Source organism: Trachemys scripta, chromosome 2 (genome assembly GCF_013100865.1).
Source record: "Trachemys scripta elegans isolate TJP31775 chromosome 2, CAS_Tse_1.0, whole genome shotgun sequence".
NCBI classification, from domain to species: domain Eukaryota; kingdom Metazoa; phylum Chordata; order Testudines; family Emydidae; genus Trachemys; species Trachemys scripta.
The window spans coordinates 163827049-163896218 of NC_048299.1; the positions used below are offsets into that span (position 1 = coordinate 163827049).

At 55.1% G+C, this 69170-nt stretch overlaps 3 protein-coding genes across 6 annotated transcripts in view; 1 reads left to right on the plus strand and 2 right to left on the minus strand.

Moving 5' to 3' along the window:
- Positions 1 to 1623: 1623 nt before the first annotated feature.
- On the plus strand, positions 1624 to 32693 carry LOC117873112 (protein farnesyltransferase subunit beta-like). Its single transcript, XM_034762149.1, has 12 exons — positions 1624 to 1832; positions 12652 to 12716; positions 15701 to 15773; positions 16645 to 16736; positions 25278 to 25424; positions 26226 to 26309; positions 27440 to 27526; positions 27751 to 27880; positions 28425 to 28557; positions 30949 to 31060; positions 31299 to 31413; positions 32287 to 32693. Exons 1-12 carry the CDS (start codon positions 1740 to 1742, stop codon positions 32410 to 32412), a joined length of 1257 nt encoding a protein of 418 aa, XP_034618040.1. The 5' UTR covers positions 1624 to 1739; the 3' UTR covers positions 32413 to 32693.
- Positions 32694 to 35723: 3030 nt separating this feature from the next.
- Positions 35724 to 49008, minus strand: MAX (MYC associated factor X). Of its 4 annotated transcripts, none has more exons than XM_034762151.1 (5): positions 48811 to 49008; positions 48648 to 48674; positions 42084 to 42191; positions 37807 to 37930; positions 35724 to 36878 (listed from the first exon to the last, which is right to left on the minus strand). In XM_034762151.1, exons 1-5 carry the CDS (start codon positions 48844 to 48846, stop codon positions 36691 to 36693), a joined length of 483 nt encoding a protein of 160 aa, XP_034618042.1. In that variant the 5' UTR covers positions 48847 to 49008; the 3' UTR covers positions 35724 to 36690. The 4 variants fall into 4 exon arrangements, with proteins under 4 accessions (XP_034618042.1, XP_034618041.1, XP_034618044.1 ...); XM_034762150.1 differs by having other exon boundaries at positions 37807 to 37936; XM_034762153.1 differs by lacking the exon at positions 48648 to 48674 and having other exon boundaries at positions 48811 to 49007.
- A 13676-nt stretch (positions 49009 to 62684) lies between these two features.
- Positions 62685 to 69170, minus strand: part of UNC93B1 (unc-93 homolog B1, TLR signaling regulator) — a 7095-nt gene continuing 609 nt past the window's right edge. The window contains 10 exon segments of the mRNA XM_034762154.1: positions 62685 to 63977; positions 64413 to 64531; positions 64799 to 65072; positions 65382 to 65564; positions 66107 to 66231; positions 66486 to 66579; positions 67124 to 67253; positions 67464 to 67625; positions 68121 to 68274; positions 69168 to 69170. The exon segment at positions 69168 to 69170 is cut by the window's right edge and continues 139 nt beyond it. Of these exon segments, the coding sequence (XP_034618045.1) occupies positions 63675 to 63977; positions 64413 to 64531; positions 64799 to 65072; positions 65382 to 65564; positions 66107 to 66231; positions 66486 to 66579; positions 67124 to 67253; positions 67464 to 67625; positions 68121 to 68274; positions 69168 to 69170 (1547 nt within the window). The 3' untranslated portion in view covers positions 62685 to 63674.

Below are 69170 nucleotides of genomic sequence, written 5' to 3' on the forward strand. Positions count from 1 at the left end.
CCCCCAGACCCTGCGCCCCCGGACGGTGCTTCCCCAGCACAGCTGGAGCCTGGGAGGGGAAGCGCCCAGCCGGGGGCGCAGGGTCTGGAGGCTGCCTGGCAAACCGTGAAGCCGGTAGCGCTTGGGCTCAGGCAGCCCCTATGCCTCCGGACCCTGCACTCCCGGCAGGGCACTTCCCCTCCAGGGCTCCGGCGGCACAGGGTCCGGAGGCATGGGGGCTGCCCAAAGCCCGTAGTGCTCGGCTCTTAAACAGAGCCAAAGAGTCCGGGGAGGAGCAGAGCCGCTGTGGGAGGGGAAGTGCCTGGCCAGCATTTTCCCGGACATGTCCGGCTTTTTGGCAATTCCCCCCGGACGGGGGTTTGATTGCCGAAAAGCCGGACATGTCCGGGAAAAACCGGACGTATGGTAACCCTAACCAGTGGCCATTAGGGGGAAGCAGACACTTCAAGTACACAGTAGCCTGAACTTTTCAACTGTCTTCCCTTCAAGGCCTTAAGGTAGTTGGAGCTGGTCCCAAGTCGGTTTTCACTGACCAGATAGCAAAAGCACGGCTCTGACAACCACCAATCAAGTGTTAACACTGTAAGGACCTTTGTCTGAATGTGTATAAAGGATCTGTAAAATGTGTGTAAGACAGAGTTTTTGTACTAAGGTGCACAGCTCTCCTTTCTTCTGCAGAATAAAGCAACTCTTCCTTATCCCTGTCTGGCTGTTATTGGCTCTCAGCTAGGTGGACCCGATATTTCGGTAACATAGGCACAGAATATAGGGGCGTCTTTCTTGCCTTCTGCTTGTATCCCCAAAATTCATTGTCTGACCTCGGAGACAGTATAACCCTCCTCTGGGGTCTCCCCTGTTCACTTCACATCTCTCTGTTGACTTCCTATGCAAGTATGCCTGCAGTGTTAGGTTAGGGGTGTAGTTTACATCCCAAGGGAGAGAGACGTCAATACATAGGTCAATACACAGGAAACCTCCCGCTGTGATACACACACACCCTAAGAACGAATTTGCAGAATACACACAGAACTCCTTACTAGCTGTACATGCATTTCACAAGGGTAACAGTCATCAGTGGGACGCCGGCTTTCATTTAAGACCCCCCATTACACTCTTTGATGACCCAGAATGTAGGAGTCAGGACATTCCTGTAACCCCCTTGCTGTTGGCATTGGGGGGGTCTTTGAGGAACACAGGGCATAGGGGGGCCATGCTACGGACACAGGGGAGTGAGATGCACCAGGGGCATGTGGTGGAAACACCGGGGCATGCAGGAGGGGCAGGCATGGTAGCAACACATGTGGGAGTGGGCACAGTACAAGCATGCAGGGGACATGCTAAGGGCACCTGGGGCACAGGGCATGCTAGGGGCACATGTGGAGGGGGACACACTAGGGGTATGCAGGGGGCACACGTGAGAAGGGGACATGCTAGGGGCACACGTGGGAGGGGGGCCACGCACGCAGGCGACAGGGGCGGCATGTGCCCACGCGTGCGCCAGGAGCGCACAGGCGGGGGCAGGCAGCGCTGCAGTCCCGCCTAGGGCCGGTAGGGGGAGCCCAGCCGGCGCCGCGCAGGCCGTCAGCGGGGTGGGGCCCACCTGGGCGCTGCGCTCGGCCGCCTGCATTGGCGTCCTGCGGCCGTGCGGGGGAGCCGGCGAGCGGATCGCGCCCGGCCCGAGCCTTTCTGTCCCCGCCGAGCCGCCGTCGGGCTGCCCGCCTCTCCCTCCGCTGCGGAGCATGGCGGCTGCCTCCAGGCCCCCGCCGGGTCCCGAGCCCGGCCGGGAGCGTCTGCGGGACGACGGCGTGCGGACCCTCACCTCGGCCGAGCAGGTGGGGCCGGGACTACGGCTCCCGGCGTGCCCCGCGCGGGACTGGCTGGCTGTGGGGGGTTATATAGCGGGAGAGGGGGGCTGGGGGGGGGGTTATGGAGCGGGGGGGGGGGCTGGCCGGGGCGGGGTGGGGGGGTTATATAGCGGGAGCGGGGGGCTGGCCCGGCCTGGGCTTGGTTTATGGTAACGAAGATAACTGCCCTGCTACTGGCAGGGGTGGGGGAGTTTATACCAAGGAGCCAGTCTAGCCTATTGAGCAGAGCCCTGGGCTGGGGCCTGAGTGGCCTGTGCTCTCTTCCCGGCCTTGCCACTGCTCTGCTGGGTGATCTTGGGCAAATCCCTGCCTTTCCCCGTGCCTCGGTTTCCCCTCCCACCTTGTGAGGATTGTGAGTGCTCTCACCCCAGCAGCACAGTGCGCGAGGGGGCACGTTGGGAGCAGTGCCCAGCATCGTTCATCCGGAATGGGCCGCATGGAGAGCAGATACGTGTTTGTGGAGTTAGTTTAAATGTCACTGGAAACAGGTTGCTGTTGGGAGGTGCTTGAATTCCTCTGCACTGGCGTGAGAGCCGGAAAGGGCTCTGTGGCTGTAGACTGCCAGGTTCTGTTGGCCAAAGCAAGAGGAACGAAGAGAGCAAAGGCTGTGAGTGGTGGAAAGGAAAGAGGCTATTAAAACAGACAGAACAAGAGTCCAAGCTGGTGCTGGGTTTCAGAGTGGTAGCCATGCTTAGTCTGTATCAGCCAAAAAAACGAGGAGTCCTTGTGGCACCTTAGAGACTAACAAATGTATTTGGGCATAAGCTTTTGTGGGCTAGAAGCCACTTCATCAGATGCATGGAGTGGAAAATACAGGAGCAGGTATAAATACATGAAAGGAAGGGGGTTGCTTTACCAAGTGTGAGGTCGGTCTAATGAGATAAATCAATTAACAGCAGGATAACAAGGGAGAAAAATAACTTTTGAAGTGGTAAGGGAGTGGCCCATTACAGACAGTTGACAAGAAGGTGTGAGTAACAGTAGGGAGAAATTAGTATTGGGGAAATTAAGTTTAGGTTTTGTAATGACCCAACCACTCCCAGTCTTTATTCAGGTCTAATCTGATGGTATCCAGTTTGCAAATTAATTCCAGTTCTGCAGCTTTAGTGATCTAGGTGGGGTGGCCAACCTGTGCCGAGAGGGAGCCAGAATTTACCTATGTACATTGCCAAAGAGCCAGAGTAGTACGTCAGCAGCCTCCACCTCCTTCCCCATGCCTCCTGTGGCATGCGGGAGGCTCTGGGGGGAGGAGGAGGAGTGAGGGCATGGCAGGCTCAGGGAATGGGGCAGGAAGGAGCGGGGGCGTTGGGGGAAGGAGGGAAGTACGGGTTGGGCCTGTGGCAGAGTCAGGGGTTGAGCAGTGAGCACCCCCTGGCACACTGGAAAATTGATGCCTGTAGCTCCAGCCCTGGAGTTGGTGCCTATCCAAGGAGCCGCAGGTTGGCCACCCCAATCTAGGTAATAGAAGAAGTCCAGCGGAGTTCTAATTTCAGTGTCCTTATCTCCATGCCCAGTGGCAGTTTCACAGGCAGCTATAAGCATGGGCTGGAGTGTTGGGTCAGAATGGAGGAAAGTTCCCAAAAAGATGCATCCATTTGACGGTTTTGTACTTGTGCCCATCACCATAGTGTCTGGGCCCCTCCCACGTTCATTAGGTTGGCATTGCAAGGTCCCTAGTGGACTTTGAGTCTTCTGCTCTTCTCGCTTCTCCGGCCATGGGAAGCTCTCGTTGGGTAGGTTTGTTGTGTTAACAGTCATTCTGTTTCTGGCGGAAAAGCTGTGTGAAAGGAGCCGTGGTGGCATTTCCTAAAGCTTCCCAGGTTTTGGATTAGTTTAATCTCTGCTGGAAGTTTGTTCTGCAGCCAGATCCCTTCAAGTGCCTTATCTCAGTCTCTTATAGGCTCTCACACACTTCGCCCCGGGCTTTAGGCTCTGCATTGCCCCCGAGAAGTGCTCCAGAGGTGGAGATGCAGCCTCTAATGCAGCTGGGCTTTGATCCATTCATAGCTCTCAGAATCAGGACCAGTTGGCTGTCGTCTCTTTAAATGAAGGGGTAGGGTTCTTCGCACAGAGCGTAGCTGATTAGGCTCTGGAGAGATTTGGGTGCCCATGCTGGCTGGCTGTGCGGTGAGTGTGTGCGCCCTAGTCGCAGGGACAGTATTTGTTGACTTCTTTGCGTTCGTTGCCGGACTCAAACCTGGTGCATCTGTGGTGGAAACAGGAAGTTCTCTGTGGTGGTGGCAAAGATGAGCATGTTTCTTCCCTCTCCCCTTCTCGCTGTGACACCTCTGTCAAGCCAGAGGCCTGATGGGGATGGAGAAATAGACGTGTGGGTGTGTTCAAGAGGAAAAAGACACTGGCAAATGGAGATGTGTGCCGAGCCCCTGTAGGTCGGTGTGGCCCTGGCATTCTGAAGTGTGGGGTACAAAACCACTACTTAATCCATCCAGAATTTCGCCCAGTGATTGCCCTCCCTTGCTAGCCTTCTGGCATGATGATGGATGCTGCCTATGTCTCCTGCCCGCGCTTGCTCCTTTCTGCCCCCTCCTGCCTTAAGGGCAGTTGGGGGGAGGGGCAGAGAGGAGCAAGTGGTGGGGCAGCCCTGCTCAACAGCTGATGAGGGGAGGGCAGGACCAGCTGCTGAACAGCTGATTGGCAGCCGGCCCCAGGGCCACTGTATTTTTTCTCCATGGGTGCTTGAGCCCCTGAGCACCCGCAGAGTCGGGCGCCTACGCCTCAGATCTGAAATGGCTTCCTGGATAGGGGGCATCGGTGCGGATCCAGATTTTCCTAGATTCCAAGGCCAGAAGGAGCCGCTGTAGTCTGACCTCTTGTCTAACACAGCCCAGAGAACTTCGCCCAGTAATTCCTAGAGCAGAGCTTTGAGAAAAACATCCCGTCTCGATTTAAACATGGTGAGTGACAGAGACTCCACCACCAGCTTGGTAAATTGGTCCAGTAGTTCATGGCTCTCATGGTTAAACATTTACACCCATTTCCAGTCTGGATATGGCTAGCTTCAACTTCCAGCCACTGGATCGTGCTATGCCTTTGAATTTCTGGAGTTCATCCCCCAGGGCAGGACCAGCAGGCATGAAAATACTTTTGGATCCTGGAGGTTTATCTGTGAGGGACCTGTTGCTGGTGTTCACTATGGCCGGCAGTTCAGTTAATGCTACAACCCCTTTCCACAGTGTAATTTTTCTGACTAGTTATTAAGGGGTTATTTGTTTTTTTCCTGGTGGCCAGACTGCGTACAATGGAAGTGTTCTGCCTTGGTGTCTGTGCACTTATGTCCTGGGCCCAGATCTCCGTGGGGTATTCCCGTGAATGCCCTGCTCATGCTGCGGCTTTTCACTGAGTTTGTAGTCAGGCACTGGCCCTTCCTGTGGTTTGTGACCACACACCATAGGTGCAAGCCTCAGGCCACCACTCCTGCGGTCGAACCCTGCTCGGGGCACGCCTACACAATGCCGAATTTCAATACGGGCAGCTGCCAGTACCTTGTTTAAACCAGTGGCTCTCAACCTTTCCAGACTATTGTACGCCTTTCAGGAGTCTGCTTTATCTTGGTATCCCCAAGTTTCACCTCACTTAAAAACTACTTGCTGACAAAATCAGACATAAAACCACAAAAGTGTCACAGCCACACTATTACTGAAAAATTGCTGACTTTCTTATTGTGACCATATAATTATAAAATCAATTGGAATATAAAGCTTGTACTTACGTATTTAGAGCAGTATAAACACGTCATTGTCTGTAGGAAATGTTAGTTTGCACTGACTTCGCTCGTGCTTTTCATGTCGCCTGTTGTAAAACTAGACAAATACCTAGGTGAGTTGATGTCCCCCCTGGAAGACCTCTGTGTACCCCCGGGGGTACATGTACGCCTGGTTAAGAACGACTGGTTTAAACTATTACTCCTGCTCGTGCTACCCCTAGTGGAGGATGTTGCAGATCCAGGAATTTCTTTGCAAGAGTGGGTCATAGACTTAGATTTTTCCTTCTCTCTCAGTTCTGCAGTGTGCTGCTGTCCAGCCCCAAAACGGCTGCGTTTTAAGGGCCTCTGTGCGTGTGTATAGCGTCTAAAGAGCTTTGGGAGCCTTTGGAATTATATAAACATAAGGCGGCAAATATAAATAGTACCAGTGACAGGACTCCTATGTTCAGCGTCAGTAGAGGCTGGATTTCTGATGGTGAAGAGGGACACTGGAGCCGTTTATTAAAGCAAGGGTTTGGCTAGGTGGGGCTTCCCCCAGCCCTAGCAGAGAGCTCGTCGGCTCCCCAGGATGGCGCTCCAGTTCTGGAAGAGTTCCCAAGTCCTGCACAACTGAAGCTGTGCTCTGTTGTCTGTGTTGCTGGGGAGTCGAGACCCCAGTCGTAGGCCGGGCCCCCCTGTTCTAGGTGCTGTATGGAGAGAACGCCGATGGTCCCTGACCCAAAGAATTCGTGGTCCAAGTATAGCGTGAGTGACAACAGGCAGATACGACATATAAGCGGTGCAGCTCCCGGGATGGACTGGAGCAGATTTCCGGGGCTGGTGCAGCCTTGGCGAGCATATTGACCAGACATTTACCAGAGTAAATCGGGGTTTCACCATGCAGTGTTTTCTGGAGAGTCTCCAATATCGTAGAGCAGGCAAATGCTGCCCACAATATATTTGTGTTCCAGGGTTGGGGTAGATTCGTGCAAATTCCTCCTACGCTAGGCAAGGCCAGCGCTCTTAGTGGGGAGAGAGCTCGTGATCGTTCTCTCGCTATTTGTGAAGCACGCACGTGGCTCAAGAATGTGCCTGTTATATGACCCTTTTCTTAGAGCTTTGTGGTGTCTGATTCAGTCGATTCGTGGTTTTTTCCCCCTCCTTTGTTAGGAAGGGTTTACCGAACACCTCGGCTGAAAGTGGTGCTTTTTGAGAAGTGTCCTGCGCTCGCATTTTCCTAGAAACAGAGGATTGTTTTGTTGTTTTCATTAGAGAGAGTTGGCTAATTTTCTGTCCTCCCCACGGTGAGCCTGTGTGCGGAGTGGAAAGGGAGGGCCCTCAGGGTCAGCTGGACAGAGAAAGGGCGTGGAAGATACTTTAGGAGGAAAAAAAAACATCCCTTGACATCTTGCTTGTGATTGTTACTTATTAGGTGTATGAGGATAGCACCTAGGAGCGCTAGTCGTGGCCCAGAACCCATGGTGCTAGGCGCTGTACAGACACAGAACGAGAAGACAGTCCCTGCCTCAAAGAGCTTACTGTCTATTTCTATTTTGTCTGGCTTGTCTAGTTAGCATGGAAGCTCCTTGGGGCTGGGATTGTGACTTTCTTAGTGTCTGTCCAGCCCCTAGTGCAGATAGGCCCTGATCCCGATTGGGACCTGTGAGTGCCCCCATAAAAGAAACACTAAATTATCTTAGTGCTGGTGGAAGGTGTCAGCCTGACAACCCTGGAGACTTGTAGCCCTCTGTTCTCACCATGGCTTTGTACACATAGATCCGCCTCACTCCTGCCCTGAAATGATTCCGTGCAGCGGTGGGGGCGGATTTGGTGTTTCTGGCTCACGCAATGCTCCTCCTCTCTGACTTGCATCTCCAGGGAGCGGCGTCGCTAGCTGTGTTTATCGTTTCCCAGCTCTTCCAACAGAATAACCCCCCCTTTTGTCTCGGGTATAACTCGGGTATCTGTTTCCAGATCCAGAGAATACCCACGCCACACCCAGATTGTTCCATTAGGAAAAGATATTGCCGTAGGCTTCGCTGACCACACAGTTCGTGTGCTTCAAAAACCAGACCTGGGGGTTATACTACCAAATCGAGTTAATGTTTAACTTTAGATCTCTCTGCTCTCCCTCAGCCGGGAGTTCTGGGCTGGATGCAGGGATCAGCGGGTGAGATTCTGCAGCCCGTGTCATTCAGGAGCTCAGCCGAGATCAAGTGGTTCTCAACCAATTTATCATTTTGGGCTGCATATGCGACCCACAATTTGTTACCTGGGCTGCAGGTTGAGAACCACAGCATGCCCCCCACAGACCCCTATGCCCAGTGACCCTTCCACGAAGTGGGGCAAGGAGTGGAGCCCTGGGCGAGGGCGGCCTGGCAGCAGGGATCCTGGACCCTGCTGTTTGGGGCCGGGCAGCAGCCCCGACACTGGACCCGGCCACGTAGGGCTGAATGGTTGGGCAACCAGGCGGCAGCCCCGGACCCTCTGTGGGGCTGGCCGGGTGACAGCCCCGGGCCCCTCCATGTGGGGCCAGCCAGTAACCCCCACCCCACCCCACCATGTATTGCCCGGCCGGGAAGCCCAGACCCCGTGGTGCTGGGCGGCCAGGCAGCCGGTAATCCATGTGCTAATTGAGAACCACTGGAATGATCACAATAAAGCCAGAAGGACCAGAATCTGTTAATCTGTACACCATCCTAAAGTAAAAATGTCTCAATCTCTCATATTCCCAACCAAAAAAAATCACAGATGGAGTTAAAATTGAATATATATCATTAACTGAAGAGTAAGAAACATCTCAGAAATGTTGTGATTATCTCCCAAAACAAGCATTAGAAACCCAGGAAATTTAGAATTAATTTAAAAGAAATCCAAGGTCTGACACAATCCAATGGCTGGAAGTTGAAGCGAGAGAAATTAGCGAGGGTAATTAACCATTGGAATGACTTGTGTATGGTTGTGGTGGATTGATTGGATGTTTTTCTAAAGTTGTGCTCTAATTCGTCCAGGGATTAATTCAGGGAAGTCCTGTGGCCTGCATTATCCAGGAGGTCAGACTGGATGGTCACAGTGGTCCCTTCTGACCTTAGAATCTATGACGCGTTAAGGTCTGGAGACGTATAACTAGGGCACCCAAACAGCCTTAACTTGGCTTTCTAGGGATGTCATGTCGTAACAATCCCATTAGAGTGTAATACGGTTTGGTCTCAGAGTAAAATGACCTGTTTTTTAAAGGCTTTTTTTTCCTTGTGGCCAATTAAACTGAAGCCTGGCCGAGGAGCCGTTTTCTTTTCAAGCTTCCTGATAAGCTGCGTCTCTGTTGGAGATACATGAATTCCCCTTGGACAAACAAAAGTCACGTCGGGGTTGTTTGATGGCTTACGGGTACGTTTTGATTCCTTGAAAAGGAGCCTCCGATAAGGCAAAGCTAATATATACTTAGCTGAATAAACCCTGTCGGATCAGGCAGGGGTTCTGACAGGAAAAGCCTTTGAGAGTTGTTGGCGTCAATTGATTCCTTTAGGGAGCAGTGACATTTGCAAAACACGGCACCATTGCTGCCAGATCCATCTTTGTACGTTTGCAACCTGATGAATTCCAGAACCAGCGACTGTGGTTACGCAGCCAACCACTGTCCCTACCCCTCACGCAAGAAGTGGCAAGGGCAGCCAACGGCACCATGTGGCGCTGTTGGGCCATGGTTCCATTGGCTGGTTGTAGATGTGATATTTGGGTGGCTCTTAGCTCTCTGAGACATCTCTGCCCTTGCACCTCAGAAACAGAGCATCTATCGGCTCTCGGCCAACTGGAGAAGACTGACAGGAGTGACCGGCCAGAAAACCAAGTAGCAGCAATGTTCTAGCAAAGAGCCTGGCCGTTGTACTGCGTCTTCGGAGTGGCACGGTGGCCAAGGCCATGCTCCAGCACGCTGCTAGACACATGCCTGCCTCTGCTCACGTGAGCAGCCCTATTGACCTCAGTTGGACTGACTGGATCAAGTCAGGTGTGTGCTTAAGAACTGGCCGGACTGGGTTCATTGCTGCTGCAGAAAGGGATTTTGGAGTGGCCGGCCGCCTAGGCAAGAGAGATTGGGAATTCATGGCACACACAAGAATGACACTTTTAAGCCACTCGTAGCCCCTTCTTGTGATCATTCTTTAAGGTCTGTCTTTGGAGCATAGAGTCATAGCAACATAGGGCTGGAAGGGACTTCGAGAGATCATCTAGTCCAGCCCTGTGCTGAGGCAGGAGCAAGTCAGCCTGGCCCATCCCTTGCAGGTGTTTGTCCCACCTGCTCTTAAAAACCTTCCTCAGGGTGAGTTTGTAATTCACAGCCAGGTGTTACTGCTGAGCCTCTCCCTTAAAAGGTCTGGTGACTTGTGGCACTTTCTTGTTGACTGGAGATGGTTGACTTGCCACTGTCTCATGGTGGTTGGTAGCAAAGTATGGTCTGTACATTGACTTGTAGGGCCTCAGCGTGCTGTAGTGGTAGTGGAGCGGTGCCCAGGTGTTAACAGGGAGAACGTCCCCCAGTGTTGTTTTCTCCCTCCAATGATAACACATCTATAGTTCCTTCCAAAAAGGGCTCCAGAGGTGACCATGGCAACTACAGGCCAGTAAGCCTTAACTTCAGTACCGGGCAAATTGGTTGAAACTATCGTAAAGAACAAAATTGTCAGACACATAGATGAACATAGTTTGTTGGGAAATAGTTAACATGGTTTTTGTAAAGGGAAATCGTGCCTCACCAATCTACGAGAATTCTTTGAGGGGTCAACAAGCATGCGGACAAAGGAGATCCAGTGGATATAGTGTACTTAGATTTTCAGAAAGTCTTTGACAAGGTCCCTCACCAAAGGCTCTTAAGCAAAGTAAGCAGTCATGGGATAAGAGGGAAGGTTCTCTCATGGACTGGTAACTGGTTAAAAGTTAGGAAACAAAGGGTAGGAATAAATGGTCAGTTTTCAGAATGGAGAGAGGTAAATAGTGGTGTCCCCCAGGGGTCTGTACTGGGCCCAGTCCTATTTATGACTGGAAAAAGGGGTAAACAGTGAGGTGGCAAAATTTGCAGATGATACAAAATTGCTCAAGATAGTTAAGTCCCAGGCAGACTGTAAAGAGCTACAAAAGGATCTCACAAAACTGGGTGACGGGGCAACAAAATGGCAGATGAAATTTAATGTTGATAAATGCAAAGTAATGGACATTGGAAAACATAATCCTAACTATACACATACAATGATGGGGTCTAAATTGGCTGTTACCACTCAAAAAAGAGATCTTGGAGTCATTATGGATAGTTACTCATAGACTCATAGACTTTAAGGTCAGAAGGGACCAGTATGATCATCTAGTCTGACCTCCCGCATGATGCAGGCCACAAAAGCTGACCCACCCCCTTTCCCTTGACTCAGCTGTTGAAGTCCCCAAATCTTGTGATTTAAGGACTTCAAGTCGCAGAGAATCCTCCAGCTAGCGACCCCCGCCCCATGCTGCGGAGGACTCTGAAATCATCCACTCAATATGCAGCGGCAGTCAAAAAAGCGAACATAATGTTGGGAATCATCAAGAAAAGGATAGATAATAAAACAGAAAATATCATGTTACCTCTATGTAAATCCATGGTACGCCCACACCTTGAATACTGCATGCAGATGTGGTTGCCCCCTCTCAAAAAAGATATATTGGAATTGGAAAAGGTTCAGAAAAGGGCAACAAAAATGATTAGGAGTATAGAACAGCTTCTGTATGAGGAGAGATTAATAAGACTAGGACTTTTCAGCTTGGAAAAGAGGCGACTAAGGGGGGATATGATAGAGGTCTATAAAATCATGAGTGGTATAGAGAAAGTAAATAAGGAAGTGTTATTTACTCCTTCTCATAACACAAGAACTAGGGCTCACCAAATGAAATTAATAGGTATCAGGTTTAAAACAAACACAGGAAAGTATTTTTTCATGCAACGCACTGTCAACCTGTGGAACTCCTTGCCAGAGGATGTTGTGAAGGCCAATACTATAACGGGGTTCAAAAGGGAGTTAGATTCATGGAAGATAGGTCCATCTGCTGTTAGCCAGGATGGGCAGGAATGTTGTCCCTAGCCTCTGTTTGCCAGAATCTGGGATTGGGTGACAGGGCATGGATCACTTGATAACCTGTTCTGTTCATTCCCTTTGGGGCACCTGCCATTGGCCACTGTCAGAGGACAGGATACTGGGCTTGATGGACCTTTGGTCTGACCCAATATGGCTGTTCTTGTGTTCCTCTTATGTTCCATTGTCTGCGCATGGGTTTTGTACCGATGTAACGATTTCGGTTAGGGGTGTCGTGGTTTTTACCAGTATAGGCATACTGCTCCAACCCCTGATGGAGACGGTTACACTGATATTGTTCATTCCCCTTCCCATATGGGATCAGCTGTACCGGTGTAAGGACCTTGATACTGACAGAACTGCATCCACACTAGGGAGAGGTTATACTGCATTCACTAGCCCGCTACGATCAAAGCTGTATAGCTTGTGGTAGACAAGGCCTAAGCACTCTGCCAGACCTATCATTCCCAAAGCCTATTTGGCACACCGGGAGAGTGAGGCAGAGTGGGTGAGTGACGTCCCACAGGGGGTCGGAGACGGGGTGAGAACAGAAGAGTTCCCGACTTGTTGTCCTGGGGCCAGACCACCATGCGGATTTGAAACACACGTTGATATTGATCCCGGCTTTCCTCTCCCTGTTCTGTTAGTGAGAGTGAACTTGCTCAGACGTGAGAAGCAGCTGGGGTTGCCCATCCAGCCATGCTGCAGGCCTCTTCGCTGGCCTGGGGATCAGAAGGCCAGAAGCCGTGTGCGGCTCTGACACAGCGTGGTCTTTTCTCATGTTGTAATCCTGTAACTCTGTCCTGGAATCTACTCTCTGGGCACATCCTGCCCTTAGCTAAGCTGCACCTGCATGGCTGGATGGGCTGTGGTCACACATGCTGCTTGCTAGGTAAACTTGGTGAGGTTGCTTTCCAAAACTAAAGAGCTCTTTTTCTTCCTCCCGCCCCCTTCCTTTCTGCTGCTTGATGACCGTCACTCCCTGCAGACCAGAGTGGAAGACTTGGTGCAAGAGGTCTTCAGCGCTTACAAGACGAACCACCACACCTCACAGTAAGTTACTGGAGCAGACCCAATGGAAGCCATGGGAATGTTTGACCCGGGAGTCTTGGGTGAACTTTGCAGGGTGGTGCGTTTGGAAGTCATGTCCGCTGGCCGGGTTTTAACCTAGGCCACAGCACGGCCTTGAATGCGCTACTCTCTGTCTTGGTGGCAGTTGTCAGTCGTGTTAAGTGGACTCGACTGAGCTAGCACGATGGGCGGACACCCTCTTTTTGCCCATCAGAGAGAGCCCAGGAGTCAGAGAGCCCAGGAGTCAGACGTCTGCTTTTCCATCTCACATTGGTTTGCTCACGTGTTCTGGCTGGCTGTGTCGGAGATGTGGCTCCTAGGAGCTTCTAGTGCAGCCTGATGCTGCATTTAGTATTCACCCAGAAACAACAGGTCCCATCATGCATTGCTTCACTTTGACCCAATCTACCTAGCTTCAGGTTGGGAGGCAAGAGGATTAGACGGGTTTGCCACCTCCTGGGCTAAGCTGTTAGGGTGACTCCCTGGATCTTCAAACCCAACAGCTCTGCTGCTCTGCCCACCCGGTGCGTCTGTCCCATAACCTCCCTGCGCGGAGCCAGCTTCCATTTGCACGCACAGCGCTGAGTAACGCCCCCATGTGGATGCTGGAAGGGTGGGAACAGTGGGGGATGGGCATAACGCCTGCAGCATCGCACCATCCTGTCTCCTGGGTGGACCAGGTGCCTTTTCCAGGTTGGACTCTGTATGCCCTTAATCTCTGCTGATTGGCTCTTTGCCCCATATTCCTCCTGCCCCCTACTTCCTCTCAGCGCTTCTCTCTTCCCTTCCTCACTCCCTACTCCTGTTTTCTTCTCCATCTTCACCGTCCTCATATCCACTGCTCCCAATTTAAAACCAAGATCAAATCAAATCCAGCAGCCAAGTATGGAACTCATGGAGCAGCACCAGTCATCACACATGTGCAATCTAGTCCCTCCCCCATCCAAAACCACCTCTGGCTAAAATCTAGCTCCTGGTGCACCTGATCTTGGGTGACCTTTGCTTCCTCACACGGGAGGCCTGTTACTTATGCCAATTTGTGCTCCTAGCGTGCACATGTGGGCGCTTGACTGAATGTCTGAAATCAGGTGGCCACCGTGTTACGAATGATATTTTCACTCCGGTAGGGCCCACGGGCCAGCTGAGAGCAGGGCCTTGGTGTGCTGGTTGCCGTACAAACGCAGAGCGGTCCCTGCCCCAGAGAATTCACACTCTAAATAAGCAAGACAGAGTCCCGTGGCACCTTATAGACTAACAGACGTATTGGAGCATAAGCTTTCGTGGGTGAGTACCCACTTCGTCGGATGCAAGGTGGGTATTCGCCCACGAAAGCTTATGCTCCAATACGTCTGTTAGTCTATAAGGTGCCACAGGACTCTTTGTCGCTTTTTACAGATCCAGACTAACATGGCTACCCCTCTGATACTCTAAATAAGAACTGTCCCTGACCTCTGAGGGTCCAGTTTAGGATTATGTTCCATACTCGGAGCCAGATTTACAAAGCCGCTTGGAAGCTTAAAGGATAGGTACCTAAGCTAATCCCTAAAAATGCCCAAGCAGGCTAGACAGCTAACTCCCATTGACAGCCAATGGGCTTTAGGCACCTAGACCCTTTGGTGGGCCCCTCGGCACCGGTCTGCATCTTTAGGTACTCAGTCCCTGTGTCATTCTGGCCCTCGATGGCCCAAAGGGAATGAGCACCTCATGCTTCTGTTTTCTAGCTCTGTGGGAACATGGAAATAGTGTGGTTCAGCTAAAAACCAGTTCCAAGTCCCTGCATGTATTCGATTTAAAACCAATGAGAGCAGAGACAGGTGAGAAGTGGTGGATTAAAACCACAAAGGACCTGACAGAGAGCTGGGGCCAGACTCAACAAGATGTAGAGCAAGAAATTATCGTCTGTGTAGAAGGGGGCGAATCAGCTGTTCTCTTCCTGCGGGGAGGTCGAATTTCCCAAATCTGTTGTAGCGGATAGTATCACAGCTGGTATGTCCCGCCTCGGACTGCCTCGCGTGGCTGCACGCGGTAATGCTGACTGCACTTTGCAGTGAGATCCCTGCCCCGTCTGGCTGTTGAAAGCTTTTGAGGAGGAATGTAAGACAGCGGCTAGGCAAGAAAATGGGTTTCTAACTGACATCGGAGGCAGTGGTAATGCAAAGAGCCAAGTGAGCATTACGCTTGGCTTCTGGAGGGGGGCCTAGAGCTGCACGGGCTCTTGGGAGAACACAGGGTTGCTAGTACTCTGATAAATATGGTAGTCCAACCTTGTGCTTGCTCTCCTAAGCGCTGCTCAGCAGATGGCAGTTACGCCTTTACAGGATTTTAACAGCAAAGAGCATTTGTACCCACAGTACCAGTATGCAACTGTAACCTGCATAGAAAGGGCTAATCATTCCACGGGCTATTCTTCCTGCCCTTAAAATCCCCCCTGTGTGATCTTTTCTGTGCCGTCTCTCTTTGCCCTGACTAACTGGTTGATATGCTGCTGGAGAAGTGCTTCGGGGAAATTTGTAAATATCTTCAGTTCATGGCAGCTGCAATATTTCTCTTCCTGCATCCTCTAGGCTAAGGATGCCTGAACGGTGTCCGGCTGAGGGCTGCATTAGCAGCTTGCATGGCACTAGAAAGTTGCACTTTAATTTGCATCAAACCTTTCTTACCTTGATCTTGGCTATGGAGGAACTACAGCTCCCAGCATGCATTGCAGCCTAGCCGCTCCGAACAAGATGGAGCGCTGCATGCTGAGATTTGTCATGTTTCATGGCAAAGATGCAGGCACTTGCAGTCTGCTCTATTTGTGCTGTCTCTTGGTATGTGTGTAGTGCTTGTTGTGTGGTATCCGAGTGGCCTAGAGGATGCCATGTTAGGGCGTCCCCACTCTGAGCGGTTGGGATGTAAAGGATGAATACACTAGCAAATGCTGGGTGACGCTTCCGAGCACTCTTCACCTTCTGTCTGCCTTTCAGATTTGTTCTGCAGCGCGAGAAGCATTTCCACTACTTGAAGAGAGGCCTGAGACAACTGACGGACGCCTACGAGGTAACCATGCAGTGACAAAGTCACAGCTGCCTTCTGCAGCCGCCCCGTCAGCCACCCCAGTCCCAGAGCTAGCAGCAGTCACCAGGGATCCTATCCAGCTTGTTTCTTGGCTTGTAAAACTTCCCACTTGTTCCCCCTTCCTTCCTCGGCCTGTCAGTCTTGCATGCTGCCTGGGACTTGCAGTTACTGTTCTGTCCAGGGGCACTTTTGCAGGCCACGTATTAGCTACTGGAGCTCCGGCGCTCATTCCATTGCATGTCTTGCATTTAAAGGGCCGCCGGTACCACTGATTGGTTATCGCTGGGGTGTTTTATGCTTACCTTTGTTTTCATTTTCCAGTCGGCGTGAAACCCAGTTTTCTAGGTGACTGGTTTAATTTCAGTTAGGCATCCTCCTTTGCTTCTCCTGATGCTGTGTGGCATTAAATGGCTGAAACACCATGCCCCAGAGGTGGCTGCATTTCAGCAGTGGGTGAAGTGATCTCTGTGCTGTGTATATGGTCTGTAAAGCGTTCTGGGATCCTTCGGAATGAAAGCCTTTATTATTGTTTTCGGGTTATTTCCTTTCTAGATTCTTTTTGGAGCGTCTCTCTAATTTTCATGGCTTTGCAGGTGTTATGAGTTCCATGCCCTCCTAGTCCTCTGATCTGCCTTGCTTCCAAGGACCTGCATTGTGACTTTTCTACTTCTCTTCCTTAGAATAATTTCAGTCGCTCGCTAACTCTCCCCAAGGCCGTACAAGTGAATCCGCTTCATTGTGCTTGACCTCAGCGTAGCCCTGTCTCCATCTCCCTGCTGCTGTGTAACAAATGTTGTTTTGTTGGCAGCGCCGGTCCGGGATCTGACTGCTTTCTTCTTTTTCCCTTTTGTAGTGTCTGGACGCCAGCCGCCCCTGGTTGTGCTATTGGATTCTGCACAGTTTGGAGCTGCTAGACGAGCCGATCCCAGAGTCTGTGGCTTCGGAGTAAGTCTTGTTCGGTGTGTGTGCTCGGCGCTCTGTAATGAATGCCTATTGCAGCAGGAGGTTTGCAGTCAGTAAGGCAGGATATGTGAACATAAACTCCTGGGGATCTCTTCTTGGTCTCCATGATATTTACAAGTACTGTACCCTGGTCTAGTGGGCAAAACAGGAATCCTCCCTTCTCCTCAGCCTGGCTTTTAAACCATTGTGACCGTCCCTAGTAAGACCTTCTGCTTAGCACCAGCCAGGGAATCTCACCCACTGGGTCCTGCACTGAGCCCAGCGACTTGTGGCCTACCTGGTATCAGTTAGAAAGACATCGGGTCTTGATTGAGAGGCTCCAGGTGATGGAGAACCCACATCTTGCCTAGGTGAGCTGTGTGAGGAGTGGGCAGCCCCTACCCTCGCTCTCTGACCTCAGACAGGTCCGTGAGCTACCCCACTGGAAATCAGATGTAGCAACTGCTCCGACTTAAGAGGAAATGAAACCAAGTCGCTTTGGCACTTCGGGATGAATTCATCCCTGGGGTGACTCCACTGACTGCGCTATCTGTTCAATTCCCGCCCCCCTCTCTGCTGGACCCCTCTGTCCCACAGGTAGTGGCTCGCTGTCCTGGCAAGCTTCCAGGTGTGTTGTGCAGGTGCATTGCCCTGGCTCGGCATCGCCCGTCCTGCACCTCGGAGTGACGCTGGAGAGCGACCCTGGAGGTGCTTTTGTCTGGGTGCTTGGCCAGCTCCCACCCCCCCGCCCCGGCATGGATAACGCTACTTCTGCAGCACAAAAGCACTTTGTGCCATTCATCCTGCTCCAACAATAACCCCCATTGTTGCCTTCCTGAGCAGCAAGGGGGCATCTTGTGAGAGTTGTCGATGGTGGTGATAAGGATGCCCACCCTCTTCTTTTGTGGGCAGGGAGCTGTGCAAAGGAAGGCGCTGGGTGAGGTGCAGCACAGGGGAGGTTGGTCACAGATTCAGTGATGGGAGGGAATGCTGCCAGTTCTGCAACGCTGCCACGCATCTCAGAGCCAGGAGCACGTGGCAGGGAGGGGAGATGCTCTGGTGCTTCCGGGCTGAACTATTTGGCATTGCGGACAAGCAAGAGCTGCTGATTAAGGGGCGCTGTGTGGAAAGGGAAGGCAGTGTCGTGTAGGGGGTAGAGCACTGGACTGGGACTCAGGAGACCTGGGTTCTGTGCGCAGATCTGCCACTGGCCTGCTGGGTGACCTTGGGCAAATCACTTCCCTTCCTGTGCCTCAATTTCCCCACCCTGTAAAATGGAGACAGGGATGCTAAGCTGCTTTGGAAAGCGCTTTCAGATGGACCGATGGAAAGCTCTAGGGGTTATTAGTAATAATTAGCGTTGTTGATTAATTACAGTTAACTCACACGATTAACTTGACACACACCGCTGGCGAATGCATCAAGAGCTCAAATTGAAAAATAAATGAGAGAAAAGTATTTTCCCCTCTGATCTCTCTTGTTGCTTCTAACGTTCCGGGGTCCTTATTACATGGCAGGAAAAAGGCTTCAGTCAGAAGAGTGATCATCCCCTTTAAACTACCAAATGTTTTCTCCCGTCCAAAGCAAAGAAGAAAGGTGCTGAGGTGATAACTGCAATGGGATGATACTATTACTAGGGCTGTCACGCGATTAAAACAATTAATCACAGTTAAACGGTCGAATACCAACTGACATTTAACAACTATTTTTGGATGTTTTTCTACATTTTAAAATGTATTGATTTCATTTACAACACAGAATACGAAATGTACAGTGCTCATCTTATATTATTATTTTTGATTACAAATAGTTGCACAGTAAAAATGATAAAAAAAAATAGTATTTTTCAATTCACCTCATACAAGTGCTGTAGTGTCATCTCTTTGTCATGAAAGTGCAACTTACAAACGTAGATTTTTTTGTTACATAACTGCACTCAAAAACAAAACAATGCAAAACTTTAGAGCCTAGAGTCCACTCAGTCCTCCTACTTGTTCAGCCAATCGCTAAGAGAAACAAGTTTGTTTACATTTATGGGAGATAATGCTGCCTGCTTCTTATTTATAATGTCAAACAGGCATTGGCATGGCACTTTTGTAGCTGGCATTGCAAGGTAGTTACGTGCCAGATACGCTAAACATTTGTATGCCCCTTCATGCTTCAGCCACCATTCCAGAGGACATGCTTCCATGCTGATGATGCTTGTTTAAAAAAAAAAATGCGTTAATTACTTACGCCTTATCTACACTGTCACTTTACAGCGCTGAAACTTTCTCACTCGGGGGAGTGCAAAAACACCCCCCTGAGCAAGCAAGTTTCAGCGCTGTAAAGTGGCAGTGTAGACAGTGCACTAGCGCTGGGAGCTGCTCCCCTCGTGGGCGTGGTTTTTAACAGCGCTGGGAGAGCTCTTCACAGCGCTTTCATGCTGGTAGTGAAGACGTAACCTTAGTGACTGAACTCCTTGGGGGAGAATTGTATGTCCCCTGCTCTGTTTTACCCACATTCTGCCATATATTTCATGTTCTAGAAATCTCAGATGATGACCCACCATAAATTGTTCATTTTAAGAACGCTTTCACTTCAGATTTCACAAAATGCAAAGAATGTGAGATTTCTAAAGATAGCTACAGCACTCGATCCAAGGTTTAAGAATCTGAAGTGCCTTCCAGAATCTGAGAGGGACGAGGAGCGGAGCGTGCTTTCAGAAGTCTTAAAAGAGCAACACTATGATGCGGAAACTACAGAATCCAAACCACCAAAAAAGAAAATTGACCTTCTGCTGGTGGCATCTGACTCAGATAATGCAAATTAACATGTGTCAGTCTGCTCTGCTTTGGATTGTTATCTAGCAGAACCCGTCATCAGCATGGACGCATGTCCTCTGGAATGGTGGTTGACGCATGAAGGGACATATGAATATTTAGTGCATCTGGCATGTAAATATCTTGCAACACCGGTTACAACAGTGCCATGTGAACGCCTGTTCTCACTTTCAGGTGACATTGTAAACAAGAAGGGATCAGCATTATCTCCTGTAAATATAAACAAACTTGTTTGCCTTAGTGATTGGCTGAAGTAGGACTCATTGGACTTGTGGGCTTTAAAGTTTTACATTGTTTTATTTTTGAATGCAGAGGTTTTGTACATAATTCTACATTTGTAAGTTGCACATTCATGATAAAGAGATGGCGCTACAGTACTTAGGTTAATTGAAAAATACTATTTTTTTTTTTTTACAATGTAAATATTTGTAATAAAAAACCTCCCTCCAGTGACTGAAAATACCCCCTTTCACATTGCTGGGAGGAAGCATGGGTCTCAAACGCAGGTCCTCAGACAGGCCTCAGACTTGCTGGGTCCGGCAGGAAGTGTGGGGCTGCTGGACCCTTGCTCACTAGAGGTGCCACCCATGAAGCTCCTGATTGGAGGAGATTATCTAGTCTCTCCAATTGGCTCAAATCTGCTATTTAAGCCAGAAGGAGGTACCAGAAGTTGTCCCAGTAACTAGGTGAATTGCTACCTGCTACAGCAGCCCCTGCCTTCTCACCTGAGCCCTGCCTTCCTGCCATGTCCCTGGTTCTCTGCCCTCCTGCCTTGTTCCAACTCCCTGCTCCTATGCCCCACCCTTGGCTTGACTCCTGGCTCTGGCTACCCCTCTGACGCCTGGCTCCGTTCCTGGCTCTGACCACTAGGTCTGACTGCCTACGTCCCAGTCCACAACAATTGCTTGGCCTGTTAACTGGGCTGCCCAACTAGTGGAAGAAGCATCTCTCCTGCATTTCACATGTCGCTAGCTCAAATTCCAGGTTGTGCTTTTTATTCAGGCTGCCTCGGCCCTGCGTTCCTCTCTGCATGCCCGGGTTTGTTGTGTTCTCGCTACGTCATTTCTCCGTCCCCTCAAGAGGCTTCAGGCTTTACCGAAAGAAGTGAAACGGGTGGCTAAACCCAGGCATTTCCCATGTATGTAAAAGCGCTGTTGCTGCGGGGTCTGGAAGAGCGGGGCCCGGTGGGTTAGAATGGATGCTTTGTTCAACGTCATTTCAAGGTAGCCACTGTTGCATTCCAGGGATCAGCAGAATCTCTCTCCACGTTGTCTCTTCCAGTGCGTCCCATAGCAAACGCTGCTCAGTTCGTTGGCCAGAGGGATGATTTTTCTAGACTCCTCCTGGGATCTGAGAATCCAGCCCCCTCTGAGGCCCTTTGTGCTGGCAGTTCGGGGGCTATGGTCAGTCCTAGCTGTCTTGATGCGTCAGGCACATTAGATAGTGGCTCGCTGTATGGGCTGTTCCAGCTGTGCAGGTGAAGAGCGGTCAAAAGGGATCAGTGTCAGCGGCTGAGACCGTAAGGTTTATCTGCACCATAGAACATCAGGGTTGGAAGGGACCTCAGGAGGTCATCTAGTCCAACCCCCTGCTCAAAGCAGGACCAATTCCCAACTCAATCATCCCAGCCAGGGCTTTGTCAAGCCGGGCCTTAAAAACCTCTAAGGAAGGAGATTCCACCACCTCCCTAGGGAACCCATTCCAGTGCTTCACCACCCTCCTAGTGAAATAGTGTTTCCTAATATCCAACCTAAACCTCCCACACTGCAACTTGAGACCATTACTCCTTGTTCTGTCATCTGCCACCACTGAGAACAGTGTAGATCCAACCTCTTTGGAACCCCCTTTCAGGTAGTTGAAAGCAGCTATCAAATCCCCCCTCATTCTTCTCTTCTGCAGATTAAATAATCCCTGTTCCCTCAGCCTCTCCTCATAAGTCATGTTCTCCAGCCCCCTAATCATTCATCTGATGAAGTGGGTATTCACCCATGAAAGCTTATGCTCCAATATGTCTGTTAGTCTATAAGGTGTCACAGGACTCTTTGTCGCTAATCATTTTTGTTGCCCTCCGCTGGACTCTCCTATTTTTCTACATCCTTCTTGTAGTGTGGGGCCCAAAACTGGACACAGTACTCCAGATGAGGCCTCACCAATGCCAAATAGAGGGGAAAGATCACGTCCCTCGATCTGCTGGCAAGACTCCTACTTAGCCCAAAATGCCGTTAGCCTTCTTGGCCACAAGGGCACACTGCTGACTCATATCCAGCTTCTCGTCCACTGTAACCCCTAGGTCCTTTTCTGCAGAACTGCTGCCTAGCCACTCGGTCCCTAGTCTGTAGCAGTGCATGGGATTCTTCCGTCCTAAGTGCAGGACTCTGCACTTGTCCTTGTTGAACATTATCAGATTTCTTTTGGCCCAATCTTCTAATTTGTCTAGAGAGTTTAATTTGAGCTAATGAGAGCTAATTTGTCTAGAGAATTCGTCTAGACATGCGGAGAGTTCAGGCTCCAGGAGATCGATTACACTAGGCCTGAAGTGCACTGCAGGCTGTAATCGGTGTGGGGCAGACCTCTGCCCATGCGGTTAACTCCGGTGATGGGTAGCTGGGTTCGCCTGGGCCGGGTGTGAGCAGCCCTTTGCCTGCCTCCTCACTGCTGCGCTGCCCTGGGGTGGCGCTAGCATTTCCCGGGCCATATATGCTGCACCAAGCTGAACCGCTCTGGATCTTTCCCAGTGAATTGTGGGAAAGCGTCTCTCTCCTGGACACGTGGGGGGAATTGTGGGCAGGCGCTGGAGGACTAGCAGCATTTAAGAGATTTAGCCTGTGTCCTCACTGCATAGTTGTCTGATTACCAGCCTGAGCGAATGCAGCACCCAGACTTTAGCCCACAACCCCAGCTGGGCCAGCTAGCCCGGGCTGTAAGCACCGCCACCCTGGGGTGAGAGGGGCGGGGGTTGGGTAAGAGCTTGGGCTGGCTGCAGTGAACAGACCCAGAGTGAGTGTATCTGGGCCGTCAGAGAGGTGGTTTTACGTAGCCCATCGCAGCTGCACGTCGATAGCGAGGCTGGGGCCTCGGCGATGCTCTTACCAGGTGGACGTGGACAGATGGCCACTAAACCGTCTCTCTGCATGTGGCTTCCTATCCAACAGCGTAGCAATGACCAAAACGATGCCCTTAAGCAGGTTGTGATGATCGTGTTCTGAGAGGTGCCCATTCTGACCACTTGGTGGTGCTCCATCGCCAGCATTGGCAGGAGGGAGGGGCTGAAGCAAGTGACTGGGGAGACCCGGAAGGTGTGAAAGCCTGAGTGGCTGTCAAGATGCCGGCCGTTGTGCGACAGCAGCAAAAGCGGGGGACTGGCACTAGAAAAGATTCAGAAAAGGGCAACTAAAATGATTAAGGGTTTGGAACGGGTCCCATGTGAGGAGAGATTAAAGAGGCTAGGACTCTTCAGCTTGGAAAAGAGGAGACTAAGGGGGGATATGATAGAGGTCTATAAAATCATGAGTGATGTGGAGAAAGTAGATAAGGAAAAGTTATTTACTTATTCCCATAATACAAGAACTAGGGGTCACCAAATGAAATTAATAGGCAGCAGGTTTAAAACAAATACAAGGAAGTTCTTCACGCAGTGCACAGTCAACTTGTGGAACTCCTTACCTGAGGAGGTTGTGAAGGCTAGGACTATAACAGCGTTTAAAAGAGAACTGGATAAATTCATGGTGGTTAAGTCCATTAATGGCTATTAGCCAGGACGGGTAAGGAATGGTGTCCCTAGCCTCTGTTTGTCAGAGGGTGGAGATGGATGGCAGGAGAGAGATCACTTGATCATTGCCTGTTGGTCCACTCCTTCTGGGGCACCTGGCATTGGCCACTGTCGGTAGACAGGAGACTGGGCTAGATGGACCTTTGGTCTGACCCGGTACGGCCATTCTTATGTTCTTATGATGGATGCTGCAGCTCTTCAGGAGGGGCCCTGCAGACGGCATTTCTTCGTCTGTATTTTTCTGTCTGTGCACGGCACAGAGAGCACACAGACGTCCCCACGTGCTGGGCCCCAGCAGACTCCGTCAAAACCCAGGGGAGCTGCTGGGGTCAGCACCTGCCTCAAGGGCGTTCTCAGGTGATCATTAGCCATCGCCCGTGCTCCTGATTGTGGGGAAATCAAGTCACTCCCATGCTCTGTGCCTCAATTTCCCTCTCCGTGAAATGGGGAGAAGAATATCAACCTGCTTTGCAAGGCGCTTTGAGATCTGTGGCTAAAGAGCTGGTGGACATAGCGCAGACCCCATTTCTTGGGAGGCAGGACGAGGGAGGTAAATAGATCAGCAGGCTGAAAAAAGAGTGTGCTAATGACGATAGTAATGATGAGAGACAGTGTCTGTGCAACCTACGATGATGGGGGAGGGGGGGGAATCCCAGGACAAGCTAGTGATGGACGAGCGAAGCGGGGAACGTAAGACGAGACAAGGAGGAAGCTGTGGGCGGTCAGAGCAAGAGCCCAAGCCAGTCCTGCAACGTGTGATGCAATGTATAGGCCATGCAACGAGAGGTGCAAATGTATATAAAGGAAGAGGTTTGCTGTGTGGTATGCACTGGGCCCACCCCCACACTTGAGTCTGAGCAATTCAGCGTAGCTTTGCTGTGTGCCAGATAAAGGCACCTGAGTGGCCCAGAATCTTAACCTGAATCTTTATTTTTCTCTGCTAACCTGCTGCGTCCCAGTGACTAATAAACTCCATTCTGAAAAGGCTGCCACGTGTCACTGCAAACACCGGCTGGGGGGTGAGAGCAGCCAGGTCTCTCCAGGGGTCTGGCTCAGTGGGACGCACCAGGCAGAGCTCGCGGGGTGGAGCAGGAGGGCTGGAGCCCGGAGGGTCCATCTCGGAGGCGGTGAGGCCACGTGGCCGGCCCTGGCCGAGGAGCGGGACCCTTGGGGGACTGGCGCGCTGAAGAGCTCCTCCGAGGGACTGTTTAAAAGCTGGGGGCTAGCACCGATCCCGCAGATCTACTCCAGCAGGTGCGGCCTGCGGAGAATGCAGGCTCCAGGGGATCGATTGCTGCAGGCTGTAATCTGCATGGGGCAGGCCTCTGCCCTCGGGATGCCACGTTGTGCTGCGTTGGCTCACAGGCCACACGGGAGGCCCCTCCATCTCCAGTGCCCGACGATGGACACTGCTTCCATTTTCTTTGTAAATTACCTGCCCAGCTGCCCTTTCCCTTCAGAGATTCCCAGGCCGGCAGGGAACCCTGTGACCATTTCCTCTGACCTCCTGTCTAACCTAGGTCAGAGACCTGCCCCAGAACAATTCCTAGAGCAGAGCTTCTAGAAAACCATCCAATCTTGATGTAAACATCCACCACAGCCCTTAGTAAGTTGTTCCAGGGGTTCATGACCCTCAGTTGTTCCGGACCCTGCTAGGTTCTCTCGGAAATCTTTGGGATTTTGCTGTCGATCTGGGCCCCCCTTTCTTACGTTCGTAGTGCTCCACGGTAGGCTTCAGCTCACAACCTCGGCACGCCAAGTACTGCTGCGGTAGTGCTGTGTGCTAGCTGACTGCGCCGCCAGAGCAAAACCCTGGTGGGACTGGCGATCTGTGAATCCCCCCACGCTAGCCGCTGCACCACAGAGCCGGGGCTCTGTGCTGGCGATTTGAAGTGCAGGTTTGGATGACCTGTGCCCAGGTATTTTTTTGACCAACCCCGTCTCTCCCTCCAGTGTCTGCCAGTTCCTAGGCCGGTGCCAGAGCCCCAGTGGTGGGTTCGGAGGAGGGCCGGGCCAGCACCCCCATCTCGCTCCCACGTATGCCGCTGTCAGCGCTCTCTGCATCATCGGTACCGAAGAGGCCTTCAACGTCATCGACAGGTGAAAACGGCGCTGGTGCGGGACTCCCGGCTTGCTATGGGAGGTGGGAGGGAGGTGACCCAGATCGCAGCCCTTCTCCCCAGTGGGTGGAGCACCGCCTGCTCTGATGGCTTGGTACAGCTCTCGCAGGTGTCAGCAGAGCAGCCATCTGTCACGTCCAGTGCGCGACCTGTGTGTGTACACGGGAGAAACGCCGGCTGAGGACTTTGCCACAAGGGCTTGGAGGTCTCTGCTACACAAGGTGCTCATGTGCTGGGCTCCCGTGGGAGTTATTGGGGTTCTCGGCTGTCCAGCACCTCACAGCATTTGGGCCCTGGGTGTCCAGGAGGTGAGGAGTGGCTTTGTGTAAAGCCATCCACCCCCAAACACCCAGGCCAGGCCCAGATCTCTGCCCGGGCAAAAGTGCTCTTCCTGGAACCCTCGCTGAAGGCAGGCCCCTCCCGCTGCCCCTATTGGTTGGTTCCCCTGTGTGCGTGGGGATGTGGCAGTTTGATTGGCTGGGTGGTGTGACTGACTTTAAAAGATAAATTGTGAACCACTGTTGTGATCGTGAAAGTGAGACGTTAACAGGGCTGGCTGGAGCTGACTCTGCAATGGCAGCGTCCACTGTCTCCTTACCTAGGGCTCTTAAACCCTCATGCGTCAGGGCACGAGCCAACCACTAACCGTCAGGGGTCAGGCAGGAACTGGCCAGGCTGTCCTACCATTGCCTGTTCGATTCAGCTGCTAGTGGGCCCCTGGCCTGGCCAGCTCCTGCATCGGGCGGCGTGAGCCCCTAACGATGCCGTTGCTGCTTTTCAGGGAGAAGCTCTTGGAGTATCTATACTCGCTGAAACAGCCCGACGGCTCCTTCATCATGCACGTGGGAGGTGAAGTGGACGTCAGGTGGGTGGGAGCCTTCACAGCACCAGTCAGAAATTCCAAGGCCAGGAGGGACATGGACCGACCTCCTGCATCACCCGCCCCACAGATTTCCCCCTCCAGCCCGATAGCTTGTGTCTGAGCTGGAGCGGAGCTGTTGGGAAGTCGTCCCGTCCTGGTTTAAAGACTCCGGGTGATGGAGGCATGGAATAGCCGGTGTCGCCTGCCTGGCAGTGTCCCAAGTTGAAATCCTTGTCTGCCAGGCACCCCTGCAGCTACGGACAGTATGGGGACGTAGGGAAAGGCAGTGCATGGCTATATCAGTCTTAGGGCTTGTCTGTGGGGGGGCAACTTCCTGCCAGAACTGTGCCAGGATAGTTCTAATCTTGCACCTCCCATAGAAGCGAAGCCAGAAAAAGGCCCTCCTCTCCTGGGGTCAGCCACACTGGGAGTTATCCGGGTGTAACCAGAGCAGTAGAAATAGATGGTCCATTTCCCCATGTAGACAAGCCCTTCATTGCACCAAAAGCAAACCACAGCCGACGAGATGATCTAGGGTTTGTCTGGGAGGTGTCCAGTGTGGGACGTCTTCTGAATTTTGCTGTAGGCCTTCAGCGTTGCTTACCTGGAGCAGCGCCTGAGGCCCTGGCTGAAGAGCTCTCTCCTGGCTTGCTCTCACTCCACAGATCAGGGGTCTGTTTGGGAGGCAACATTGCCTAGTGGACAGAGCACTGGACTGGGACTCAGGGGAACTGGATTCTATTCCCGGCCCTGCCACTAGCCTGCTGGGCCACTTTGGGCAAGTCACTTCCTGGCCCCGTGCCTCAGTTTCCCCATCTGCAGAATGGGGATAGCGATACTGACCTGCCTTGTAAAGTGCTTTGAGATCTACAGCTGGAAAGTGCTAGGTCAAAGCGAGGGATTGTTCTGCTAACCTTGCAAGGCGCTGCTGGAGTGGGGCACTGAGTGAATCTCTCCTAGGGATAAAGGGACTTGCACCGTAGCGAATCTCGTATTTATGCCGCTAGAAGCCAAACGCAGCGGAGCAGGGATCGCTGGACGCTCCTGGAGTTGGCGGCACAATAGCTGCCAGCCCTGGGGCCGTCCATGGCAAATGGTGGGGGCCGACTCTCCGATCCGTCTTTCCATCACAGGAGCGCATACTGCGCCGCCTCAGTGGCTTCGCTGACCAACATCATCACGCCCACGCTCTTCGCAGGGACTGCCGAGTGGATCGCAAGGTGAGCAGAGCCCAGAGGGCTGCCGCTCTGTGCAGCGCTGCGGGAGAAACGAGGGCAGGCCTGTGCGAGATCCCACGGGCTCGGCAGGCTACACGCGGGGCTGCGCACTGCATTGCAGGTGGGTGGTGCGGCGGTGCCAGGGGTGAGCTGGGGGAAGAGAAGCATTACGCGTTGGCATCAGTGGCTGTTTCCATGTTCTCCCTGCCCGCCCCTCTCTGAATTAGGTGCCAGAACTGGGAGGGTGGCATTGGCGGAGTCCCGGGCATGGAGGCCCACGGAGGATACACTTTCTGTGGCCTGGCAGCGCTGGTCATTCTGAAGCAGGAGGTCTCACTGAATCTGAAATGTTTGTTAGTAAGTGGACTCTGCCGGGGGCGCGCTCTCCTTACCCTTGGTGAGGCTGGAACCACGCAGCCGAGGAGGGCCCCGTTTGCCGACACCACCCCACGGCGCCCCCTGCTTCATTCCAGCCAGTGTGGCTGGGGGGCACCGCGCTCATGGCTGGGCTAGAGATCCCATGCTGATGCTGCAGAGCGGCATTGGGGTGGCCAGTACCAGTCTGGCGGGCAGCGTTCTCGCTCTTTGCAGATTCTAACCCCCGGGCACCAGCGCGGTGTGCCGGACGGTTGGCACGCCGATCTGTCGGGCCAACGCGCTGCCAGGGGCCAGCCCTTCGGAGGTTGCTTTGCTCAGGCTGAGGGCTCCTCTCCACAGTGCCGAAAGAAAGTGGTTTCCTGGGCCCATGGGGGTTGGGGGGAGCTGGCAAGAAGAGGGAGGAGGTGAAATCCAGGGTCCGAGGGTGGGAAACGGAGCCAGATGCCGGTGCCACGAAGCCGGTCGTCCCGTGGCGGCTGTGACTGTCCGAGCCCTGACACGTATCCCCGTCTGTCCCTCCCAGCACTGGGTCACAAGCCGGCAGATGCGCTTTGAGGGCGGTTTCCAGGGCCGCTGTAACAAGCTGGTGGATGGCTGCTACTCGTTCTGGCAGGCGGGCTTGCTGCCCCTCCTCCACCGAGCACTGCATGCCAAAGGTGAGTCCGGGCCTGTGTTGTGCTTACAGCAGTGAAGCCAGGCCCAGTGACCGTGCCGGCTAGGCTACTGTGTCGTCTGCATCAGTGGCCAGGTTGCCTCCGTAGCAGAGGGATCCTATATTAGGCTGCCTGGAAATTTTGACAATTGGGTGTTTGACTAAACTGGAATATTTCAGTTTGGACATGGGACTTGTAGTCCGTGTGGCCTCATGCTTTTGTTTTCCTTTATCAGCTGGGCTTCCTGATCGGACTACATCTCCCATGATGCACTGCCTCTTTCTCCAAGGGGGAGACCATGGTGCATCCTGGGAGATGGAGTCCAGCCTATAGAGGAGAATGCGGCACCCAAACTACAGCTCCTGTGAGGCGCTGTAGCTGCATTTCTGAATCAGAATTGTTCAGGTTTGGGATGAACAAAGCATCCCAAACAGGTGATTAAGAGATAGCAGAACGCCTACAAGGAATGGAAGATGGGATGGATCAGCAAGGAAAGCGACCTCTGGGAGGTCACAGGGTAGGAATAAAGTGAGAACTGCCAAAAGCCAAGCAGAGCTGGACCTTGCCAGGGAAATTAAAACTGATAGGAAAAGGTTCTCTAGCCATATAAAGAAAACAAGGAAAGACGATGTGGGACCGCTAAGCACTGAGGATGGGCTGGAGATTAAAGATAATCTAGGCATGGCCTCATACTTAAATGAATCCTTTATCACAGTTTTTAATAAGGGTAATGAAGAGCTATGGGGTAGTGGCAGGGTTGCTAGTGGAAATGAGGATACGGAAGTAAAAATTACCACATCCAAAGTGGAAGTCAAACTCAGACAGTTTAACGGACTAAATCAGGGGGCCTGGATAATTGCCATCCAAGACTATTAAAGGAACTGGCCTATGAAATTGCAAGTCCAATAGCAAGGATTTTTAATGGATCTGTAAACTCGGGGGTCATTTCCTGTGATTGGAGAATTGTTAATATAGTACCTGGATTTAAGAAAAGAGGAAGAAGAGGAAAAAAAAAAAAACGTGATCTGGGAAACTACAGGCCTGTTAGTTTTACCTCAGTGGTGTGCAAGGTCTTAAAAACAAATGTTGAAAGAGAAAGTAGCTAAGGCCATAGAGGTGAATGGTAATTGGGATAAAATACGACATGGCTTTATGAAGAGTAGATCATGCCAGACCAATGTGATCTTTCTTTGAGAAGAGAACTGGTTTTTAGACAAAGGAAATGCAATGGGTCTAATCTACCTAGTTTCAGTCAGGCATTTGATACAGTCCTGCATGGACAATTATTGGTTAAACTGGAGAAGCTGGGGATTAATATGAGAACTGAAAGGAAGTAACCTTAGGAACTGGTTAAAGGGGAGACTACAGCGGATCACACTGAAAGGTGAACTGTCCGGCTGGAGGGAGGTTACCAGTACAGTTCCTCAGGGATCGGTCTCGAGACCAATCTCATTTAACATTTTCATTAATGACCTTGCCACAAAACGTGGGAGTGCGCTAATGAAACGTGCGGATGCCTGGCAATACGGAGGAAGTTCTGCTTGTTCCTGGCATCAGCCTGGGCTGTGTTCTCCCAGGCTGGGATTCCAGGGATGGCAGAGCGCTTTCTTCAGTGGCTTGCCGGTCAGGGCTGGGGAGCGGGGCTCCTGGGCCGCAGACTCGCCTCCGCCACTGACATGCTGGGTGACACTGGGCAAGATCTTTAACATCCCTGTGCCCTTCCCCCCACCCCGGCTGCAGGATCACTGCGGTGTTGTCAGACAGGGGAAGCAGGGTCAGCAAGGACAGCGAGCACGGCAGCGAGAGGCGGGTTCTGTGTTACGCTGCGTGGGGCGTTTCCTCGCCTGGCAGAGGCAGGAGGGATGCTGAGTGGTGACACGGAGAGAAGTGCGAGCTCACGCCGAGTGGGCGTGTAGGGGGAGGGGGTTCAGAAGCTCCTATGGGAGTTAGGTGCCCAGCTCCCCGTGACTCTCAGTGCCTCACTGCCTGCCAGCGGGGGGGCAGGGGGGTTGGAGCAGTCATTATTCTTAAAGCTCCCCCGCCCCACCATTCCCCTTGGCTGTGGTGCCTCCCGTGATCCCCACGGCCAGGCACTCTCCTGGCTCCCTGAGCTTGGGGGACCTCCCCCAGGCACCTGGAGCTCTGTTAGCTGTGACCTCAGAGTTGGGGGGACACCCGGGGGCAGGGCCAGCTCCATGAGGTCCCTGTCAGCCCGAAAGCAAACACGTTTCCCCACGTGGGAGAGGCCAGTGACAGTCACTTTGACCAGCCCCATCCCTGGCACGGGTACAACGGCATGGAGCCAGTCTCGCTCTCCTTGGCCGGCGCTAGAAACGGGGGACTTTGTCTCAGCTTTCCCTAACCGCCCCCCCGCGGCCTGTGCTCCCTCCCCAGGCGACCCTGCCCTCAGCATGACGCACTGGATGTTCGACCAGCAGGCGCTGCAAGAATACATCCTCCTGTGCTGCCAGTGCCCTGTTGGGGGGCTGCTGGACAAGCCGGGCAAGTGAGTACCTGCGAGGAGGTCACAGCACCCGCTGAACGCGCTGGCTGCCTGGAGCTCCGTGGCCGATGCATCCCCCAGAGCCAGCGTGGCCCAGGACAGCGCTGAAAGGGTTAAGAGAAGGCTGCAGCATCGAGCAGCTCATTGGGGCTCACAGGGGTGGTGCTGGGGGGCTCCAGAGGGCGGCTGCTTTGTGCCATGGGGGGGGCGTCTGACCAAACATGTCCCTGCTTGACTGCAGGTCACGGGATTTTTATCACACCTGCTACTGCCTGAGCGGGCTGTCGATAGCCCAGCACTTCGGCAGCGGAGACCTGCTCCACGAGGTGGTGCTGGGAGTTCCTGAGAATCGCCTGGTAAGGGGGTCGGCGGCCGGGCATCAGCAGGAGGCTGGCGCTGCCCAGGGGCCGATGGAGCCCTCCCCACATCAGCCCGTGACCAGGATGGCACGGATTGCTGCGCGCCCTCCTCCCTGGGTCGCGTGGGGCGGGATTAGAGCTGGGTCCACGTGAATACCGGCCTGGCCTGTCACTCAGCCAGCCTCCCGCATGGCCCTTGTGCGGCGAGTGCGATCCCCCTGAAGCATTGTGTGTGGGGCTGGCCTGGTGTTCCCCAGCATCACACCGCAGCGCGCCCCGGGTGCAACCACCACATGAGGCACGCCCTGCGCTCCTGACCCACGTGGGGAGACGGGGGGGGCGGATTCCAGCCTTGCATTCGGGTCTGTAGGAGGCAGGGCCGTGCACCTCAGCACCGGGCGTCTGAGTGCACGAGGACTGGACGCCTGACTCCTTAGGAGGGGCCTGGTGATGGAGGCTGGGTCAGCGGGAGCCTCTTCCTTTCCCAGGCACCCCTAGCCCTGTGGGAGAGCACAGCCCTGTGTCTGGGTCGCAGCCGGGCTGCCCCAGGCTGATTCCCATGGCCTCTGTGGGCTGCAGGGGCAGTCTTCTTCCTCCTCCTCCTCTTAAAGGGCCGCAGCTGGTACAAAATTGATGCATAGATTCCAAGAAGGGCCCATTGTGATAGTCTTGACTAAGCTCCAGGATAATGCAGGCCAGAGACCTGCCCCAGAATAATGCCTAGTGCACGGGATGTAAAACAGCGTCCCAGTGCCTCTGCCCCACGCTTCCTCCCACACCCGCCTGCCCTTTGTGCCTGGGCCACGTGAGCCGCTCGCCTGGGCAGGCCCCCCCTCGCCACTGTTAACTCGGGTGTGTTTCCCCTCGCAGCAACCGACGCATCCCGTGTACAACATCTCCCCCGACCGAGTGGTGCGGGCGGTCATGCACTTCCTGCGGCAGCCCGTCCCCGGCATGCCGGCGGCAGAAGAGGCGACAGCGGCTGCCGGAGACTAGACGCGGCTGCTCCCTTCGCGGAGGCTGTACAGACGGGCTCTCCCTGCAGTCGGAGCGCAGCGCGGGAGCCATCCTTGGGGTTTGAGAGCGGGGCGGACAGAGCACTCCCCCCCTTGGGCTGGTGCGAGCTCAGGGCGCTAGCCAGACCAAAAATAGCCACGCCGGCCCCCTGCCATAGGCACACACGGGCCCCGAGCCCCACTAACCTTCCTGCCAGGAGCAAAGCTGTTCTGAAATAACGGGCTGTGAACGTTTTAGCATCAATAAACCAGAACTGAGTCCCTGGTGGTTTCCTTGGCACCACCCTAAATCGGCCTGAGCTGCGGCCGTCCAGCCTGGCGAGTGCAGGCCCTGCCCCATGGCACTATCTGGGAGCGGGTGTGGGGCCTGTTCAAAATTAACAGCGTGGGAAGAGAGGGAGGCTGGTGCCACAGGGCCTGCTGCCCGATACTGGCTGAACCTTGGCTTGGCACCGGCATGAGGGGCTGAGCCGAGGTGGTCACTCCAGCAGGGGTCGCGGTCCCTGCTGCTGGGTGCCTTGAATGGAACAGGAAACCCAGTGGGAGGCTAGCTACGGGGACAGGACTGACATGGGCAGCAGCCCCATTCCCTCTGCCCAGGGTCTTGCGGGGTGATTCTGCCAACGTGGTTATTAACCCTTTTCTGGCTGCCTCCTCGGCTCCAGTGCAGGGTGCACCAAGCCAGCTTGGGGCTCAGCTGGCCTGTCCACCGCATCCTGGCACTGCTGCAGGCTAGGGGTGGGCCAATGGGCGCGGGAGTCAGCCTGGCCTCGGCTCAGGCCCAGCATGACCCAGGTCCTGTGGCTGGAGCTGCATGTTCTCCCTGCCTGACTGACCTTCGTGCTGGCACAGCCTGTCCTTGGGGCTGAGATCGGGCCGCTGGGTCTGCCCTTTCCAGCCCCCGTCTGTTCTTACTTTGCCTAGCACATCAGTAATCAGGGGCCAGGGGTTCCGTACTGGGCCTACCCCTGAGAAGGGCCAATGGGAGGCTCCATTTGGCCAGTGCTCTAATGCCATTAGCCCCAAGTGCCTGCCAGTGACCCCACTGAGGGCTGGGGGAGAAGGTGCCAACTCCTCCCAGAACTTGCCACCAGGGCACCGGTGGGAGCGGGGCAGGAGCCTGCAGCCCCAACCTACTCAAAGAGCAGCTCAGAGCCACATGGCATCTTGTAAGCCAGGGAGGGTGGGTGTTAGGGGCAAGCCACCCTGAGATTGATGGGGGTGATGGCGAGGGGGCAGCCATGACCCTCTCATGCCCTGAGGCCAGAGCTGCCAGGCACAAGCCCAGTGGTCAGAGCCCACTCCGGCAGGGGGAGCTGGATTTGCACCCTGGCTCCAATGCACAGAGCAGAGATTTGAAAATGGGGCGCTCCCATCCCAAGGGAAGTAACCACTGAGCAGGTTGGATGTCCCAGGGCCATGCTCCCAGCATTGGGCCCTGCAGGCCAGCATGATGGGGCATCCCTGGGGCTCAGGGGTGAGCCGCTTGGCACCCAGCTGTGGGCAGAAAGAGAGGGGCTGAGGGGGAAGCAGTAGTGGTGATGGGGGGGTCTCATGGCTGTGTGACTCCAGCTCTCAAGGCCCAGTAGCTGCAGCCACAGGGGTCACTCAGTCGTGCTTCCTATGAGCACGGCTGTAGGCTGCGTGTCCCAGCGGGCGGGGCGGGGTAGTGGTGCTGAACAGGGGCTCTGATGACCTCCTAGGGCAAGGGCCAGGGTTCCTTGTTTAGAAGAGCAGCAGTTCAGCTGTGGGAGAGGCTAGCTCCCTCTGCATGAAGCAGCAGAAGGCGGGGGGGGGGAGGGGGCTAGGCCTAGTGGCCCTAGCCAAGGAGAAGGGCTGGGTGCTGCTCCTCGGCCCAGCTCCACAGTGGTGGTGTGGCATCTGCCCCCCATGGACAGCAGGTGGAGAGGCGAAGGGCAGCATGGTGGCTTAGATAAACAACCCCCACCCAGCACGGCAGAAGCTACGCCCTGTAGTGTTATCGGAGGGCAGTTCCCAGCTGCCTCACCCCCGAGCATGGCCTCATTCCACTGGGTGCTGCACAGACACAGGGAGAAACAGGCCCTGGGCAGCCCACACACAGCAGCAGTCCCTGCTCCCAGATGCTCACACTGAAAATAGGCACATGAGGTGAGGGGAAACCAAGGCACAGAGCAGGGAGGTGAGCAGACATCCCCATTAGCATCCATGCTCACAAGGCCAGGCAGTAATTTAATGGGCTGGATGGAGTCACATGAGGGTGCGGTGCTGGGGCCTTAGAGAAGATGGCAGAGGGACAGCGAGAGCCAGGCAGCCTGTCCAACCAGGGGTGCCCATGCTGCAGCCTCCCAGGGTAGGGAGGGGGAAGAACCTCAGGAGAAACAGAGGGGGGACTGGATTGGTGGAGGGTGAGAACAACTGTTGGGGGCAGGGGTGCATCGGGCAGGGGACACCTCCCCCCTAGCCCTGCCAGCACAATGGGCACTGGCCTTGGTGCCCCCCAGGGCCAGCCCATCAGTGGTTCTCACCCTTCCCTTGCCCTGCTGTGACTCCCAGCCCCACTCTGCTGCCTATCCCCAAAGGCCCCTCTCCCTCTACACCAAGCTGGTTGCATGCCCCAGAGCTGGGCCAGGGAGCTAAGGCCTTGGCCACCTGGACCCCCTCCCAAGGAAGCATCCTCGTGCTGCTCCCAGGCAGCTCCCCGGGTGCCCATTCCTGTTACCAGCCTGGGATGAGCATCCTCCTGCCAGCCACTCTCCGTACCCCAGCACAGCTGGTTCCCCACCTCACAGACAGGGCCCAATTCCTGCAGCCCCTGCTCTTCCTCTGGGCCCAGCAGAGGAGCCAACGAGCTTGTGGCCTAGCAGCCGGGGCATTGGCCAGGCACTCAGGAGACCTGGGCTCTATTCCCAGCTCTGTCCGGACACCACCAGGCAAGTCCCTTCCCCATGCCTCAGTTTCCCCAGTGGTGAACTGGGGACAGTGCTACTGCCCTGCTTTGAGAGGGATGGAGGAAAAGACCTGGGTGTTCATACTCGTTCTGGAGCTCTGCCCACAGAACCGGCCCGTGCCCAATTCACTACAGCCCAACAGGCAGGGGCAGCCTGATGCCAAAACGTCCCCCACCACTCCCCTGGTGCTGGGGCTAGCTGGGCATCCCAGCACCCAAAGGTGTTTTCAGCATGCCCAACGTCTGCAAAAAAGTAGAGCCGCCGCCCGGCTCTGGGGGTGTTTCCTACGCGGAGTGGGGAGGGCAGCCTGGCAAAGCGCGCTCCCCCCCAGAGGCCGCAAGAAAACGCTGCCACCAACAGGAAGGATAAAATAAGATTTTTATTTATAGTCTCATAGTAAAGGGGAAGCCTTAACTTGCAAGACACTTCTGGGGCAGTATGTACAACATACTTCAGCTCCGCCGGAGGGAGCCAGGCCCTGGCCAGGGAGCCTGCTACATGGTGTGCACTAGAGATCGGAGAACGCCACGAACCAGGGACGGGGGGAGCAGGGAGAAGACAGGACGGAGAGAGAGGGACAGACACACATACACACGCGCTGGCTGTCGCCAGGCCCAGCCCCGGTGCCCCCTTCGCACCCCGCTGGACCGGAGCCCGGCTGCCCTGGGCCGAGGCCAGCACCACGCAGCCGTTATTAGTACCAGCTCTAACGCTTGGGGTGTATTTACATCCGAAAGGCGGGCGGCTGAGGGACGCCCGCACGCAAGGGAATTTGATCATTACTCTACGAATCTGTCGCCTGGGCCTCCGGGGGCGGGGGCAGCGGCAGAGTCTGGCCGGATCGAACCGAGAGCAGGAAATAAATAGCAATTCATCACCATTCACCCGAGATAAACTCCTCCCCTCCCCCCCTCCCATCACAGCGGGAGGCCAGAGGCCTGGCTTCTGCTAGGGCAGTGTGGGGCCCTTCCCGAACGGCGAGGAGAGGCTGGCTCTGGGCGCGCCAGACGGGCACCGCTGCTCTCTGCCCCTCCCCCCAGCGGCTCAGATTCACGGGGCGCGTTAGTATAAATAGAAACACTCGTAGAAAATGGACCGGGCGACTCGCGGGGGCGTCTCCTCCGAGCCGAGCGCTGCCCAGAGTCTATCCAAAGGCCGAGCGTCCGGCTGGCCCCCAGAGGAAACGCTGCCGGGCCCGGCGGGGCGGGGAGGGGCAGAAAGCTGCAGTCCGAGAGCCTCTACTAGAGAAGGGAGAGTCCTTACAGAGCGGGCGGGCAGGGGGCTAACGGCGCCGGGGCGGACGGGGCCAGTCCGTCGCTGCCAGGCGTCTAGCTGGCCTCCATGCGCAGTTTCTTTCGGCTCTGAGGCTCATCCGGCTCAGACTCGGAGCTGGAGTCGGAGCCGCCGTCGAAGGCGGAGATGGCGCTGCCCTTGGGGTTTGTGTAGAGGCTGCTGTCCGACGAGGAGTAGTTGGCCTGCAGCTGGGCACTCGACCGCGCTTTCTCCAGCGCCCGGACTGCGGGGAGAGGGGACAGTGTCAGGGGGCCCCCATGGGCCCCGGAGTGACCCCCAGGGGGCGGCAGAGCCCAGGCCCGAGGCTCTGGCTGCCCCCGCCGAGGGGTTCGCCAACGCCGAGCAGGCACTGCTGCCAGCCTAGCCCCCAGCATGGGCCAGGGTGGCCGGAGCAGCCTCGGGAAGCTGGAGTGAAGCCACCCACAACTGAGGCCACAACCCACTGCCACGCACAGCGACGGGCCCGAGGACAGAGAACTCCAGAGCCCGCTCAGCTCCAGCGGGGAGCCAGGACTAAGATGTGGGGCAGGTCCCCTCACCCAGTGCTGGCAGAGAGCCAGGTGACCCAGGGCTAAGATGTGGGGCAGATGCCCCCACCCCACACCCAGTGCCGGCAGGGAGCCAGACGGCCAGGGGATGAGACGTGGGGCAGATCCCCCCACCCCACACCCAGTGCCGGCAGGGTGCCGGCCAGCCAGGGGCCGAGACGTGGGGCAGATCCCCCCACCCCACACCCAGTGCCGGCAGGGAGCCGGCCAGCCAGGGGCCGAGACGTGGGGCAGATCCCCCCACCCCACACCCAGTGCCAGCAGGGAGCCAGGCAGCCCTGGCGTGATCCCCATTTATTTAGCACTTTTCACTCTGCAATGAAGCCCCACAACAATCTCCACCAGATGGGCCCCCCAGTCCCAAACCGGATACAACTCCCCACCCAATCCCTCAAGTCTCCCTCTGCCCTCACCCCCAGGGCACCCCAGAGCCCAGCTGTCTCGGCTGTTTGGACTGGAGAAACCCAGTGCCCGGGCAACAAGCACCACCCCCACTGCCCAGCAGCTGTGCGCTGCGGATCCGGCAGGGACGCAGGCAGATGACGAAATGCCCAGGCGCATCGAGCGCCCCCTGCCCTGGACGCGCGGGCGCTGCCCGCTCACCTTGCTGCTCCAGCAGCGCGTTCTGGCGCTTGAGGTCGTCGATGTCCTGCTGGTGTGTGTGGTTTTTCCGGCGCATGTACTGGATGTACTCGGTGGCTTTGTCGAGGATTTGGGCCCGGGATGCCTGTTGCAATAGTAGGAAAAAACACAACAAAATAAAGACCTAGTTCATGGGGGGGAGCTCCCGGGCCCCTCCTCCCCGCCAGGGGGACAGGCCCCGCAGCTGGGTAGGCCTAGGCATGGAGCGGGCGGTGTGAGCGGCTCAGCCGGAGCCTGTGGCAAGACGAAGCCCATTGCGGGGGGGGTGGGGGGTGGGAGCTGCTCCAAATGTGCATGACACAGTGACGCTACCTGAGTCTGCAGAGAGCCTGAACCCATCGCTGGGGGCGGGGGGTGCACAACACAGTGACGATGTCTCAGCTTGCCCTCGGCTAGGGCCCGGCCCTGGGGCAGGAGGGGCGCTCTGAGCGCTTGCGCTGGTGTGGAGCAGTAAGCCTATTGGCTGGCATTGCTCGGGAAGCCAACCAGACACTGGCAGAGAAGGCGTGTGCAACAGTGGCTACAACTGCGGCTCCCACACTCTGGTAACGGGCAAGGGAGGAGGGTGGCAATACTTGTTTCCTCATTTTTCTTTTCCAAACCCTAGGAGGTTCTCCCCAAAGGTGCCATTAGAAGAATGGTACAGCTGCAAAGCCAGCTGCCCTGGCCAGCCGAGATGGGGTTAAGGCTGCCAGCATCACCTTAACTCTGCCCTTCTGGCACACGCTACAGTGCAGATGTCCAACACCGAGCCACATGCCTGGGACCCACAGCCCCTTTGACAGCTGGCAAACTGAGGCACAGATTATGCAGCCTGCATGGGGTCACTCAGGCCGCCTGAGGCTAGAAGCAACTTTGCTGGGGCCCACCCACTGCCCGAAGCTCAGCTCCATTCACTGCTGCTGCAGAGAGGGAGGGACTGGCCCAGGCTGGCCTCAGCCGCTGTCCAACAGGCAGCCTGGAGGAGCTCCCGGCTGCAGGTTACCAGCCTGGAGAGCGAGGCACTGCACTCAGCCTGGCCCATCTCCACAGGCTGCACATGGGGATCCCAGCAGCTCATCGCACAAGCTGGTCCGAGCTCAGTGCTGCTCGGAAGTTAAGCAGGATCTGGCCACGGCAGCCCTCAGATGGGAGACCGGAAAGGCTATCCCCAGCCCGCCCAAAGTGGAGCCAAGTGAGGACAGCGTGGGGCTTGCGGAGGCTGGGCTGGACAGAGGCCTCCTCCCCACCAAGGGGACCCACTCAGTGCCCCCCTGGGCATTTTGCACTCGAGTTAGGGGCGCTCCAGCACCCTGGCCTGGGTAATCCCAGCCTGCTCTCAGTGTGTCACGCTTTCTGACATGCTCCCACAGCATCGCTGGGCCTCCAGAGGTGGCTGCATGTGAAAGGTTCTCTGCTTACAGGCGGAGCAGTAGGAACCCCTGCGTTCAGGTTGACTGACCTTTCCCATTATAATCCCCTGTTTTCACTTGCTTGTAACTCCGACCCATTTGAAGTGTTCAAGCTGAAATATTCAAGACTTGGCCTCTAGTTCCAGTTAAATGTTCTTGGAAAGTCTGAGCAAAATCAGCAAGTTTTGATGATGCAATTCCCCCCCTCCCAGCTTACTGTGGGCATCTTCCCAATCTAGCGTAGGAACCAGTTATATGGACCGTCCGCCATCCCTGGGAAAGCGGGTTCAATTCGGCCAAGTTGTTCGACTCTCCCAAGTTATAAGCCACAGAAAAACCTCCCCGTAGCCACGTGACAGACAGAACTAAAGCAAAACATCCCCTGACCCTCCAGCTCCTCTTCAATAAATTTGGGCCTAGAGGAAGGTGCACTGGGTTGGGAGCCGGGAGCTTCTCTATCTGACTGGCGTTAATTCTAGGCCCTTACTGAGCAAGGCCCTTGCTTTAGGGAGCAGTCAAGCGTGGGTCCTCCTCATTTGACAGGAGAGGCAATGAGGATTTGAGAGAGCGCAGTCACTTCGGGCGCAGGAGCCAGGTTTCAGTGCCTCTCACAACGCAGCTGCCAAATCTAGGTGCTTGGCGTAGGTTTCCGTAAGAGACTCTCCTGCAGAGCCAGCTGCAAAGAGCTGTGAGGACCACAGACGAAAGAGTCCTGTGTAATTGCAATGCCTCCTCTCAATCCTAACTCCGCCCGTCACTGAGCCACTCTCCCCACTGGTCTATTGGTGTTTAGCAATCACCCGTGTCACCCACTGGCAGAGCGCAGCACCTCACCCTCTGGGGGCTGGTGTGAGGAGAACAGCTTCCTACCGAGAGCAGTGAGTGGAGTTCCTCCTCTGGGCTGTGGACAAGACGGTCCCAGGTTCGAGCCCAGCCCATGACCCAGGGGCACATATTACAGTTACACAGGATGGGGTTCTCTTGTGGGATCTCTCTAAAACGCAGTAGGGGATTGCGCATCGTGAGCTCTGCATGGGGGAGTAACGCTCAGCGTCTCTCTCTGCTGAGACCGCAATTCCCCAGCTGAGATTTCCAAAAGCGGGGCCCTCCCCCGGGGTTCCTACCTCCGGATTGCAGCAGCCCAGCGAGTGGCCTGACTTGCTGTGCTAAGCAGACAGCGGCTGCCACAGGCTGTGAGGAGCAGTGCCGCAAATCAGGGCCTAGGCAAGGCCTCGGGAGCCAACTGCAGGCCCCCGTTCTCAGCCCAAGCCTGGATGAGGAAGGATGGGTCTGTCCAGGGCTGCGATACAGCGTCATTGACCTGACTGCACCCAGGAATGCTGCCTAGCAGGACGTGTGCCTGGCCCGGAGCCTCCCAACAGCTCTCTCTGCGCTTCCTCGTTCTTTCCCCAGAGCTCGGATGGACAGCTAGCTCCACCCGCAGTCTGAAGGGACCCAGGGCCCTCCTTAGCCCCCTAGCTCAGAGCCGGTGCCAGCGCCGACTCCCTTTGAAACAACACAGGGCAGAAGGTAGGTCCACAGTCAAGAGCCTGGCTTTTCCAAGCCACAGGGCCTCCTCCCGGGAGCCCCCAAGCTCTCCCCTGCCAGCCGACCCAGAGCAACAGGAGGCCAGAAGAACCGGGTGCCAGAGACCAGGGCAGGGGGTGCAGGTGGTGTCCTGGGGGGAACGGGATGGCCCCAGAGTAATGGGGCACGATGCTGCAGGGCAGGTCCAAACCCAAAGCGGTGCTGCGCCCCGGCCGTGCCCGCTCCGACTCAGCGTCACCAGCTGCCTGCCCGAGGCTGGAGGCAGCACAGCCGGCCTTAGGGAAACCCCATCACTATGTGTCCGGCACTAAGACGTCTCAGGAGAGATGGGGCCCTGCCCACGGCAGGCCAGAAGACGCCCGCCTACGTCAAGGCTCCCAGTCTCCAGCGCAGGCACCTTTGCCGCTGTCTCCTGGGCCGTGCGGCCCAGCCACCCAAGGCTCCCAGCAGGCGGGCCACAGCCCAGCGCCGGGTCCCCGCCAGGGGAAGGCGGGCGGACTTGTGAACAAGTTGGGCGACTTGAAGTGTTTGGGCAACAAGCTGTGCCGGGACAGTCATGGTGCCAGGCCGAGTCTCCACGTGGCGGGGAGACCCCGTGTGGACAGGAGGAGGAGCAAGCCCTGCCCCAGCGTGGTGCTGGACGAGCGCCAGCCCAGCGTGGCACAGCCACGGCTGCGGGCGGGAGGAGGAGGGAATTCGGGGCCCAAAAGGGACAGACCAGCAGACAGCAGGGTGCTCTGCCGGCGGTCACTGAGGAGACAGCACCAGCCACCGGGAGGGCATGGCAGGACAGGCAGCGCCCATCCCTCCCCGACCACGGGATCTAGGCAACAATGCAGCTCTCCTAGCAACACCCTTGTACCGTTCCGCCCTCAGATCAACCTACCCTGTCCGATAGTGAGCCTTTCCTCCGGAGTCCGGCTCTGCTCCCCACCTCGTCTCGGATACCCACTGGTGCGCCGGCGATACCAGCCTGTGACAGCCGCCAGCTCCAGCACCCTGGTCTTTTAGCTCAAGCAGGAGCAGCTCTGGAGGGCCCCGGTTCGATCCCCAGTGTGTCAGCGGCCGTCACATCTCCTCAGATGCCCCCTTGCCCCTGGCACTAGGGCACCCAGCACAGAAAACGCCCCAGGTGCCTCCCCACGCTGACCGCGGGCTCTGGATCTCAGCCTCCAGCGGCACTCACCCAGGGTGGGTCTCCCTGGGTCACTCTTGGCCCATGTCTCTAAGCCAGGGCTGCAGGGCGTGTGTAGGAGGAAGCCGGGCCGGGCTGGGGGCTAGCTCTCTCAGTAAACTCACCTTCTCTCCCTGGAGGGACGGGACGGAGTCCCGCAGACTGTGGAAGCTGTCTTTGATGTGGTCCCTGCGCTTGCGCTCCAGCGCGTTGTGGTGCGCCCTCTTGTCAGCCTGCAAGAAAAGGACAGAGAGACGGGGCGTTAGGGACCTTCGGCCTGGCCCAGCGGGGAGGGCGCCGGCAGCACCGGGATGGCGCTGCGCTCGGGGGACAGCGGTCTCTGGAGTGCGGCCCTGCTGGATGCAAAGAAAGGAAGGGAGGAACAAGAGCAGCGGCGGCAGCGGCCAAGGTAGCTAGAGTCAGGCGTGCAGAGGAAGAGCTGTCATCCAGGCAGGAAGAGGCCCCGCCCCCATGCTCAGGCCGGCCCCGCCCCCATGCTCACAACCAACCAGGATCGTTCGGTGACTGAAGCTAACGGCCAGTGACGATCACACACCTAGGTGGCATCTCCTGGGTGCCCACGGAGACGTCGGCCCCAGCAACAGGTCCCTCCTGCACACGGCGCTTCAGCACCAGATACCCGAGGGGCCAAGGGGGAAGAATCAGACTCAGCTGGGAGCCTCCGGGGCCGGACAGAGTCCCATTCTGTCCTCCCACCTCTGCCTACGCTGGTGGGGCTGCGGGAGGCTCTAGGACCACCCAGCTTCCTCCTCCGTCACCTCAAAGCCCAACCACTCCTCACAACAGGCATCGCCGTGCCCCCGAAATTCCAGGGCCAGATGGCACCGTGAGATCATCGCGTCTGGCCTCTGAATGGGATGCCAGGTGCCATGCCGGCATGGGCACCGGTTTCCTTCAGAACCCATTTCTCTGGCAGCCTCGGGTGCCCACAGGTTCCGGTCACCTTCCTGTGCTGGCTAACTCAGCTACAGGATCGGCAGCAGGCGGCACGTGCTGCCAACACTCCAACGCTGGCTTGGGGGAGGTAGTTCCTGGAGGCGAGCTGGCACGGGCGGGTGCAAGGAGACAAGTAGGCAGTATTCTTACCAGGCCCAAATGCCACGCGGCTGCTGCAGCCCAGGCAGCCTACCCGTTCACTGGCATGACTGCCCCAGGGCCCCAGCTGCCAGGGGTTACACAGCGTGCCCGAACCTACAGGCTGGGCAATGCCATCGCCGCTCCAGCTGTGCGCCGGATCCACTTAGCAAAGAGCTGAGCGCTCAGGCCTGGGGCCTGAAAACCACATTCCCTCCCCTCCTCCCAGCACAGGCAGGCAGACACCCTGCCATCAGCTCCCCAGGGGACCAGCAACCGGCCAGCTTCTGCTCTTCACAAGGCCTCTGTCTAGCGCTGCCAGCTCCGTGCCAGCTGTTCGCGGAGGAGGCGCAGTGCCACACCTACCCTGGGCTCTTACTGCGGGCAGGGGAAATGCAGGTGCTAGCTCCCCCTAGTCACCCAGCACCAGGGGGTTCAGTACAGCCACGCGCACTCTGACTTACAAGGAGTCGGCCCCAACAGCAGCCTGTCAGGAATGGAGGCCCTGCTAACCCGCCCTGCCTTCCCGGGGCCAGGCCTGGCCTGCCCCTTAGCCATCCGCAAAGAGCCGCTTTGGAGACCCAGGCTGAACTGGTCCCTCGACTGGCGTGCAGGGGGGAGAAGGGGGGTGCTCCCGCCAAGCTGGGCTATTTGTATGCAAATCACTTCCCCCAGCCTCTCTGGTGCTGGCCAGCAGCGGCAGCCCACGATAAGTCAAATGGAGTCGTCCTGGGCTCCCCCACTCCCCGGGCACTCGCCCAGCTCAGCCCCTCCCAGCCCTGGCAGCAACACAAAGGGGCAACTGTGCCGGGAGCTTCTCCGCAACCAAAGCAGAGCTTCTGTCCAGGGCCTGGGTGAACACCGCCAGTCCTGGGAGCCGGGGTCTTACAAAGGCAGAGCCGGGAGAGCTAAGCAGGCACAAAGCCGCCGGCAGCGGCTGCCGGGCACTCAGTCTCAGCGGCCGAGCAGCACCGGGAGTGAACGGCTGGAGAAGAATACGGCCATTGACCAGTCAGCAGCAGCGTTGGTTTCCCATGTGGCTTGGTTCCCAGCCAGCCCTGGAAGCTGGCTTGACGACGCAGGCAGCGGTTGTGGCTGATGGGTGCAGACCCAGAGCTAGAAGGCTGCTGTGCGTGCAGCAGGGAAGCTTGCTGGGACGGGGGTATCAGCAGAACAAAAATCCCCCCCATACAAGGGCTGCCCACTATGCCAAGGGCTGCCACCTGCAGCAACTGAGACATGGGGATGGCCCAGCCCTGGACAATTGCAGCGTGGGGGCAGCGAGCCCTAAGCCCAGACAAGGGTGCAGTGAAAGCAGCATCGGGCTCTCCCACGACCTGCTGATGGAGCGGATGCAAGACTGGCTCTTATCCGTCCAGCTCCACTTGGCACAAGCCGTGCCTGGTGCCAAGCGAGGCCCGCGTGACAACACTGCCCCATTCATCAGCCAGCATGGCCTGCTGCCACGTGACTCTCCGTTAGTGCTTCCTAGCGCCCTTCCCGGGCTGGCAGGTGCTGCAGAGGGTCTCAGCTTCGGCCAGCCCTGCGGTGCCTTGGTGGGGACTGCCAGCACCCGCACAGCCGGGCCTCGGGGCACACGAGAGGAAGGAAAACACCTCGCGCCAACCCGTCAAACCCTGGCTCAGACATATGGCTGAATGGCCCTGGGCTCTGCTCTGCCTTTAAGAGTCACAATCACTGGAAAAGCAGGGCTCTATCTAGACATCCTTGGGCAGCGAGGAGAGCAAATCACGGAACAGCCGGGCTCACGGCCTGCGTGGCACACGCAGCCAGCACCCTGACAGCGAGGGTGGGCAGTGGACGCAGCAGCCTGTGGAATCGTTGCACTGCCCACCTGGTCCCTGCCTACACATGCCTTCCACCCCCCCCATCGGCAACAGACAGAGCACTCCAAGCTCCGATCACCCCCACCGGCAGCAGAAGGCCCTGCCCAACACAGCCCAGCATGGGGGAGACGGCCTGAACCCTTAACAGAGGGGAAGAGTAAACCCAGGTCAAGTCATCTAATGACACCTGGTGGGAATAAAAACAAAGCTGCCTCCCTTCCGGGTCACCCGAGGACACGAGCCAGACCAGACACTTAAGTCAACATTCAGGATTAGCCAGCAGTGCAATCGCATTAGCTCAGAACGCCAAGCCGCGGGCCCCCATGCCCTCGAGGAACGGAGCTGCCCACCGGGGACACGCGCCGAGGTGTCTCCTGCTTGCGACACGGAGAAGCTTCCAACTGGGCGCCCTGGAAGCTGCTACTCTGCAAACCGACCAAAGATGTGGGAGAGCAAAACAGAGCCTGCCAAGAGATGCCCTGCACCAGTCTGAGCCGGGCAAGCCAGGGCCTGATCCTGAGCTGTACCCAGTTGGCGCAGATGCCACAAGGCGGCCTTTTAGGGGCTGCTTTTAAAGATCTTCCTTGAAATTGTCACTTTCCATAGCCAGCCCCCCACAAACCAGGAACCAAACGGGTGCTGTTAAGGAACAATCCCACGGTGCCTATGACACCAGCACGGCACATCATGGAGCATTTGTGCCAGGCCAAACAGGAGCAGCTATTTGCGTTAGCGGCTTGAACCTCAATGTATCACGGCTTCCCAGCCCCTCTCCCCGAGTAAGCTGCACTTTCCAAAACAGATCGTTTCGCAAGGCTCAAGAAGTACCAACAAGGGAGCCCAAAAAAACACGCACTGCTCGACAGGAGACCATGCTTCTCCAGGCCAACAACCCTCCGCAGGCCAAGCTCACGCTCACCGGGGTTCTTCCACCAGCTGGCAAGGGAAGACAAAGGGACTTCCAAAGTCATTTGCTCCCAAGACTTATTTAAGGAAGCCTTTAACTGAAAAAGCAGCCGCCCCACACTTCTCCCCCTAGCAACTCACAGCAAGTTGTCCGGAGCCAACACTGAGTTTAGAGGCATTTAGAAGCTACAAGTTGAAAACTGGACTCCAAGTGGTAAAACCTAATTTACTCTTGGCATGTTTGCTTACTGTGGAGCATTTCCCTCTAGCTGGACAGCGCAAACAGGCAGAAAGTTTCCCGGCCTGCTTCTCCCACCCTAGCAGGAGGCGAGCGGGTTAAGGGTACAACCGCGGCAGAGAAAAGTTTTCACTGTAATTCGGAGAGATTCATAAACATGGCCATGCAAATCATGGCTTCGACTTTTAGGCCTACCGGGTAGTACTGTAGCTTTCTACACTGCCACCCTCTGGCTGAGACCTGAAATCCTTCCTGCCGCTTAAAAGAAGCGATAACCACTTCCGTCTGAGCCATGTTTACTTACAGTTGTTACCAGAAACACCGAAGATTATGGAAACTGAAAGGCTGGAGGAAAGTGTCCTGGACTTTCAGTTTCTTTTCTTCGGGCGTTTGACAGCTGCTTGCTCCGTTAGTGGGGTTCTTTCGCACAGCAAGAGGGGTGAGAAATATTTTTTTAAAACAGGAAAATCTGGATGTGAAACCATCTCCATCAGCAAGGGCCTTCCAGGCCACACACAGCTAGAAGTTGCCTTGATTTGGTGGGGTGGCCCGTTCCCTCCCGAAGAGGGGAGCACGCAAACCTAGGATTTCGAGCAGTGAGCAAGATTCGATTTGATAATCCAGGAGTCAACAGAGATATATGGCCCAACGCCAGTCTAGGAAGGTCCTTTTACACAGCCCTGGTATGTGGTTCACCCACATGCACCATTCCCCAAAGGATTCAGGGAGCAACCGATGTATTGCAATCTTACTGGTCTAGGCAAGGCCTGGTACAGGGACAAACATCCATTGCGGGACACGAGAACAATATGGGATCTCGAACTATAAAATACCGGCACGTGGCACCATCTAGTCAGACAACGAATTTCAAGACAAACCAAGGAATGGGACGGAAACCCCTTGGCACTGCTGATGCTCCTGTACCACAACTCCACCTCAGCTGGACTCAACCATTAACACAGAACGACTCCCTACAAGCAGTCACTCCCAAACAAGACAAATGCCTTATGGGATGTCACAGAACCACAGCAGTTACACCTTCAATCCCTGACCCAAGCTCTGGGCAGGCTGCAATGTCCCCAGCTGTCCCCCCACCAAGGAAGGGTGGACCCCAAAACGGGTTCTCTCCCCTGTGCTCAGAATACCACCACCTGTCAGGCCTGGGATCTCAGCCCAGTAATTCCTTCATGCTCGAAGCTACTCCTCCATAGAGACGGGGGCCCCCTCTCCCAAACCATCACTGCTCGTGATGTATATGTCCCCCATCTCTCCCCCACCCCAGCCAGTCTACACTACCCACCCTTCCCATGCATGGCCTAGATCCCCTTGCACCTTTCCTCACACTCACAGCCTAGAGCACGAACCTACACACAATGAGCCCACATGGCCCAACTCTCCCCCCACACACCCAGCCCATGTCCCCAGCCACACATGCCAATCCTAGGTCCCCCCTCCAATTCCTCACACCCTGGCCTAGATCCCACACTCCCCCAACCTAGAACCTCTCCACATGCACGTGCCTGGCCTAGATCCTCCCCAATTTCCCCCACACACTCAGCCGGCCTAGATCCCCCACATACACGGGAGCAAGCCCAGCTGGCCTAGATCCCTCTCCCACATGCCTGGCTGGCCTAGATCCCTCCTCCTTCACATACATGCCTAGCCTAGATCCTCCCCACTTCCAGCCTACATCCTCTTGACACCCCACCCCCAAACCTGGCCTAGATCCCCTCCACCACCACTGCCATGTCTAGCCACGATCTCCACATACACACACAGTGTAGATTCTCCTCCAACACACACACACCTAGCCTTGATCCCACCCCCACCGTACATGCTCAGTCTACATTCCCCTCCAAATCCTCCTTCACGCATGCTCAGCCTAGATTCCCATCCACACACACCCCAACCTAGCATGCCAGGTCTAGATTTTTCTCCACAACCCCCCACTCATGCTTGATCTTGATCCCACCTGGATCTCATACACACTCCCCTGACACATGTCCCATTCTAGGTCCTCCTTCACACCACCCATCTAAATCCCCATCTCACACACTGACCTCCCCCCAAACACACTGGGTCTATATCCTCCTTCCCACCCCATCCTAGATTCCCACTCCACATATGCCTGCTACAGATGCCCCCTCCAGCCACCACTCTACACCTCCCTGATCTAGATCCCCCTTCCCGATCCCATGCCCCACATGCCTGATCTAGATTCCCACCCCACCACAGATGACCCTTCCCAATCCCACCCCACCCCTTGAGCACATGAGCCTGGCTGACCCTTCCCTGCCCTAGATCCCAGCCCCAGCTCCCCTATACACACCTCCCAGCCTGGATCTCTGAGCCTGCGTCGCCCTGCCCCGGCCTGGATCCCAGCCCCTGCTAGCTCACAGTCCATGTCCGTCTCGGATCACATGAACTGAGAGCCAGCTGGGTCGGGTCCCCTAGATCCACTCCCTGCGCACCCGGCCTGCCCCCCCCCCCGCCCCCCAGCCGAGCGCTCACACCGGCGCGGCCTGGCTGCCCGGGCCGGGCCGGGCCGTGCCGTGCCGGGCGGGGCGGGGGCGGGCGGTAAGCAAGGAAAGGCAGGCACGTACCGCAGACTGAAACCTCGGCTGCTCTTCCTGCAATAAGAGAGAGATAGAGAAACACACGCGTTACTGTCAGCGCCGCTGCCCGCGCCGAGCCGAGCCGAGCCGAGCCGGGCCGGGCCGGGCTGACACGGGCCGGGCCGCAGGGGGGGCAGGGGGCGCCACTCACGTCGCTCTCCACCTCGATGTCATCGTTGTCGCTCATGCTGCCGGGCCTCCGGGCGCTGCGAGCCGAGCCGAGCCGAGCCGGGCGGGGCGCGGGGGGGAGCCGCGGGCAGCGCAACAACAACAGCCCGCACCGCGCAGCCACCTCCCTCCCGCAGCCCCAGCAGCGCCGCCGCCGCCGCCTCCACCACCGTGCGCCGCCCCCGGCCACGTGACCGCCGCCGCCGCGGGGCCTGCTGGGGGGTGGAGTTCGCTGGGGGGCGGGCGGCAGCCGCTGTCCCGCCGCCGCGAACTACAATTCCCAGCGGGCCCCGCGCGGCCCTGTCTGCGGCCCCGGAGCCCCCTGCGGCGGCGGCGGCGGCGCGCTGCACGCCGGGGGCTGTAGTCTCGGGCAAGGAGGAAGGACTCCGCGGAGAAGAAGACACGTGGATAGGAGGCGGAGAGTGTGCGGGACCCCACCCTACTACCAACCCCACGGTGCGGGGCCGTGCCCGGGCTGCTTCCGCACTTGGAACAGACCCCGCGCTGGGGTGAGGGGGTCCAAGGCCCCTACCGCACCTAGGGGGCAGGGACCCCACCCTGGGGCGGGGGGCTGTGTCCAAGGCCCATGCCCACCTAGGGGGCACGGATCCCGGGGGTGTCCAAGGCTCCTGCCAGCCTATGGGACACAGACCCTATAGTGCGTGAGACTGTGCCCAAGGCCCCTGCCGCACTTACGTGGCATAGACCCCACCAACCCCACATTGGTGGTCTGTGGCCAAGGCTTCTCTCCTGCTAAAGACACACACACACCTTGGGGGCCCTGGCTACAGGCCCCACAGTACCCCCCACTGGAATGGCTCTGCCCAAGACCTCCACAGACCCTAGCGGCTGTCCTAGTTCGATGGCAGTCTGGGAGGGGAAGCTTCCACCCCGGCTGCCTGTGCTGTGGGGGCACAGTCAGGCCATGCCTCAGTGAGCTCCCATGCTAAGAAGAGGGGATGGGGACAGAACACACCTGCAAACAGTGCCAGGGAGAATTGTTAATGATGTGTGGTAATAGGGAAGCGGTTCTGTACTTAGGGGACAGAGGGTGAGATGGGGGAATGAGGATAGGGAAAGGAAGGGGAAGAGGACCCCTCACCCCTTGACAGCTGGGTAGCTGTGCACACAGAGTTCTGTAGGTGTCAAGGAGGAGGCAAACATAAGGAGGGATTTAGAGGAGAATAAGATGGTGGCTGATGGATTTTATCCCATGCGTAAGGGGCTGCAGCATGGGAGAAAGCACAGAGTTATGTAAGGGAAAAACTGATGGTGGGCAGGAAAGGTTGAGAATGCAGGTGGGGTAAAGATGGAGATCAGTGTCACACTAGGTTACTAGAGTATCTAGGTTGCAGGGGAGCGCTAAGCTGAGGGGCCTTATGGGTAAAGACAAGGGCCCAGATCCTTGAAGATATTTAGACATCTAACTTCCACTGATTTCAGTGGTGGTTGGATGTCTAAATACCTTGGAGCATCTTGTCCAGCAAGCTCACGTTTGATGGGAAGGTGAAGGGGGAGCCTGCGGGGGGGACTCAGGGGCTGACAAGCTCAGACCCACAAGCCAGAAGGATGATCTTAGCAGCAGCCTTCTGAGTAAACTTGAGGGAAGTAGGGCTGCAGTAGCCAAAGCCAGAAAGGAGGAGGTTTGAACAGTCAAGATGTGAGATGAGATTTTTGGCTGCGTGGGCAGGAGGGAAAGGCTGGACCTCTGTGATATTAACGTGAGAAGGAAATTCTTCCTATGTCATCAATAACTAGGGAGGACACTAAACAGCAACTATTCAAGTTAAATTTGATCACTTGCACCCAATGGTATTAAGAGAATTGGCCAATTCTCTGAACTATTGTTGATTTTTAACAAATCTTCCTATTAAATTTATTACCGTGCTGCCTAGTAGCCCTAGTCATTGACCAGGGCTCTATTGTGCTAGGTGCTGTACAGACACAGAACAAAAAGACAGTTGCTGCCCCGAAGAGCTTGAAACTATGGGGAGGTTCCAGAGGGCGGGGGGGGGGGGGGGTAGAGTCATATCAAATGCTTAAACAGAATAAACTAGGGATAACAGCAGACCACTGAGCCTGGCATCACTGCCAGGAAAATTGTGGGAAGGCTTATATGGGACACAATCAGTAAAGAATTAAGAACCAGTAGCATAATTATTGTCAGTCAACAGGGCTGTATGGAAAAATGAGTCTTATCAATCACACCTGCTATGGTGTCTTTTTTTATGAGATCACAAGTTTGATTGATAAAAGTAATGGCGTTGATACCATTTGTGATGGGTTCGGTCACAGAGACCCCCTTGGGACTGTCACCTGACGTGCTGCAATTACCTCTGAGCCTGTTTTCTGTGCCAGCCTGGGACTCCAGAACCCTGCCTTGTTGAGCCAGACACACTAGCCTGCTGCAACACAGACCCAGGTCTGGTCCATGCCTCAGCAGGTTTCCTATCTCCAGCACCCAGACACCCAGCTCCCAATGGGATCCAAACCCCAAATAAATCCATTTTACTCTGTATAAAGCTTATATAGAGTAAACTCATAAATTGTCCACCTCTATAACACTGATCGAGAGATATGCACAGCTGTTTGCTCCCCCAGGTATTAATCACTTACTCTGGGTTCATTAATAAACAAAAGTGATTTTATTAAGTATAAAAAATGGGATTCAAGTGGCTTCAAGTAATAACAGACAGAACAAAGTAAGTCACTAAGCAAAATAAAGCAAGAACACACAAGTCTAAACCTAATATAGTAAGAAACTGATTACAGGTAATATCTCACCCTCGGAGATGTTCCAATAAGCTTCTTTCACAGACTAGACTCCTTCCTAGTCTGGGCCCAATCCTTTCCCCTGGTACAGTCCTTGTTAGTTCCAGCAGACATCTTAGGTGGAAAACAGGTGTTCTCATGACTGGCAGCCTCCTTTGTTCTGTTCCACCCCCTTTTATAAATTTGGCACAAGGTGGGAATTTTTTGTCTCTCTGGGTCCCCACCCCTCCTTCTAAAAGGAAAAACACCAGCTTTAAGATGGATTCCAGTATCAGGTGACATGTCCCACAGGCACCCAGGAAGGTTTGCAAGTAAACAGACCATTTACAAGCAATTGTCCTAGTCAATGGGAGCCATCAAGCTTCCAAACCACCATTAATGGCCCACACTTTGCATAATTACAATAGGACCTCAGAGCTATACTTCATATTTCTTGCTTCAGATACAAGAATGATACATGCATACAAATAGGATGACCACACTCAGTAGATTATAAGCTTTGTAATGATACCTTACAAGAGACCTTTTGCCTAAAGCATAGTCCAGTTACATCATATTCATATTCATAAGCATATTTCCTTAAAACATTATGGAGTGCAACATCACACCATTTGCTGAGAGAGGCAAGGTGGGCGAGGTAATATCTGTTATTGGACCAACTGCTGTTGGTGAAAGAGACGAGCTTTTGAGCTTCCAGAGAGCTCTTAAACAAAATAGATTGAGCTTCTTGAAACTATTTTTATTCAAAAAAGAGAAGGTTAAAGGGGTGACTTGATCACAGTCTATAAGGACGTATATGGGGAACAAAGATTTAATGATGGGCTCTTCAGTCTAGCAGAGAAAGGTCTAACACAATCCAATGGCTGGAAGTTGAAGCTAGAAAAATTGAGACTGGAAATTTAACAGTGAGCGTAATTAACCAATTGAACAATTTACCAAGGGTCATGGTGGATTCTTCATCACTGACAAATTTTAAAGTAAGGCTGGATGTTTTTCTACAAGCTGCTCTAGGAATTATTCTGGGGCAGGTCTCCGGCCTGTGTTAGACAGGAGGTCAGACCAGATGATCCCAAAGGTCCCTTCTAACCTTGGAATCTATGAATTTATGAAATGGCAAGATTTTTAGACAGAGCCTGAATCCGTGGGTGTACTCTAGAGAGGCCAAGCCATAGATGCAGCCCAGACTATGGCCTGAGTGGGAGGATGGCGGTGCTGTGTCCACAGTGAAAGGAGGGGTTGACTTGGGGGGAAAAGATCAAGAGCTCAGTTTGGGCCATGTTGATAATTGGATGTCCATGTGAAGACGTCGGAAAGACGGGCTGGGGTGCTGGATTGGACAAAGAATGTGTGATAAATGAAAGGGGGGGGGTAGCTCCCTTTTATGGACACCCAGCCAGTTAGCTATAAAATTCCTCTTAGTAGCTGTTCTCTACTTGCTTTACCGGTAAAGGGTTACAAGTCTCAGTGCTTTGCATAGGTAAAAGGAAGTGAATGGGCACCCGACCAAAAGAGCCAATGTTGTTTTGCTTGCAACCTTTAAGCTGGACCTCAAGAAATCTATTCTTGATGCTTAATCCTTGTAATTTTTTTTAACCTGGCAAAAGCCTAAATTCCCAGATGTATTTTCTTTCTTTTTTTTATTAATAAAATTTACCTTTTTTAAGAACTGGATTTTTGTGTCTTAAGAGGTTTGTGCACATTTTTTTAAATTAGCCGGTGGCAACAGCTGATTAATTTTTTTCTTTCTTTCTCAGCCCTTCCCAGGGGCGGGAGGGTGTGTGTGAAAGGGCTTGAGGGTACCCCGCAGGAAGGAATTCCCAAGTGAGCCTACCTGGTCTTTCAAAGGGGTTCTGCACTTGGGTGGTGGCAGCATCTACCAATCCAAGGTCAGAGAAAAGCTGTAACTTTGAGAGTTAAATACAAGCCTGGAGTGGCCAGTATTATTTTTTAGAATCACTGTGGGCCCCCACCTTCTACACTTGAAGTGCCAGAGTGGGGAATCAGCCTTGACAGGGGGATAGCTCATAGGCAGAGAGGGAGAGCTGTGTGTTGGAGACTTCACTTTTTAGGGCTGCAGGCCATCAGGTCAGTGCTGTGGTTGGGTCTGATAGGCAGGAGACGATTAGGGACACCAAAAGGGGGATTGTTCTTCCCTCCCCCCAATCCATTTGCATTCAGATCAACTGTGGGGGGATGAGAGGAGTCCTTTGAGAGGAGTGGGGGGCTCGGGTGGGGCCCTCCCTCTCTGAGTGGTGAATTCAGGGCCTCTCCACTCGTTCTGAGTGTGGAAATGGGAGCACTCCTAGAATTCACAGCAAGTGCATGGGCAGGCCACACCGCCAGACTGTGACCCATTGGCAGGGCTGGGGGAAGAGGGGAAGCATGGGGGGGGGCACAAATGAGGTAGGGGAGGCAGGATCTAGGGGGAAGGAAACTTGGATTGAGGTCATGGGTGAACACCCCCACGCTGCGTGCTGGATTTCAGCACCCTCAGCCAATAGCCCACTCTTCCCCACCGCATAGGATGAGGAAAGGTGCTGTGTTCAGTGTTCTCTAGAGCTGTGGTTTTCATACTTTTTTTTTTCTTGTGATCCAGTGGAAGAAAAACACTTATTCCCACGACCCAAACAACATCATAAAATCACAACAAAGGGCAGTACACGCTAGCTTTAACCAGCGATGTTACTTGTCAAACATTTTTAAATACAGCATAAATACAATAAAAAAAGACAATCAGGTTGAGTTTCACTTACTTAATATGACGGGTGGACCTGCCTGTTGTTCATGATCTCGTTCCAATCTGGCTCACAAGATGAAAGGCCACCCACATGTCAGGTGCGCTGTTGAGTCGGTTTCTTTCTTTTGTTTTGAACCTTATCAAAGTCGAAAATCCCAGTTCGCACATGTAGGGTGTTGTGAACCATACCAACAACAGAGCACTAATCTTACTTAACAGTGGATATTCTTTGAAAACACTTATCCAGGACTATGACAAATGTAATGTCTTGGGGCGTGTTTTGAGTGTGATATCATGGGTGAGTTGCAGCAGCTCTTTTTCTTGTTCAGGTATCACGTTTAGCTCCATTATTAAGTCAGGATTTTCAAAAGCAAAAATCTTTCACCCAATACCTTTCCTTCAAATTTTCAAAACCCTCTGCTGGGAAGTAGTGACTAAAACTACCAGAGAGAGCAGCAAGATGTAACTATATGACACTTTTAATTTCATTCACTTTTTCTTTACTGATGCTGTTCTCCTCGGTGTGTTGTAACAATGTTGGGCGCATGTAGTAGCTCGGATGATTCCTCTTCAGTTGTGCTTGCCACAGTGCTGATAACTTTTGGAATGCTTAGATCTGTTCACAGTTCGAAACAAAGACTTCTTTGTCACTTCAAATTCAGTTAGTTTAAAATTGGGAAAATGTCAGCTAGAGATAACAACTTTATTAACCAACTGTCATCGTCAAACAAATTTGCCAAGTTTGTTTCTCTACCAGAAAAATATACGGTGTGACAACACCGTCTGTTTTTTCCCCAAATACAGAACAGAAATATTTATTGAACACTTCTGCCTTTTCTGCATTATTATTGATAATTCTACCATTTCCATCTAGTAATGGACCAATACCATTATTAGGATTCTTTTTGTTCCTAATATACTTTAAAAAACTCCTTCTTATTGTCCCTAACTCTTGGCCATAGATTTCTTTGTATCCCTTGAATGACTTCCCTTATCCATTTTCTACAATTCCTAGCTTCTGATTTATATTCATTATCAACTTTCCCTTTCTTCCATTTATTATATATCATTTTTATAGCTGCCTTCACTTCCCCTCTAAACCAGGTCAGTTTTTAACTAATACAGTCTTCTTCCTTAACTTTGGCTTTTGGGGCCTCTAGTAAAGTGTTCTCAAATAATTATCATTCATGTTTTTTCCTGATTAAATTCTTCCTTCCAGCTGATTTCACTCATAATTGTTTTCAGCTTTGTGAAACTGGTCCTGTTAAAGTAACAAGTATATATATAGTCTGGTCTGGACTTTACTCTGTTTGCACATTATAAATGTTATCAGATCACAATCACTTTTACCTAAGTTATCATAAATTTTTAGTTCTCATCAGTTCCTGTGTGTCTGTCAAAACAACGTGTAATATAAAATGCCCTGTGTTGGATGCAACACTTTGTGAGTTAGGAAACTTATTTATCATATTTAGGAATTCCAAGGATGTTTTAGTACTGGCAGCATGAGATCTCCAGCATTTGGCACTCCATGATCATGCAACCTTTTTTCCTACAAATTATTGATAGGTGTGTAAGGAGCTGGTCATGTTGTTCCCTAATGTGATTTGGTGGGCTGTAGCAGACACTAACTAATACCCCATCTTGTGCTTTATCTATTAGGACCCATAAGCATTCAAGGTCATTTTCTTCCAAGTTATCAGTGACTTGGAAACAGGTAATGCCATTTTTGACATAGAGGGCCACTCCTCCTCCCCTTTTGGCCATTTCATCCTTCCTAAATAGGTCATGTCTTGGAGTGGATTGTAAACATCTTCAATTTGCTCATTGTCATAGTCTGTTGTAGGGGCGTAGACTTGTACCACTGTGATATTAAATGGTACTGCCTTTAGACAGATGGAAATAAGCCTGCTGGACATTGGGCGGCATCCTAATACTGAATTCTTGATATCTTTATGCACAAGAAATCCTACACCGTTGACATGTTTGTCCTCTCCACTGTAATAGAGTACATGGCCTTCTTCTGTTAGTGCCTCTCCAAAGTTCTTCCAGCTGACCTCAGAGATTCCTAGGAGGTGCCAGGTGTATTGTTCCATTTCCTACGTGAGTTCCTTCAACCGCCCTGTCTCAATGTCTTTACATTCCATGTGGCTATGTTGATGTTATCTCTTCCATGGATCCTCTTTGTTGGGGTTACACCAGAAGTATACTTGTCACGTCCACCCTGGTGGGAGACGGATGGCGCAGTCATTATTAACCCGGGCTGCGACCAATCTGGTATGAACATGGTTGACTTGCTCATCATATGGTGTGTCTTGGGCAAATTTCTAACTTGGCAGAGCCCATCCCTCTCCAGGCAGCCCCCTTTTAGTCGCCTCTTACGACATGCAGGAGGAGCAGTGGGCCTATTCGGTCCCCAGACCCGGATTTTTACAATCAGCTCCAAGATATCATTGATAAGGTACACAAGAAAGATATCCTGATTGTACAGGGAGATTGGAATGCTAAAGTGGGTACTGACGCACAGGCAGATTGGCGAGCATATTGTGGCCCTTTCTGTAATGCGGTAACCAATGAGAGAGGATTGAGACTTTTGGAGTTTGCCAGCTATAATAATTTGTTCTTGCAAACACATTAGGACATAAAGCATCCAGACAATCAATGTGGCATGCACCTGATGGTCTACATCACAGCCAGATCGACTACATCATGGTGCAAAACCGATTTTGTTCTGGGATTAACAGAGCTAAAACGAGGAGCTTCGTCAGTGCTGATATTGGAAGTGATCACGACCTTGTGATGCTAAACTTTTGGCTGCGGTTAAGGAAAATCGTCAGGCCAAAGTTCACCAGAACCAAGTTTGACTTAGAAAGACTCAGAGATCGAAACATTGGAGAGTCATTCCAAGCAACGATCGGCGAAAAATTTGCCTCACGGCTTGCTCTAGAGGAGGACGTAGAAACAATGACCAACAATTTCAATGCTGTAATGAATAAGGCAGCAATGGACATCATTGGAAAACACTGTAAGAAGACAAAACCATGGTTCACAAATGAAATATTACAAATGTGTGACCTTAGAAAAGAACTCAAGAAAGACAAGAACAGCACTGAGGGAGCTGGTAAATACAAAGCAATTGGCAGAAAGATCAAGAAAGAAATGAAGCTGGCCAAGGAGATATGAATCGAAAAACATTGCTCTAAAATTGAAGAGTAGATCAATAATAAAAATAGCAAACGAGCCCTCCATGTTGTAAAAGATCTGACAAAGGAAAGATGGACCAAAGCTAACACAAATTCAAGACAAAGAAGGGAACAATCATACAGAAGAAAGGGACATCATCAATAGGTGGACAAACTATTGCTCTGACCTGTACAACAACCAGACAAATGGAGATCCTAGTGTCCTAGACAGCCCAGATTTAACAGAAGAGGATGACTTTCCAATACTGCGTGAAGAAGTGGAGACAGCTATGAAATCACTCAAGAACGGAAAGGCTACAGGTATTGACAACACCCCAGCCGAATTGATGAAATTCGGAGAAGAAATAGTAATGGATGTACTCACCAAGATCTGGCAGACCGGTGAGTGGCCCTCCACATGGACACAGTCACTAATCATCCCTCTGCCAAAGAAAGGCAACCTGCAATTGTGTCAAAATTACTGGACCATAAGCTTAATTAGCCACCCCAGCAAAGTGATGTTGAAAGTCATATTGAACAGATTGAAGCCACAAGCGGAGAATATCATTGCTAAAGATCAGGCTGGCTTTCGTGCTGAGAGAAGTACCACAGAACAGATTTTCATCCTTCATGTTCTATGTGAGAAGTACTTACCCCACCAGCAGGACATCTACCATGTCTTTGTTGACTTCAAGAAGGCATTTGACAGAGTATGGCATGAAGCTGTCTGGGCCACCGTGAAGAAGTACAATGTTGGTTGTAAGCTTATTCTTACCATTAAACAGCTGTATGCCAAAGCCAACAGTGCAGTTCTCGTCAATGGCACAATAGGAGGGTGGTTTTGCACCACTGTTGGAGTCCAGCAAAGCTCCCTTCTTTCACCCACACTGTTCAACATCTACTTGGAGAGCATAATGACTGATCACCTAGAAGATCACATATGCACATTTTATGCTGTGTCTCACATCACCTCCATATCGGTGCACATAACAAAATTAATTCCGCACGTGCGTGGGAAAAATTAGAGGGAACACTAGTCCTGATTGGTATAGCTTCTATATAAACCCAACATAGGAACAGGAAGTCATCCGTGCAGCTGGGATCCACCCTACTCTGGACTGTGAGCCTTGTGCTTCCTGTTCTCCTGGCTCAAAGTCCTGGTATCCTGACTTAGTCTGACTTCAGTTATCGATCTGTGGTTCTGCTCTCAAGCTTGTCTCCTGCCAACCTGACTCTGCCTGCCTCCTGATGCTTGACTCTCAGTTGGCCCTCTGGCCTATCTGCCTCCAGGTATTTGACCTGGCCTGGCTCCTGCTTTGACGACTAGGGCAGACTTCCCACATCTTGGTCATGAAACTGCCATACTCAACTACGCTGGAACCTGCCACCACCTGCCAGGGAATCTTCTGCATCACTCCTACTGCCACAGACCCTTCTGTGCCATTCCAGCTGCCATCCTCAACCACACCAGAACCTTCTGCGTCACTCCTAGAATGGAGAGAGGTAAATAGTGGTGCCTCAGAATGGAGAGAGGTAAATAGTGGTGCCCCCCAGGGGCCTATTCTGGGACCAGTCCTATTAAACATATTCATAAATGATCCGGAAAAAGGGGTAAACAGTGAGATGGCAAAATTTGCAGATGATACAAAATTGCTCAAGATAGTTAAGACCCAGGCAGACTGTGAAGAGCTACAAAAGGATCTCTCAAAACTGGGTGACTGGCAACAAAATGGCAGATGAAATTTAATGTTGATAAATGCAAAGTAATGGACATTGGAAAACATAATCCCAACTATACATATAAAATGATGGGGTCTAAATTAGCTGTTACCACTCAGAAAAAGAGATCTTGGAGTCATTGTGGAGAGTTCTCTGAAAACATCCACTCAATGTGCAGCAGCAGTCAAAAAAGCAAACAGAACGCTGGGAATAATTAAGAAAGGGATAGATAATAGGACAGAAAAGATCATGTTGCCTCTATATAAATCCATGGTACGCCCACATCTTGAATACTGCGTGCAGATGTAGTCGTCCCATCTCAAGAAAGATGTATTGGAATTGGAAAAGGTTCAGAAAAGGGCAACCAAAATGATTAGGGCTATGGAACGGCTTCTGTATGAGGAGAGATTAATAAGACTGGGACTTTTCAGCTTGGAAAAGAGACGGCTAAGGGGAGATATGCTTGAGGTCTATAAAATCATGACTGATGTAGAGAAAGTAGATAAGGAAGTGTTGTTTACTACTTCTCATAACACAAGAACTAGGAGTCACCAAATGAAATTAATAGGCAGCAGGTTTAAAACAAATAAAATAAAGTATTTCTTCACACAATGCACAGTCAACCTGTGGAACTCCTTGCCAGAGGATGTTGTGAAGGCCAAGACCATAACAGGATTTAAAAAAGAACTAGATAAATTCATGGAGGACAGGTCCATCAATGGCTATTAGCCCGGGTGGGCAGGGATGGTGTCCCTAGCCTCTGTTTGCCAGAAGCTGGGAATGAGCGACAGGGGATGGATCACTTGATGATTATCTCTTCTGTTCGTTCCCTCTGGGGCACCTGACACTGGCCACTGTCGGAGGACAGGATACTGGGCTAGATGGACCTTTGGTCTGACCCAGTAGGGCCGTTTCTTACGTTATGTTCCTACTGCCACAGACCCTTCTGTGCCATTCCAACTGCCATCCTCATCCACACCAGAACCTTCTGCATTACTCCAACTGTTGTCTCCCCCAAACGTTCTGGAGCCTTCCATATCACTCCAATTGGCACAAAAACTTTCACGTTGCTCTGACTGCCATTTCCCCCAACTGCTCCTGAACCTTCCATGTCACACCATCTACTGACCCACCAACTGCTCCGGAACCTTACATGTGCCCCAACCGCTGCCCTATCCCCAACCACTCAAGAACTGTTCGCATCACTCCAACTGCTGCTTCCTCCCCCAACTGCTCCAGAACCTTCCATGAAACTACAGCTGCCATGGAACCTTCCATGTCGCTCCAGCTGCTGCCCCCCCCCCAACCACTCTGCGTTGATCCAACTGACAGCTTCCCGCTCCACTGCTCCAGAACCTTCCGCATCACTCCAACGGCTGCCTTCAACCACTCCGGAACCTTCCGCGTCACTCCAACTGTGACAGAACCTTCCACATCCCTCCACCTGCTGCCCCGCCCCGCCCCAACCACTCCGGAACCTTCCGCATCACTCCAACTGCTGCCCCACCCCGCCCCAACCAATCCAGAACCTTTCAACTGTCACCAACCACCTCAGCGCTTTCCCTGCAGTCCAGCTGTCGCCCCCAACTACAGCTGGGTGAAGAACTGATTTTTTTTTTCAGTTTGATGGCCGTTCTGAAAATAAAATAAATATAAAATTGGTTCATGTCGAACCAAATCCGAAAACTGCAAAAAGTGTCACCAAAATTAAAAAAAAAATCCATTTTTGAGTCTAACCAAACACGTCGTTCAACCCGGTCCACTTTGTTTTTGGCATTTGTAAAGGGTTTGAGTCATAAAACAGCTGGAGGAGGTAACAGTGGTGAACTGCCTTGTGAGTTTTAACACAATCAGAGCACTCACCTGGGATGTGGGAGACCCAGGCCCACCTATTCCAAGGGAGTGCCCTAATCTCTGGGCACTCCCCGAGGGGCAGCGCATCAAGCACTTCCCAAGGGCAGAGCTGAGATTTGGGGGTTTGGACACACCCCTAGGCAGGATGTGGGGGGACAGGGCACTGGGTGCTCCCTGGGGTGGAGGGAGCTGAGGGTTGGGTGTCAGACACTCCCTAATGGGGGGAGCTGAGGGCTGGGTGTCAAGCACTCCCCAAGGGATGGGGGGGAGCTGAGGGTCAGGGTGTCAGACACTCCCAAATGGGGGGAGAGGAAGCTGAGGGTCGGGGCAATGAGTACTCCCCAAGGGGGGGGGGGAGCGGAGGGTCAGGGTGTCGGACACTTCCCAAGGGGGCTAGCCAGGGGGCAGGCTGAGAGTCTTGTGAGTCTCCCCAAGGCTGTATCCCGTGCAGTGAGGGGTGGAGAGCCCAGCCTGGCAAGCATCATTCTGCCCCATTGCTGATAGGGGCACATCCAAGGGGCTCTGCCAAGAGAGATGGGGATGCGATCCGGGGGAAGCTGCAGCCCAGTGCCCAAGGCCCGGCCTCCAGACATGGCTGCCCTGGAGAGGATGGCAGCGGGGGAGCGAGCCCAGGGCAGCGTGAGGGGGTGAGAGTGCCCAGAGGCTGCTCAGCAGCTCCACTCTCCCCCCCACCCCCCCAGCACCTGGCTCCTCTCCTTCAGTGCTCACCTCTGTCGCTCTGCCCCCACCATGGGTTAACTCCAGCCAAACTGCCTCCACTGTCCCATCCCTGCTTGCCCATGCCCCCGCTCGGCCCACACTGTCCGCACAGGGCCGGCCTCCCGGGCTGCACTTGGGCCCGGTGGGTGTGGAAAGCTGCTCGTCTGGCCTATCAGGGGGTCAGCCTGCCCTTTGAGCGGCCTGGGGGCACAGCTCCCCGGACTGCAGGGCAGGGGGGTTGTTCATAAATGACATAAGGCATTAGGGGGTGGCTGGGTCTGGAAAACCACTAAAGTGTATTCTGTAACTGATGGGCTGCCCTATGGCTGGGGGAGGGCGCTCGGTCCCTGGCCTGCTGTTTTGGGTGCCCCTCTGTATGGCTGGAGCAGGGGCAGTTCCAGGTTGACCAGAGGGATTGAAAATAGGCTAGAGGGGCCAGTGACACCTAACTCCTCCACGGTTGGCGCGGAGCAGCTGCTCTAGGGAGCGCAGGCGCCACTCCCACAGCCCCATGCCTAGTGAACACATGGCCCACCCACTCCCTGCCAAGCCAGGTCTGTGGGCAGCAGCTGTCCCCCGAAGTCCCGGCCCTGCCACAGCCCCTCCCCCCGCCATCATTATGGGTTCAGACTGTTTCACCCTCCTCTTGAGGATCAGAGTTGAGTCCCCTCTCCTGCCGCCTCTTTCCCTTCGCAAAGTTCCTCCCTGAGAGGCCAGGGAGCCAGCCTGGCAAGGCAACTATGAGCCCCGCCTGGCAATAGCTGGTCTGGGCCAAGGTGCCAGTGTGCGTGGGCATCTGGCCTATGAGTGACCTCCCCACCCAGGACACAACCCAGCAGCCCCCTCAGCCCAGATACACACAGCCCCAGCAGCTCCGAGAGAGGATCTTTATTGGGAAAGGGCCTTTACAAAGCACAGTAGGACACGGGAGGTGCGGGAGGCAGCGTCCAGTACCCAGAACTCCGCCTGCAGACACGATATGCTCTGCTTCTTGCTGGGGCTGGTGGGGCAGGGACAGGGAATCACAGCTCCTCTACTGCAGGGCAGGGCTTTACAGCACCTGGCCTCATGGGCTTCCCCGCTCACACAGGCGCCAGACCTCACTAGGCTGCGGAGGGTGGGGCTGGGCCTTCCCGTCCTGGAAGGGGGCACTGGCAGAGGGCTCTCCATGCCCCTCCCTTGCTTTGCCAGGAGAAGGCAGCTGTGGGGGCTGGCATCGTCCCCTTATGTGGGTCCCATCTGTGCTGGGAAAAGCGACTGCTGCCCTTTTCAGATGGGAACCGCCCTGGTGCCCATGCACAAAGGGCAATGCTCAGTGCCAGCCACTCCACGTTTGGCAGAGGGCAGATCCCAAGCCCCAGAGTATCCAGCATGATAACACAGGACTACGCCACAGTGCACCAGCCTCTCCACGCACTGCCCAGGGCTGGGCCCGTTACGGACAGCACCATGCACAGTCCAGAGCTGACACGAGCCGGGAGACTGGGCCTGATTCCTGACCAGCTCCTACAGCACAAAGGCCCCTGGAGACCTCAACCAGGGCACGGGCCGCTCTTGGAGCAGCCCAAAGGGACTGATGCTAAACAGCCCCATAGCAAACCTGCTCTGTGGAATGGACTAGGAGTCCCGGCAGAACTGGGCTCCAGTGCCCTCTGGAGCAGTCACCGAGTCACCGTGGTGTGCAGGGTCCTCTCTCTGCCTCCAGTCCCCTCCCACCAGGTTTGGAAGAGGGTGGGGGATTCTGCCAGGCCTGGCTGGCAAAGGGTGGTGGGGACAATCCAGCACCACAGTCAGTGGGCAAAACAGGGGGGAAGCTGCAGTGAGTTGGTGATGGTGGCGGGCATGGGGGGCATAGGCGGCCCCCTAGCCCACGTTCTCTCCATCCTCCTCCCCCAGTGCCTGCTCGTAAGCACACTTCTGCTGGTGCCGCTGCCCGCCAGGCCCTGCCCGCTCCTCCCGGGACCCGTCGCTGTCCTGCTCAGACTCCCCCTCCGAGCCCGTTTCGTCCGAGTTCTCGGCCTCCAGGTAGCGGTAGCCCCGCACCTTGTGCCGCGGCTTGGGGATCTTGGGCACGCGGTAGAGCACGTGCCGTGCCAGCTTGTGCTCCATCCACAGGTAGGAGAGCACCGAGGCCACCAGGGTCAGCAGCATGATGGACAGCTTGGCCTAGGGGATGGGCGAGAGCACACTGAGCAGGGGTAGGGCTGGACTCTCCCCCACCCCTGTCCCCCACCAGCTGGGCCCACCCCTCCCCCCCAACCACCTGAGCCAGGCTGCCTGCCTCACCCAGAGGGGGAAATGATGGGAAAGGCAGTTCCAGGAAGGGGCTTGTCCTGACTGAGGCCGGGGCCAGGCCCATGACTAACCAGTTTGATCCAGAACCAAAGGAAAGTCTCAGCCCATTATGCCTGATCCTCCAGGTCCTTGCAGCCCCACTGGGGAGCAGGGTTATGCCCCTATGGCTGGAGAAAATGGCTCCTGTCCCACACCCTCTGCCCTCGGGACCCTGCCCCCCTGGGGATCGTGGCCTGCACCTCCCATGAACCCAGCCCCATGTGCCCTGCCCCACAGAAGAGCAGGCTGGGAGCAGCCCCCGCTCACCTTCATGGGCAGCCCCGACCACAGGTACACCACAAAGATGGCCAGCGCCTGCCACCAGTGGTAGATGGTGAAGACGAAGTCCTGGCGCTCCTTGTCTTGGTACAGCATTCCCAGGAGCGCTGCAGGGGGACAGACAGACGGACATACAGACAGCAGGCATCAGACAGCGGCTCCTCCCCCATGCTGGACATGGTCACAGTTCCTGGGTCCACTGGGGCCCAGGGAGATGGGGGGCTTCCAACTGCACCGACAGACCCAAAGCCCCATTCCAGAGCCACTGGGCTACCCCTCCCCCCCTGGTGGAGGTATCATGGGGAGCGATGGGCAGGGTCCGGCTGGCATTGGGCCCGGGGCTCCACCCCACCTCCGCTGACCCCGCTACTCACTGCTAAGGCTGGTCTTGTTCAGGGCGCTGCCTAGCCCCCAGAGCGCAGCCACCAGGTAGAGCAGGGAGGCCTGGTCTGGGCCACGTGGCTTGGGCGCCCAGCAGAACAGGCCGATGAGCAGGATGGCATGGACGGCAGCTCCGGCCAGCAGTGGGGCCTGGCGGGGCAGGCGCAGCATGGACAGCGCCAGGCTGGAGCAGGCCGCAGCTGAGAAGCCGTAGGCCATGATGATGTAGGCCAGCTTCTCCAGGCCAATGGCACAGACAGCATAATTCTGAGGTGAGGGGTAGATGCTGGTTAGCATGGCATGGCCGGCCCCCCACCAGAGTGCAGCCCCCCATCCCCCACCCCTCCCGCTCCCCAGCCCAGTGCAGCCCTCCCTCCCACTTCTGCTCCCCCAGCAGAGCGCACCCCCATCCAATCCCCCACCCCTTCTGCATGCAGCCCCACCACCATAGTGCAGCCAATCCAATCCCCCACACCTTTGCCTGTGCCAGTCCCCCACCAGAGCACTGTACCCCACCCCTTCTGCTGTGGCCTCCCCAACCCCTACGGGGGACCCCGGAGAGGGGCGCAGCCGTACCAGGGAGAAGCCGGTGCAGACGAAGAGCACCTCGAAGCCGCTGTAGATGAAGAAGGGGAAGAGGTGGCGCAGGCGATAGTCCCGCATGTGCTTGAAGGGCAGCTGGAAGATGTTGCCCCAGCCGATGCTGCGCAGGTCGATTTCCTCCGTGGGGCGATAGGCTGAGCCGCATAGGATCAGCACCTGGGGGCGGGAGGTGAGTACGGGAGACCCTGAAACCCAGAGGGATAGGGACCCTGCGCCAAGGGGGGGCACTGCCACTCCTTGCACAGGGTGACCTAGGGAGTGATGGGAGGAGCTGGCCAGGGCTGTGGGTCAGGCTGGGTGTGGGGGGACAGCTGAGGGGGCCGTAGCCCTGAGGAGACCAATCCCCCTCTCCAGCAACTACCCCATTCCACAGCTCCCACCATGGGCTCCCTGACCCCACCGCACCCACCTGGGGGAGCTCAGATGGTGAACGTGGAGAGGGGTGGCACAGCATGGAGAGGAAAGCCCTGCCCCCATTCCTGCCCACCGGTCCATACCATGACCCTGGAGAGGAACGCCCCACCCACAGTCCATACCATGAGCATGGAAAGGAAGGTCCCACCCCGATCCCTTCTCCACAGGTCCAGTCTGTACCATGGGCATGGAGAGGAAGGCCCCGCACCCGCTGCCCCACCCCACCAGTCCATCCCATGAGCATGGAGGGGAAGGCCCCCACACACTCCCCTGCCGGTCCATACCATGAGCATGGAGAGGAAGGCTGTGCCCATGAGCACGCTCTCGACGATGATGAGGTTGATGCTGCGCGGCAGGCTCTGCAGCACGGTGGCGTTGAAGCCGGGGAGCATGCCTTTGCTCAGGGTGCCTGAGGAGCAAACATGGCGTCACAGCCCAGCCGGCCTGCAGGGGGCGCTCAGAGCCCCACCTAGAGGGGGGCGTGGGACTCAAGGCGGGCGCTCCGGCAGCGAGGAGGGGGCAGGGGCAGTGCCCAGGAGACGTGTCAGGAAGCAACAGGCAGGAGTGCTGGGGTGAGGGGAGTGGAAGTGGCAAGGATAAGGACGGGGCAGGAGGAACCAGTCTGCACTGGCTGGGTAATGCCGCCCCGCCGCAGATGCTCACCGCAGTTCTTCACATTGCAGAGCGTGTGGTTCAGGTCGTACAGGTACGAATTCAGGAAGAAAAGCATGGGCATCTGGGCGCAGACGAAGCTCAGCTGGAACAGAGGAACAGGGAAGAGGTGTGGCCGGGCCTGTCCCACGTGTGTGTGGGGGTCTCCTACTGCAGCCCAGCGGCACCAGCACACTCCACTCCACCCGCAGCTCTGTGCCGGGACAGGAGGCCAGCACAGCCCACTGCATTTCCTGGACTTGGTGCAACCACACCTCCTGCTTCTCAACACATGAGAACCAAGCTGCAGCCAGACTGCCCCCTGTGCCCAGCCCACCTCCCTGCGCCCCCAGTTATCTCCCCCGTGCCCAGTCCTCCTCCCTGCGCCCCCAGTTATCTCCCCCGCGCCCAGCCCGCCTCCCGGCCCGCCCCCCAGCACCCTCCCCCACGCCCAGCCTCACCGTTCTCCTCCTACACCCAGCCTAGCTCCATGCCCCCAATACAGCCCCAGTGCCTACCCCACCTCCCTGGCCACTCCCCAGTGCCTTGCTTTCCCCCATCCCCAGTACCCATGCGTCAGAGCCCAGCCAACTCCTAGCCCATGGGCCATCTCCCCGCCCCCTCCCCAGTACCCCAGGCCCTGCCCTCACGTGGAAGCAGCCATAGAAGAGGCTCTGGAAGGTGATGATGTAGGTGTTGTAGGCACCACGTGGGGCACGCTGCTGCTCCAGCACATGCTCCTCCTTGTAGTTCACGTATTCGTAGTACTTCTGCGCCATCCTGCAGGGGGCGACGGTGAGCATGAAATGGGGGAGGGGAGTGTGGCGCAGCAGCCCCATGAGCCACACAGTGCCCACCGGGGGGGCACACCCCCTCCTCCCCAGGAACGCCAACACCCGAGCGCCCATCCCCCTGCAGCCACGCCCACGCCCCATTACCCGAGGGCCCCCCACCCCCCAGCAGGTGGGGCCCTGCTCCATGGCAGCTCACCGGGTGACGTAGTTGCCCATGGAGGCCCAGAGGGGCACAATGGCCACACCGATGGCCACGGCCGAGGGCACCAGCGTGTAGTAGCGCTCCCAGTAGTTGGTGGAGACGAAGAGGGCGTAGATCCCCACGGCCAGAAACATGGTCCACTTGGTGCCGAAGAACCTGGGCAGCCATATGGGGAGCCGGGTCAGCAGTAGGACCCCCATGTCCCCATCCCCACCCCCCCATCCGTGGGGAGACATGGGGCTCTGTCTGCCTCAGGGGATAGGACTTGGGTCTGCTCACCACAGGGGGCACCAGCTCTGATCAGCCCCAGGGCAGGGACTGGCTCAGGGGGGCAGGAAATGGGACATTGGGCCTTTCCCCTCTAGGGGGCACCAGCTCCGATCCAGCCCCAGAGCAGGGACTGGCTCACGGGGGCAGGAAATGGGACATGGGGCCTTTCCCCTCTAGGGGGCACCAGCTCCGATCCAGCCCCAGAGCAGGGGCTGGCTCGGGGGGTGGGATCTCTCGGGTGTGCTGGTTGCAGACTGGGCTGGTGGGCAGCAGGGCTTTGGAGCTGTGCTCCGGCTCCGCTCCAGCTCCAGGCAAAAACCTGCAGCTCCGCTGCTCCAGCTCCGGGCTCTGCTCCAAAGCCCTGGTGGGCAGGGCAGGTACCTGATGAGGACGGGCGTGTAGAACAGAGCCACGATGGGGGTGACGTTGATGCCCATCAGCATCTTGCTGTCGATGTCCTGCAGCCCCAGTGTAGCTCTGTTCCCCCTCCGGGTAGGTCCAACGTTGTGCCGGGATCAGCGGCATCGGTGGCGGGCTGGGGGGGGGGGGGGGAGAGGAGGGGCGGTCGCACCAGGGTGAATCCTGCCCTGCGCCCCACGAACCCAGCCTAACGCACGGGGGAGCTGAACCCAGAGGGACAGGGCCTCTTCCCCAGCCCACAGCCCCCTGCAGGATGGGGCGGCTGGGAAAGAATGGGGGAAGTTACCAGGGCCGAGGGGCTGGCACGCAGGGGCCCTGGATGCTTGGAATCAGGCTGAGATCTGACCCACCTCCATTCCTCCCCACACTCCCCTGGGATTGAGAGGTAGAGAGGCAGGACCCAGGGAGTGAGTGGAGTGGTAGGAACCCCCCAGCAGGTATCTGCACAGAGGAAAAGCTGTGGGGGCACCAGGAAAAACCCAGCAGCAGAGTTACGGGAGGGGGGCCCCAGATGCCGTATCCCAACATCATGCCCAGGGAGGGGGCAGCGGGTGGGGCCAGGGAGAGGCAGGGCAGTGGGTGGGCCGTACTCAGGGAGACACCCAGGCTGAGGGTTGGGTGGGGTGGCAGGAGGCAGGGATGGTGGGGGAGCATATCCTGGTAGACGCTGTAGGTCAGCATCCTGTCCAGGCTGGGGGGCATTGGGTGGGCCCAGGAGAGGGGTGAGGCAGTGGGCCGGCCATACCCAGGTAAATGCCTGGGGGGCAGTGGGAGGGGTCGATGTGAGACAGTGGGCGGACCATACCCAGGTAGATGCCTGGGGGGAAGTGGGTGGGGACAGGAAAGGGATGGGGCAGTGGGCGGGGCCAGTGCAGGGCAGTGGGCAGGCCATACTCAGCTAGACGCCTGGGGGGCAGTGGGTGGGGCTGATATGGGGTAGTGAGCAGGCCATACCCAGGTAGATGCCCGGGGGGCAATGGGCAGGGCAGGGCAGAGGGCGGGCCATACCCA

Excerpts from the sequence above, each read along its gene's own strand:
- LOC117873112 (XM_034762149.1), top strand. The coding sequence starts at position 1,740 with ATGGCGGCTGCCTCCAGGCCCCCGCCGGGTCCCGAGCCCGGCCGGGAG. Across the intron at positions 16,737-25,277 it reads CCAGAGTCTGTGGCTTCGGA|TGTCTGCCAGTTCCTAGGCC; the intron begins GTAAGTCTTGTT and ends CTCTCCCTCCAG. Across the intron at positions 25,425-26,225 it reads GCCTTCAACGTCATCGACAG|GGAGAAGCTCTTGGAGTATC; the intron begins GTGAAAACGGCG and ends GCTGCTTTTCAG.
- MAX (XM_034762150.1), bottom strand. The coding sequence starts at position 48,846 with ATGAGCGACAACGATGACATCGAGGTGGAGAGCGAC. Across the intron at positions 48,675-48,810 it reads ACATCGAGGTGGAGAGCGAC|GAAGAGCAGCCGAGGTTTCA; the intron begins GTGAGTGGCGCC and ends CTCTTATTGCAG. Across the intron at positions 37,937-42,083 it reads CGTCCCTCCAGGGAGAGAAG|CAACAGGCATCCCGGGCCCA; the intron begins GTGAGTTTACTG and ends TTCCTACTATTG.